This window comes from Schistocerca nitens, unplaced genomic scaffold, assembly GCF_023898315.1.
Source record: "Schistocerca nitens isolate TAMUIC-IGC-003100 unplaced genomic scaffold, iqSchNite1.1 HiC_scaffold_465, whole genome shotgun sequence".
Taxonomy (NCBI): domain Eukaryota; kingdom Metazoa; phylum Arthropoda; class Insecta; order Orthoptera; family Acrididae; genus Schistocerca; species Schistocerca nitens.
The window spans coordinates 2,037,711-2,109,799 of NW_026045998.1; positions in this window are offsets into that span (position 1 = coordinate 2,037,711).

A 72,089-nucleotide genomic window follows, 5' to 3' on the forward strand; every position below is an offset into this window, starting at 1 on the left:
GGCATTCCTCCGCCTCAGCTCGAATCCCTCTGATTTTGCACTGAAGAGAGAATTTTGCGGAGCGAAATTGATTATATAAAAAAAATTAAACTTTTCACTCGAGGGAAGACTTGAACCAAGGACCTCTCGTTCCGCAGCTGCTCACGCTGAACAAGGGACCAGGGCGCTCCTTGATGTTGCCTATCTTGCGCATGGACTACTCACTTAGTATATTTTGCTTATTTTTTTTCATAGTTCCACAGAACTTCTTCTTGTTTTCCCGATTGATCTGTGTTCAGTTTTTCAAGGCCTATCCACTGTGCCAACTTATAGCTAAATCTGAGCGGGGGGGGGGGGGGGGGGTGCGATGGGGAGGTTCCCTTGTTAGAGCGATTAGTCCACCGCATGAATCTATCAAGGAAGAAATTACGCCAAATTTTTGTATTACAAATCAAGAAGAAAGTAATTACCTAGTGTATTTTTCTCAGGCACTGAATAAAATTTTAATTGCTTTCAGCCTGCATGCATTTCACGCAGACCCCCCAACAATTGTTCAACGAAATCGGAACGCCACACTTTCGACACGGATACCTTCTTTTGCACCTCAAACAACGACAACGCAAGGCAGATGATGTTTTTTTTTTTTTTGTTTTCAACAAACTATTTCCGTATTTGATGCTCACATCTCCGAAACAGTAACTTTTATGTGAGACTTTTCGGAATCTGTAACAGTCGAGGCAGCTGCAAGAGCACGTTGAGCTAGCCTTGCTCTTACGTTAGGCAGTAGCTTCCGCTTCCTCCATCGAAAACATCTTTCTGTTCTTAGCGAAGAAATGCGCTTCTCCATCGTCGTTATCTATCACATGACTTAGTTTCCTTGTCCTAATTAATATCGAGATCACTAAATACTCAAAATCAGGGCCATTACCACTGTCGTCTAAGTCTTCATCTGCTGTATTTTCCGGAATCTGTCTGAAGAGTAGGACGAGAGTTTGTATGACTACCACAAGAAACACCCACACCAGTCTCGCAGACAAAACGCTGCATAGAAGGCGTGCTCTTCCTTACCACGGAGAAACCGTAAAAGCAGCACCCCGCCTTCAGGCCACAAGTGGACCATCGGGACCGTCCGACCGCCGTGTCATCCTCAGTTGAGGATGCGGATAGGAGGGGCGTGTGGTCAGCACACCGCTCTCCCTGTCGTTACGATGGTTTTCTTTGACCGGAGCCGCTACTATTCGGCCGAGTAGCTCACCAATTGGCATCACGAGGCAGAGTGCACCCTAAAAAATGGCAACAGCGCATAGCGGCCTGGATGGTCACCCATCCGAGTGCCGGCCATGCCCGATACAGCTTAACTTTGGTGATAAGACGAGAACCGGTGTATCCACTGCGACAAGGCCGCTGAAGCGAGAAACGGTAACGTTCAGCACAAATATGACAAACAAACACCATGGTACGTCTGTGAGACCACCCGAGGGCAAAAAATAAGGAACTAATTACAACAACAATGCGAGAGTCCTGGAACGCGTAGCTTGCCATCCAATTGGAAGGCAGACAGAATAATTTACTTCACGTCACAAGGGTTCGTGAAATATCACGAGAAAAAAAAACTGTAGACACATTGCATAGTAGTCAAGCTTTAAGGAGCCCGTGTTTCCCAGCTAGCCAGCAACGGGGCTGTTGCGGAACTGTGAGTGAGTCAGTGCCGCGTGCCCGGGAAGTATGGAAGCCACTGCTGCGAGAGTCGTCACTGCGAGGCGGTTCCACTTCCTCAGAGGGAAGTGAACTACACCACTGGCCATTAAAATTGCTACACCACGAAGATGAAGTGCTAAGGACGCGAAATTTAACCGACAGGAAGAAGATGCTGTGATAGCAAATGATTAGCTTTTCAGAGCATTCACACAAGCTTGGCGCCGGTGGCAACACCTGCAACGTGCTGACATGAGCAAAGTTTCCAACCGACTTCTCATACACAAACAGCAGTTGACCGGCGTTACCTGGTGAAACGTTGTTGTGATGCCTCGTGTGAGGGGGAGAAATGCGTACCATCACGCTTCCAACTTGGATAAAGGTCGGATTGTAGCCTATCGCGATTGCGGTTTATCGTATCGCGACACTGCTGCTCGCGTTGGTCGAGATCCAATGACTGTTGGCAGACTATGGAAGCGGTGGGTTCAGGAGGGTAATACGGAACGCCGTGCTGGATCCCAACGGCCTCGTATCACTAGCAGTCGAGATGACAGGCATCTTGTCCGCACGGCTGTAACGGATCGTGCAGCCACGTCTCGATCCCCGAGTCAACAGATGGGGACGTTTGCAAGACGACAACCATCTGCACGAACAGTTCGGCAACGTTTGCAGCAGCACCGACTATCAGCTCTGAGACCGTGGCTGCGGTTACCCTTGACGCTGCATGACAGACAGGAGCGCCTGCGATGGTGTACTCGACGACGAACCTGGGTGCACGAATGGCAAACCATTTTTTCGGAGGAATCCGGGTTCTGTTTACAGCATCAAGATGGTCGCATCCGTGTTTGGCGACATCGCGGTAAATGCACATTGGAAGCGTGTATTCGTCATCGCCATACTGGCGTATCCCCCGGCGTGATGGTATGGGGTGCCACTGGTTACACGTCTCGGTCACCTCTTGTTCGCATTGACGGCAGTTTGAACAGTGGACGTTACATTTCAGATGAGTTACGACCCGTGGCTCTACCCTCCATTCGATCCCTGCGAAACCCTACATTTCAGCAGGATAATGCACGACCGCATGTTGCAGGTCCTGTACGTGCCTTTCTGGATACAGAAAATGTTCGACTGCTGGCCTGGCCAGCACATTCTCCAGATCTCTCGCCAACTGAAAACGACTGGTCAATGGTGGCCGAGCAACTGGCTCGTCACAATACGCCAATCGCTACTCTTGATGAACTGTGGTATCGTGTTGAAGCTGCACGGGCAGCTGTACCTGTACACGCCATGCAAGCTCTGTTTGACTCAATGCCCAGGCGTATCGAGGCCGTTATTACGTCCAGAGGTGGTTGTTCTGGGTACTGATTTCTCATGATCTATGCACCCAAATTGCATATAAATGTTATTACATGTCAGTTCTAGTATAACATATTTGTCCAATGAATACCCGTTTATCATCTGCATCTCCTCTTGGAGTAGCAATTCTAATGGCCAGTAGTGTAGTTTCAATACTTCAGCGCCGATAAAACGCTGACACGTTAGCGCCATCATTTTAGATGCTCCTTACATCGACATGAAGGAACATCACAGCGGGTCGTCGGCAGATTTTGGGTCTTCAGTCTTTTCGCGTGTAATCGGTCTTTTCATTTGCCATTCGTTCAGCCTGCACAGTGCAATGTTGTACACCGTTCAGAAGCATTTATGTGGAACCGCCTGTAACAGGCGCCAGCGTGCAAAAACCACTCACAGACGCCAGGTCGCAGCAGTAACATTGCAGAGTATACGAGGTGTGTTCAAAAAGTGACTACATTTTTACGAAAAAGTATTTATTTATTCAGCAATATTCACGTTGTCCCCTGCAAAGTAACCCCCCCCCCCCCTCAGATGCAGTAGACTTGTGCCAACGTTTCTTCCAATCCTCGAAGCACTTGTCATGAGCATGTTCTGCTACAGCCTTGAGCACTCCAGGCGATGCAGTTTTTATTTCCTCAATCTTTGAACATCTTCGCCCTTTAGAAGGTCTCTTCTGTTTTGGGAACAGCAAACAGTTCCAGGGCACCAAATCCGGCGAATATGGTGGCTGAGCCGCGACTACCGTATTCTTTTTTTGGCAAAAAATCTCTCAAAACCAACGACGAATAAGCAGGTGCAGTGTCGTGATGCAAAAGCGACGAATTGTTTTTCCACAATTGCGTACGGTTTTTTGCGTATTGCTTCTCGCAAACAGCGCATATCGTCAAGGTAATACTCCTTATTGACCGTACGACCTTGAGGCGGAATCTCATGATGCCCTACGCCACGGTAACTGAGAAAAACATTGAGCAAAACTGCGACATTTCATCGAATTCGGCGTGGTTTTAGCGGTCTCGGCTCTCCGGCATGTTTCCGTTGGAGCGACTCGGCTTTGGTTTCGCCGTCATTACGGTAAACCCACGTTTCATCACCAGTTACGACCCTTTTGTGCAAATCGGGATCGTCAGTGACGTCATTCGAGAGCTCCTGAACGACGCCCGTGCGACGGGTTTTCTGATAAAAATTGAGTAGTGTTGGAGCAAACTTCGGCGACACGCGTCTCGTGCGCAAAACACCCGAAAAACTTTTACATCTACATACATACTCCGCAATCCACCATACGACAACTAGCATCTTCTCTCCCTGTTCCACTCCCAAACAGAACGAGGGAAAAATGACTGCCTATATGCCTCTGTACGAGCCCTAATCTCTCTCATCTTTGTGGTCTTTCGGCGAAATATAACTTTGCGGCAGTAAAATTGTACTGCAGTCAGCCTCAGATGCTGGTTCTCTAAATTTCCTCAGTAGCGATTCACGAAAAGAACGCCTCCTTTGCTCCAAAGACTCCCATCCGAGTTCCTGAAGCATTTCCGTAACACTCGCGTGATGATCCAACCTACCAGTAACAAATCTAGCAGCCCGCCTCTGAATTCCTTCTATGTCCTCCCTCAGTCCGATCTGATACGGATCCCAAACGCTCGGGCAGTACTCGAGAATATGTCCTATTAGTGTTTTACAAGCGGTCTCCTTTACAGATGAACCACATCTTCCCAAAATTCTACCAACGAACCGAAGACGACTATCCGCCTTCCCCACAACTGCCATTACATGCTTGTCCCACTTCATATCGCTCTGCAATGTTACGCCCAAATATTTAATCGACGTGACTGTGTCGAGCGCTACACTACTAATGGAGTATTCAAACATTACGGGATTCTTTTTTCTATTCGCCTGCATTAATTTACATTTATCTATATTTAGAGTTAGCTGCTGTTCTTTACACCAATCACAAATCCTGTCCAAGTCATCTTGTATCCTCCTACAGTCACTCAACGACGACACTTTCCCGTACACCACAGCATCATCAGCAAACAGCCGCACATTGCTATCCACCCTATCCAAAAGATCATTTATGTAGATAGAAAACATCAGCGGACCTACCACACTTCCCTGGAGCACTCCAGATGATACCCTCACCCCCGATGAACACTCACCATCGAGGAGAACGTACTGGGTTCTATTACTTAAGAAGTCTTCGAGCCACTCACATACTTGGCAACCAGTCCCATATGCTCGTATCTTAGTTAGGAGTTGCATGACACGAGCCGACCTAAACGCCAACCCCCTCAGCAACTTCTGTTACAGTAATTCCACGATTTTACGAAACATTTTTCTTCACATGTTGGACGTTCTCATCCGTCGTTGACGTGCTGGGACGTCCAGAGCGAGGTTCATCATTGCCATCTTCTCGGCCATCTTGGAGCTTGTACTACTTGTAAACTTTATTTTTTTTTTTTTACTTGGATCAGGCTCACCGTATGGGACTGAACATTTGAAGTGTTTTAGAGCACTTGATTCCATTTTTCACACAAAATTTGATGCAAATTCTTTGCTGCATTTTTAATAATAATCTAAAATCGTCGGGCACACTGGAACACTGGAACACGTGTAACGTTTCTGTCACAAAGCAGACGAAGTGTGCTGCACATTTGAAACTGTGAACATGTCTTCGAGACATGTCTGACAACATATAAAAAATCGATAATCGAATGTACGTTGCCCGCGTTGTTTAAAAAGTCACCTTGCTTTTTGAAGAGCCCTCGTATAAAGCCAGTAGGGCGGGGGGGGGGGGGGAGGGAGTGAGGCGCGGAATACAGTGCAGTCCTTGTCCTTGTCAATTTCATGCCCGTCGACTCTTGTAACTGCCGTCTGGTATCGGTAGAAATTGTAAATAACCTTTCGCTCTCTGCATTTCAGCCGTGCAACGTTTACAATTCCGAAGAGAGTATTCGAGTTAACACTGGCGAAAACGTTCTCTAAGTCTACAAATCTTATGCACGTATGTTTGCCTTTTCTTTAAGCTGTCTTCTAAGATGAGTCGTACAGTGCCTGTCCATAAAATGAATAGGAAAAAGAATCCCGTAATGTTTGAATACTCCATTAGTAGTGTAGCGCTTGACACAGTCACGTCGATTAAATATTTGGGCGTAACATTGCACAGCGATATGAAGTGGGACAAGCATGTAATGGCAGTTGTGGGAAAGGCGGATAGTCGTCTTCGGTTCACTGGTAGAGTTTTGGGAAGATGTGGTTCATCTGTAGAGGAGACGGCTTATAAAACACTAATACGACCTATTCTCGAGTACTGCTCGAGCGTTTGGGATCGTTATCAGGTCGGATTGAGAGAGGAGATAGAAGCAATTCAGAGGCGGGCTGCTGGATTTGTTACTGGTAGGTTTGATCATCACGCGAGTGTTACGGAAATGCTTCAGAAACTCGGGTGGGAGGAAAGGAGGCGTTCTTTTCGTGAATCGCTGAGGAAATTTACACAACCAGCATTTGAGGCTGACTGCAGTACAATTTTACTGCCGCAAACTCACATTTCGCGGAAAGACCACAGAGATAAGATAAGAGATTAGGGCTCGTACAGAGGCATGTAGGCAGTAATTTTTCCCTCGTTCTGTTTGGGAGTGGAACAGGGAGCGAAGACGCTACTTGTGGTACGAGGTACCCTGCGCCACGTACCGTATGATGGATTGCGGAGTATGTACGTAGATGTAGGTAAGTTTTCGGACAAGCGGTGTGGACAGTAGGTCTGGAACTGTGATTTTCAGTACTGCAGACAAATAAGTTATTTTGCGTCTTACATTGCCTATCTGTACTTCTGAATGTGAGACCTGTGTTTCTCCTGGCCTGTTTCTTTAGATACGTTGGCGATACCTTCGTTGTTTGGCCTCATGGTAAGGAGAATTTGAATGTCTTTCTAGAACATGTGAACTCGATCCACCCGAACATTCGTTTTACGATGGAGGTGGCACAGGATGGTTAGGGGGAAGGATGATGGATCATTGGGACATGGAGTCCGCGGAAACGTACTCAGACCGACTTGTCACCGTCCACCTCAGCGTGGAGGGGTACTTCCTACCTCGGTTCACAGGCCACATGTCGTTTCTGACGCTGAGACTTTGCCAGCTGAGCCGTCCCATCTTGAAGCTACGTTTCGTCAAAATGGTTATAGTGATAGACAGATTGAACTTGCGTTGTGCTATCGACCAACTGTACATCGAGTGATTGACGGTAATTCAGAGTCAACACCTAAGTGTGCTGCCTTTTTGCCTTGCGTAGGAAACATCCAACAAGATCGGTCGTATTTTGCGGAAATACTATATGAAATGTGTTTTCCGACGTCATTCTAAAATTAAAGCACTTTTGAAGTCCGTTAGGGATAATCTTGGACTGCGTAAGGCGGGTGTACATCGTATTCGTCGTAGCTGCGGCATGTCATGTATTGGTCAAACTATCAGGACCGTGGAGGGCCGATGTACTGAGCGTAAACGGCACACACGATTACAGCAGCCAAGTAGATCTGCTATTGCCCAACATTGCTCGGATACTGGTCACAGAGATATTGGCATGGACGTCCAGCTATTGGAACAGTGTTATTTGGGAAGCAGTTGAGATTAAATTAGCGAGCAGCCTCGTTAACAGGGATGGAGGTTTCTGTTTAACCTCTGTTTGGAATCCGGCTCTCTCCCTTGTCAAAAAACAGAGGGACAGACTCAATGCTACCTCACCTGCGAATTCGCAGTCTCACTATCGCTAGCTCTGACTTTGGTCATCTTTGGTGGCAGTGTGTGTGTGTGTGTGTGTGTGTGTGTGTGTGTGTGTGTGTGTGTGTGTGTCGCGCTATCTTCCCTGCTTCAGTCCGAGAACCGAGGTATTAAATTTGCATGTACGCCGCCTATCCGCTGCAATTTGCCTTGAAAATGGCGGGGTGTTCTCCCGCCCAAGTATCGGGGGTCGCTGAAAATGTTACCTGGCTGAATTCCCGGAAGTTATTTGAAAACGTACTTCTAAATGCTTAACCATGTTTATTTACATAGCAATCTGTGTTTCTTTATTGTATTCTCGTATTCACTGGTCAATAAAGACGTCCTTGTCCCTGCTTTATTTCAGTCCACCAGTTTTCGACCCTTTATACCCTCTTAAACGTACAATCGTGTTTTAGACGAATACTGTGTGGAGTTGACTGTAGTTGCAGTGTCGCCGTGGCTTCCAGCTTTTGCAGCGCGCGACGCGGCCCTCTGGCCACGACGCAGCTGCCGACAAACCGGCTGTCGCCGACGTTCGCCCCGCTCATACCGGAGCACGAGATGCGCGCGCACACGAGGACGCCTCGGGGCCACGCCCCTCCCAGCCACTGCAGCGTCGCAGGTTGCATAACCAGTTCCGGCAGGCGTGCTAAGTACAACACACACACACACACACACACACACACACACACAGGTCTTGGTTTGGCACGTTCTGTACCAGAGGTCCCAAGGACTCGAGGAAAAAAAATCTGACATTCGTAATTTTACTCAAATGCACTATGTGATCAAAAGCATTTGGACACGCCCATAAAAATACATGCATTGTGTAGCCACCCACCGGCAGCTACTCTACCGTATCTTCCTTCGTAGTCGGCGTTCGTCGTCGTTACCGTGAGGCACCGTTATACCAAGAGGAAAGGCGCGTCGGTCTTGCAGATATGGTAACCTTAAGCCACTCACAACACACAACGGTCACGGTAGCACCTCATTCCAGAATAGCTGCAGTAGTTAGGATCTACCCACTACCCCCTCTTGAGCAGCTCCCCAAAACTTAACTCGTAACGAGATCCCTTCGAAGCAAATTGTCATAACGGTCGTCTATAAAGGCTTCGTACGACGACAAGAAACGTTACAGTTTATGGAATAACAACAGATACGTCCAAACTGTCTCGTTTCTTCTGTTTTATTTAACGTAACTTTGTTCACAGTTTTATTTCGCATTCACCACTCATTCACACTCTGAAGTGGAGTATATGCGAGTGCCCGAACCCTAACTCCCAAGTTCCAACAGTTTTGGTTGCTAGACACCAACAGTCAAAGATAATGATACAGTATTTTGTTATTGACTCTTCTAGGTTAGCCACCGCCCTCCACGAATGTTTGTTAGGCGTAAGAGAATCACACACTTTTCTCTCCGATCCGCAATTATTAAGAGTTCGCGTGAAAGTTAACGTTTTTCTCCTTTTCATAAATGGGGGCCCGCTCTCCGCGAGATATATAACGGTCTCAATACCGCCGTCCCTCGTCAGATGCGTACAGATTTATCCGGGAATTGACCGCCCTGTAGGTGTACTCAAATTAATGACAGTAGTTGTTTAAAACTCGCCCCTATATTTTTTCACTACGCAGAATTAGCACTTCTTTACTTGTTTATTTCTAAGAGTAAACGGAAAAAAAATGACGCCGTATCATCGGCTTCGTCGATATAAAGCAAAACACCTCAATGTGCCCAATCTTACCTCTTCTTATAGGATCGGCTACCTTACTCATTAATTTACCACATATTATTTCCAATAACACTAAACAGGTACCGCCGTTATATTTTAATTGTATTCAAAATACATGCAGTATTATATATAAATATAGAGACAGGACCGAAAGATCGATCTCTCTACCGTAACCTATAGAGGCAAATACGCTATTCAAGTTCCGTTACACTTATCTTGACTCGCAATGTTATAGTACGCCATATCAAAATCGTTCAAATGGCTCTGAGCACCATGGGACTTAACATCTGAGGTCATCAGTCCCCTAGAACTTTGAACTACTTAAACCTAACTAACCTAAGGACATCACACACATCCATGCCCGAGGCAGGATTCGAACCTGCGACCGTAGCAGCAGCGCGGTTCCAGACTGAACCACCTATAACCGCTCGGCCACAGCGGCCGGCACTCCATACCAGCGACCTCAGTAGCCATTAGACATCGTGAGAGAGCAGAATGGGGCGCGCCGCGAATCTCACGGACTTCGACCGTGGTCAGGTGACTGGGTGTCACTTGTGTCGTACGTCTGTATGCTAGATTTCCACACTCCTAAACATCCCTAGCTCCAGTGTTTCCGATGTGATAGTGAAGTGGAAACGTGAAGGGACACGTACAGCACAAAGCCGTACAGGCCGACCTCGTCTGTTGACTGACAGAGACCGCCGACAGTTGAAGAGGGTCGTAATGTGTAATAGGCAGACATCTATCCTGACCGTCACACAGGAATTCCAGACTGCATCAGGATCCACTGCAAGTACTATCACAGTTAGGCGGGAGTTGAGAAAATTTTGATTTCACGGTCGAGCGGCTGCTCATAAGCCACACATCGCGCCGGTAAATGCCAAACGACGCCTCGCTCGGTGTAAGGAGCGTATACATTGGGCGATTGAACAGTGGAAAAACGCTGTGTGGAGTGACGAATCACGGTACACAATGTGGCGGTCCGATGGCAGGGTGTGGGTACGGCGAATGCCCGGTGAACGTCACCTGCCAGCGTGTGTAGTGCCAACAGTAAAATTCGGAGGCGGTCGTGTTACGGTGTGGTCGTGTTTTTCATGGAGGGGGCTTGCACCCCTTGTTTTGCGCGGCACTATCATAGCACATAAAATTACCAAACTTGCCCTGCTAACAGTTTTTTCCCCAGACCAATTTGTCTCTCTAATTGTTGAATGACCCCCGTAGTTGTCTGTGCAGAATGTCGGAGCACAGGACTACATTGATGTTTTAAGCACCTTTTTGCTTCCCACTGTTGGAGAGCAATTCGCGGATGGCGACTGCATCTTTCAATACGATCGAGCACCTGTTCATAATGCACGGCCTGTGGCGGAGTGGTTACACGACAGTAACATCCCTGTAATGGACTGACCTGCACAGAGTCCTGACCTGAATCCTACAGAACACCTTCGGGATGTTTTGGAACGCCGACTTCGTGCCAGGCCTCACCGACCGACATCGATACCTCTCCTCAGTGCAGCACTCCGTGAAGAATGGGCTGCCATTCCCCGAGAAACCTTCCAGCACCCGATAGAACGTATGCCTGCCAGAGTGGAAGCTGTCATCAAGGCTAACGGTGAGGCAACGCCATACTGAATTCCAGCATTACCGATGGAGGGCGCCACGAACTTTTACGTCATTTTGAGGCATGTGTCCGGATACTTTTGATCACACAGCGTATATTTATACAGGGTGTTACAAAAAGGTACGGCCAAACTTTCAGGAAACATTCCTCAGACACAAATAAAGAAAAGATGTTACGTGGAGGTGTGTCCGGAAACGCTTAATTTCCATGTTAGAGCTCATTATAGTTTGTTCTTCCACCTACGCTCAATGGAGCACGTTGTCATGATTTCATACGGGATACTCTACCTGTGCTGCTAGAACATGTGCCTTTACAAGTACGACACAACATGTGGTCCGTGCACGATGGAGCTCCTGCACATTTCAGTCGAAGTGTTCGTACGCTTCTCAACAACAGATTCGGTGACCGACGGATTGGCAGAGGCGGACCAATTCCGTGGCCTCCACGCTCTCCTGACCTCAACCCTCCCGACTTTCATTTATGGGGGCATTTGAAAGCTCTCGTCTACGCAACCCCGGTACCAAATGTAGAGACTCTTCGTGCCCGTATTGTGGACGGCTGTGATAGAATACGCCATTCTCCAGGGCTGCATCAGCGCATCAGGGATTCTGTGCGACGGAGGGTGGATGCACGTATCCTCGCTAACGGAGGACATTTTGAACATTTCCTGTGACAAAGTGTTTGGAGTCACGCTGGTACGTTCTGTTGCTGTGTGTTTCCATTCCATGATTGATGTGATTTGAAGAGAAGTAATAAAATGAGCTCTAACATGGAAAGTAAGCGTTTCCGGACACATGTCCACGTAACACATTTTCTTTCTTTGTGTGTGAGGGATGTTTCCTGAATGTTTGGCCGTACCTTTTTGTAACACCCTGTATAGACTGAGGTGTCGAAAGTCATGCGATAGCGATATGCACACATACAGGAGGTGGTACTATTGTGTACACGAGGCGTGAAAGGGCGGTGCATTTGCGCAGCTCTCATTTGTACTCAGCTGATTCGTGTGAAAAGGTTTCTGGCGTGATTATTGTCGCGGAATTCACAGAGCGTAGAACAAAACACAATGGTAGTTGCAGGTGGGTGCTCAGGACATTCAATTTCGGAAAACGTTAAGGAATTCAATACTGTGACATCCACATGTAATATCTCTTGTAGCGGTCTCTCCGCGATATTTTCAGAAATTTTATTAATTATATAACTCAGTACATATCTCGAAATATCTCTTCTTATCTTACCGATTCCTAAACTTCAATATACGATGATTATCAATGCAAAGTAGTTTCAAGCCTTATTATTCCTTGGAGCGTGCATTTACTGCATGGAATAGCTTCTCTGCTATGTTTTCTCTTATAAAAAGAATGAAGGAGATCTTGCCGATCAGCCGTGAAAGAACGAAGATGTATATGTATGTACTGTTGAGCTAGTCGCCATCTTGATGAGGTTCTGTACGAGAAGGAATTTAATACATGAACTAAACTAAAGTAAGTGTGTTCGCGTATTATTTAACTCATTATTATGGACAGTGTCTGCTTACTACGCTGTGTTGCACGGGATCGGTGGGGAACGTCTGAATTACACTGGACGAACCTGCCCTTTTGTACGCTCAAGATATTCAGTTTATTACTTTCAATGAATAGGCAAACACGGTCTTACCAGCAGATCTCCGGTCTTCCGCATGTGGTCACCGAAAGTTAATAATTATTACAAATGTTTTCAGGAGATCGACTGACAATTTTCGTCGCACCGAGACTTGGAAATTGCTTCACTGCCTTACGGAATTTAAGTTAAGCTCAATTTAATCAGGATAGAACAGTATTGAACTGTGTGAATGTGATAAGCCTGCTTTGTGAATGAAAATTCCGTTAATATACGCACGTTTTTTTACTATCCTGATCAGTGAAGCTAAATCAGGCCGGTGTGAGAGACGTTTTTAAATTTCAGATCCCACAAAAAATATTAAACACAGTCTAGAGACTGTGCGCAGAATGACACATTTCAGCCATCCGCTCTCACCAGCACTCACTTAACGACCCAGAGCAGCGGCCTCTGCGCAGAGTTGTCACTGCTGACAGACAAGCAACGCTGCCTCAAATAACCGCAGAAATCATTGTGGGGCGTGCGACGGACGTGCCTGCTACGACAGTGCGGCGAAATCTGCCGTCAGTGGGCTGTGACAGCCGACGACAGACGCGACTTCCTCTGTTAACATCGCGACACCGCCCGCAGCGCGAGTCCTGGGTTCGTGACTGTAGGAGTGCGACCCCAGACTACTGGTCACGTGAGTCCGAATTTCACTCGGTGAGAACTGATGAAGATGAAATGGGAGATAAGATACTGCGTGAAGAGTTTGACAGAGCACTGAAAGACCTGAGTCGAAACAAGGCCCCGGGAGTAGACAACATTCCATTAGAACTACTGACGGCCTTTGGAGAGCCAGTCCTGACAAAACTCTACCATCTCGTGAGCAAGATGTATGAGACAAATACCCTCAGACTTCACGAAGAATATAATAATTCCAATGCCAAAGAAACCAGGTGCTTACAGACGTGAAAAGTACCGAACAATCAGTTTAATAAGTCGCGGCTCCAAAATACTAGCACGAATTCTTTACAGACGAATGGAAAAACTGGTAGAAACCGACCTCGGGGAAGATCAGTTTGGATTCCGCAGAAATGTTCGAACACGTGAGGCAATACTGACCCTACGACTTATCTTAGCAGAAAGATTAAGGAAAGGCAAACCTATATTTCTGGCATTTGTAAGGTGGCAGGGGTAAAATACAGAGCTATTTACAATTTGTACAGAAACCAGATGGCAGTTGTAAAAGTCGAGGCACATGAAACGGAAGCAGTGGTTGGGAAGGGAGTGAGACAGGGTTGTAGCCTCTCTCCGATGTTATTCAATCTGTATATTGAGCAAGCAGTAAAGGAAACAAAAGAAAAATTCGGAGTAGGCATTAAAATCCATGGAGAAGAAATAAAAGCTTTTATGTTCGCCGATGACATTGTAATTCTGTCAGAGACAGCAAAGGACTTGGAAGAGCAGTTAAACGGAATGGACACTGTCTTTAAAGGAGGATATAACATGAGCATCAACAAAAGCCAAACGAGGATAATGGGATGCTATTTCGGGAGCAAAATAACTGATGATGGTCGAAGCAGAAAGGATATAAAATGTAGACTGGCAATGGCAAGAAAAGGGTTTCTAAAGAAGAGAAATTTGTTAACATCGAATACAGATTTAAGTGTCACGAAGTCATTTCTGAAAGTATTTGTATGGAGTGTAGCCATGTATGGAAGTGAAACATTGACGATAAATAGTTTAGACAAGAAGGAATAGAAGCTTTCAAAATGTGGTAGTACAGAAGAATGTTGAAGATTAGATGGGTAGATCACATAACTAATGAGGAGGTATTGATTGAATAGAATTGGGAAGAAGAGGCGTTTGTGGCACAACTTGACTAGAAGAAGGGACCGGTTAGTAGGATATGTTCTGAGGCATCAAGGGATCACAAAGTTAGCATTGGAGGGAAGCGTAGAGGGTAAAAATTGCAGAGAGAGACCAAGAGATGAATACACTAAGCAGATTCAGAAGGATGTAGGCTGCAGTAGGTACTGGGAGGTGAAGAAGCTTGCACAGGATAGAGTAGGATGGAGAGCTGCATCAAACCAGTCTCAGGACTGAAAACGACCACCACCACCACCACCACCACCACCACAACAACAACAACAACAGCAACAGCAACAACAAGAACGTCAGCTGATAGTTGAGATGGAGTGTGGCACAGACCCCACGAAGCCGCAAAGCCAAGTTGGCAACAAGGCGCTGTGTGAGCAGTTGGTAGCTCCGTAACTGTCTCTACTGTGAAACTTCCTGGCAGATTAAAACTGTGTGCCGGACCGAGACTGGAACCCATTCCGGCACACAGTTTTAATCTGCCAGGAAGTTTCATATCAGAGAACACTCCGCTGCAGAGTGAAAATCTCATTGTGTCTCTACTGTGTTTGCATGGGGCCTGTGGTCTAACAGGACAGATCACTGACTGGAAATTGTTATGATCGGCTAGTTGGGACCATTTGCTGTCGCATGTGGACTTCGTGTTCCCAAACAACATTGGAATTTTCCTAGGTGACAACACACTGTGTCACCAGATCACAATTGTTCACGACTGGTTTGAAGAACATTCTGCACAGTTGGACCGAATGATTTCGCCAACGATCAAACATTTATGGGACATAATGGCGAGGTCAGGTCGTGCAGGACATCCTGCAACGGTGAGACTTTCGCAATTATGGACCGGTATGGGGGCAGCGTGGCTCAAGACGAGGGGCGTTAAGAAGTCCGTGCAAAGTCCGAGAGATGGCACCGCCGGCGAGTATAGAGGTCACGTCACGGAAAGAACGCACACCAACTTTCAGCCATATTTGTCTATTTCTTTTGTGTTTGGCATTCGTGTGAATCGAGGAAATCGAGTGACTGTCAAAAAATGGACGAAAGGAATTTCGTGTGGTGATTAAACATTACTTCATGAAAGGCTAAACGCCTCAGGAGACTAAAGCTTGATAAACATTACGGTGACTCTGCACCTTCGATTAGAACAGTTTATAAGCGGTTTCAAAATTTTCGGATTGGCCGTATGGGCACAAGTGATGGTGGACGTTCTGGACACCCTGTGGAGGTTACGACTCCAGCAATCATTGATAAAATCCGCGATATGGTGATGGATGACAGAAGAGTTAAGGTGCGTCAGATTGCTACTGCTGTGGGCATCTCGAATGAACGGGTACATAATATTTTGCGTAAACATTTGGACATGACAAAGCTATCCGCAAGATCCGCGATCGCTCACGTTTGACCAAAAACGGAATCGTGTGAAGTGTTGCAAGGATGGTTTGCAGCTGTTCAGGAAGAATCCGTAGTACTTTAAGCGTCGTTTCGTCACAATGGATGAAACATGGATACATTACTATACTCCTGAGACCGAAGAACAATCTAAACAATGGGTTAGCAACAGGGAATCTGCACCAGAAAAGTCGAAGACCATTCCTTCGGCCGGAAAGGTTATGGCGACTGTCTTTTGAGATTCGCAGGGGATAATCCTCATCGACTATCTGGAAAAGGGTATAACTACTACAGGTGCACATTATTCATATTTATTGCACCGTTTCAAAACCGAGCTCCAAGAAAAACGCCGGCGATTGGATCACAAGAAAGTCCTATTCCATCACGACAATGCACCAGCACACACCTCAGCAGTTGTGGTCGCAAAAGTAATGGAAACAGGATTCCAACTCATTTCACATCCCACTATTCCCGAGACTTGGCTCGCTCGCACTATTTGTTCCCCAATTTGAAGAAATGGCTGGCGGGACAAAGATTTTATTCAAACGAACAGGTGATTGAAGCAACTAACAGCTATTTTGCAGACTTGGACAATTCCTATTATTCGGAAGGGATCAACAAATTAGAATAGCGTTGGACGAAGTGTGTAAGTCTAAAAGGAGATAATGTCGAAAAATAAAAAAGGTTTACCCCAAACACGTAAGTAGTTTTTATTTTTGGACGAACTTTTCAGACGGCGGTCGCATTTGCGCAGCGGACTTTAGACGGCCTGTTCAGGTCGCTCCACGTGGAGCTCCTGCACTACGCACTGCACTAAGGTTGGTTGGTTTTGGGGAAAGAGACCAAACAGCGAGGTCATCGCTCTCATCGGATTAGGGAAGGAAGTCGGCCGTGCCCTTTCAGAGGAACCATCCCGGCATTTGCCTGGAGCGATTTAGGGAAATCACGGAAAACCTAAATCAGGATGGCCGGACGCGGGATTGAACCGTCGTCCTCCCGAATGCGAGTCCAGTGTGCTAACCACTGCGCCACCTCGCTCGGTCACTGCACGAAGGGAGGCAACGACAGTGGCACGGCATTACACTCTCGTATTTCTTTGTCAAAACTGATATGTCAAACATAATGTCAAACAAATTTGATGGTGTAATGGGAACTTTGTCAAATCTCGCCTGTCGTCAAATGAATCAGATCAAATATAGGTCCTCGCCGTATATTTGATCATAAAAGTCGTTCGTCTTCTGTTCACTGCAGTGTGAAATGTGACCGCTTGGAGCGCTGCCGTCGCTACAGCTATTTCACATCTGTGTAGTGTGTTCGTAAACATGGCTTCAAAGTTGGTGTGTTCCTTAGACTCTTTTCTTTTCCTTCTTTTAATATACTTGTTTCGACTAGGGTGCGGGGTGAGAAAGGGTCATTGTCCACGCTATTAATTCGAGGCAGCTTTTCAGCAAGGCGCAGTGGACGATGTGGTCAAACTCTAAAACAAAAACTTCTTTCTTAGGTTTCCATTCTACTTTATTTTTTAACTACGGATGGCACAAGTAAAAAGTGCTTCATCTGCTTCGTAATTTTCATGAATTTTGCAGTTGTCGGAACAGTAATGCCATTAACTGAATTATTCAAAAATAAAAATAGTTCTTACTCCCCATAAAGTGTACTGAACATTTATGTACCTTCACATATTCCCCATCCAGTGCTTTATAAATCGTTTCACACGTTTCTGGAATTATTTTGGTTAAAGTGCAACGTGATATTCGAGTGGTGTGTTGTAAACTGGGGTAGCTCTCTCAAGAAATCCCCGTGTGACTGCAGCATTTCTCGAGAGAGTATTCTCTTTTGTAATATGATTACTTTACTAAGCAAATACTGACATACAAAATGGTTCAAATGGCTCTGAGCACAATGGGACTTAACATCTATGGTTATCACTCCCCCTAGAACTTAGAATTACTTAAACCTAACTAACCAAAGGACATCACACAACACCCAGTCATCACGAGGCAGAGAAAATCCCCTGACCCCGCCGGGAATCGAACCCGTGAACCCGGGTGGGGGAAGCGAGAACGCTACCGCACGACCACGAGCTGCGGACTAGTGACATACACTCTCACCCATTCGTAAGTAATTTATACACACTACTGGCCATTATAATGGCTACACCACGAAGACGACGTGCTACAGACGCGAAATTTAACCGACAGGAAGAAGATGCTGTGATAGCAAATGATTAGCTTTTCAGAGCATTCACACAAGGTTGGCGCCGGTGGCGACGCCTACAACGTGCTGACATGAGCAAAGTTTCCGACCGATATCTGATACACAAACAGCAGTTGACCGGCGTTGCCTGGTGAAACGTTGTTGTTATGCCTCGTGTAAGGAGCAGAAATGCGTGCCATCACGTTTCCGACTTTGATGAAGGTCGGATTGTAGCCTACCGCGATTGCGGTTTATCGTATCGCGACATTGGTGCTCGCGTCGGTCGAGATCCAATGACGGTTAGCAGAATATGGAATCGGTGGCTTCAGCAGGGTAATACGGAACGCCGTGCTGGATCCCAACGGCCTCGTATCACTAGCAGTCGAGATGACAGGCATCTTATCCGCACGGCTGTAACGGATCGTGCAGTCACGTCTCGATCCCTGAGTCAACAGATGGGGACGTTTGCGAGAAAACAACCAACTGCACGAACAGTTCGACGACGTTTGCAGCAGCACGGACTATCAGCTCGGAGACCGTGGCTGCGGTTACCCTTGACGCTGCATCAGACAGGAGCGGCTGCAATGGTGTACTCAAAGACGAACCTTGGTGCACGAATGGGAAAACGTCATTTTTTCGGACGAATCATCACGATGGTCGCATCCGTGTTTGGCGACATCGCAGTGAACGCACATTGGAAGCGCGTATTCGTCATCGCCATACTGGCGTATCACCCGGCGTGATGGTATGGGGTGCCATTGGTTACACGTCTCGGTCACCTCTTGTTCGCATTGACGGTGGTTTGAACAGTGGACGTTACATTTCAAATGTGTAACGACCCGCGGCTCTACCCTTCATTCGATCTCTGCGAAAGCCTACATTTCAGCAGGATAATGCACGACCACACGTTGCAGGTCCTGTACGGGCCTTTCTGGATACAGAAAATGTTTAACTGCTGCCCTGGCCAGCACATTCTCCAGATCTCTCACCAATTGAAAACGTCTGGTCAATGGTGGCCGAGCAACTGGCTCGTCACAATACGCCAGTCACTACTCTCGATGAACTGTGGTATCGTGTTGAAGCTGCATGGGCAGCTGTACCTGTACACGCCATCCGAGCTCTGTTTGACTCAATGCCCAGGCGTATCGAGGCCGTTATTACGGCCAGAGGTGGTTGTTCTGGGTACTGATTTCTCAGGATCTATGCACCCAAATTGCGTGAAAATGTAATCACATGTCAGTTCTAGCATAATATATTTGTCCAATGAATACCCGTTTATCATCTGCATTTCTTCTTGGTGTAGCAGTTTTAATGGCCAGTGGTGTATTTACCTGACACTTCCACAGCAGTCGTATTCATGATCTACGGGACAAGTAGCAATCTAATCTAGGGACGCGTCCCGGGGTCGTCCGTACAGCTGTACAAAGCCACAGTGCCAGGGTGGGGTAGTGGTCGGAGCACCTGCCTAGTGAACAGGATCTCTGGGTTCGAATCCCGGCCTCGTCACAAATTTTGCTTCGGCGCTTGGGCGCGCATGCGGCTAAGCCCCCCTGGCGGCGGCATGTCGACTGCCGACCTTTGCTCGCTCCTCCGGGCCACACGTCTCACGTCGCCACTACGCCGTCAGTCAGATAGCGCAGGTGGTCAGCCGCTGCGGCGTCAGAGTTCGCAGAGCTCGAAGTAAGCGATAAGGACGCCCTGCGCTAAATTTAAATTCCACCAGATAGGGCGCGGGAAGTGCGATAAGGGCCTTGTCAGAAGGCGGGGGGGGCGCACCCATCCTGGGTTCTGTAGAGAGCCTGTATACTAGAGTTGTGGCGATTCGTGAATGAGTCGTCCATTTGAACGACTCTAAATAAAGAATCGTAAGAATCGAATCGTGATACGGACGAATCGTCGTTCAAAATAATCGTAAGAACGATTGCGTGTTTGCGAGTCGTGACAATTCCAAGTTCCAACGATTCATCGATTCTTACCAGGGAACCTCCCCATCGCACCCCCCTCAGATTTAGTTATACGTTGGCACAGTCGATATGCTTTGAAAAACTGAACACCGATCAATCGAGAAAACAGGAAGGAGTTGTGTGGAACTACGAAAACAATCAGCAAAATATACAAACTGGGTAGTCCATGCGCAAGATATACAATATCAAGGCTACTGTGAGCTCAGGAGCGCCGTGGTCCCGTGGTTAGCGTGAGCAGCTGCGGAACGAGGGGTCCTTCGTTCAAGTCTTCCCTCGAGTGAAAAATATATTTTTTTTCCGCAAAGTTATGATCTGTCCGTTCGTTCATTGACGTCTCTGTTCGCTGTAATAAGTTTAGTGTCTGTGTTTTGCGACCGCACCGCAAAACCGTGTGATTAGTTGACGAATGGACGTGGCTCTCCAATGGGAACCGAAAACATTTGATCGCAAGGTCATAGGTCAACCGATTCCTCCACAGGAAAACACGTCTGATATATTCCATACGACACTGGTGACGGCATGTGCGTCACATAATTGTCTGAAAATAAAAAATTAAAACTTTCACTCGACGGAAGATTTGAACCAAGGACCTTTCGTTCCGGAGCTGCTCACGCTAACCACGAGACCACGGCGCTCCTGGGCTCTGGTTGTTATTTTTTTCGTAGTTCGACACAACTTCTTCCTGTTTTCTCGACTGATCTGTGTTCAGTTTTTCTAGGCCTATCCACTGTTCCAACTTAGAACTAAATCTGAGGGGGGTGCCATGGGGAGGTTCCCTTGTTAGTACGCTATGCTTCGAAGGCAACTTCCGAATCGTGCCAAATGACTACGACCGCCAGATAGCAGTCAAGTGGAGGATGCGTGTGAACAAAGGGAGCTCGGAACGAACAAACGAAGTTCGTGGGCCGTAATATTATTCGTGAAAACCACGTCTGCCTCACTGCTAGATTTTGTTACTACAAAACAGACGTCTGTAGTTAGTTACGTTCAAGCCACACGACCAGACTGGCGTACCACGTAATTTTGCACCACCTTTCGTGAAAACCAAGCTGACACTTGGCGGTGGCTCACGGGAACGAGCGTAAAGCCATCTCCCATTTACCATCGCTACCATCAGCCACCGCGCCGACGTCAGCTTAGTTTGCGCGAGTAATACACGAACTAGTGATGACAGGAACGTTATACGGCGAGTACACAGCTCCCAATACACACGATTAAAATCAAGAAATCCAAGTATGATGAACAAATACGTACCTCTTATTTGTTGCAGATGCAATGCAAAACACACACACCTTCTTTACACACGAGCGTATCTCGAAAACGGCCCTAACGATTTGGATGACATTTTGTATTTAGACTGGTTTTTGCTTTTTGAGTTCACCTACATACTTCCACTCTTTCGTAAAAACGCAATTTTACAATATATATATCCTACATAGTTCCATTCGTAAAAACGCAATTTTATATTATAAAAACTCTATTTCACATGTTTTTATAACGCCATCTCGTAAAACTTTGTTAGTACGTAATAAAACAATAGATGCAATCAAATCAAACGTGACCTTTCATCAATTAAGGCATTACACGTAAAATCGCGAATCACACTTGCAACGGTATGCATGTTTACTTATAAATAAACTATTTCTGGCGTATCTTATTATGACACAGTTCGATTCTAACTCCATTGACGATTTCAGACATGTCCTGCCATCTCTGAGTAAGATGTAGAACTTTTTGCATTCCGTTAAGAATCGTGCCATCGCAGACTAGAATGAATCGTGAAAGAATCGTGGGATTCGATTCGCAATGTGAGATTGAATCGTAGGAATCGAATCGGAAAAAAGAATCGTATTGCCCAACTCTATTGTATACAGACAGAGTGGCCGTAGGTGAAGTTGTCCGTGATTGGTCGATTAGCTTTGGCGCCATTTTTCTGCCAAACGTCTCTGGCGCTTCCCATGTTGGCGGTGCTTTTGAGTTGAAATGAAGTTCAGAGGACTTTTGCAAACGACTGAAAGGTATTCGAATTATTGCGAGACTTGTTATGCGTTGTGCACGCATGTTCGATTTAGTTGTATATCGTTTTTAGTACGTAATTAGCGTTTGCGATCTTAAATACGAGTTGAAATAATGAAGCGTTTTGTGATGAAGTCGGTAGGCCTACATGTTTGAAGTAAACACGTTAGTAATTGATTAAAACTGTGTGCCGGACCGAGACTCGAACTCGGGACCTTTGCCTTTCGCAGGCAAGTGCTCTACCATCTGAGCTACCCAAGCACGACTCACGCCCAGTCATCACAGCTTTACTTCTGCCATTATCTCGTCTCCTACCTCCCAAATTTTACAGAAGCTCTCCTGTGAACCTTGCAGAACTAGCACTCCTGAAAGAAAGGATATTGCGGAGACATGGCTTAGCCACAGCCTGGGGTATGTTTCCAGAATGAGATTTTCACTCTGCACCGGAGTGTGCGCTGATATGAAACTTCCTGGCAGATTAAAACTGTGTGCCGGACCGAGAGTCGAACTCGGGACCTTTGCCTTTAGGTAGGAGACGAGATACTGGCAGAAGTAAAGCTGTGAAGACCGGGCGTGAGTCGTGCTTCGGTAGCTCAGATGGTAGAGCACTTGCCCGCGAAAGGCAAAGGTCCCGAGTTCGAGTCTCGGTCGGGCACACAGTTTTATTCTGCCAGGAAGTTTCATATCAGCGCACACTCCGCTGCAGAGTGAAAAATCTCATTCTGGACGTTAGTAATTGTACAGGACTGTTTTTGACATCTGTAATTCGTTCTGCAGACGTTCGTAAACGATGCCAAGGTTGTGCTGCATTTGGTTGTTCCAACAGTGGCGAAGGTGGATTTCGCACGTTAGCATTTCCACGCAATGAAGAAAGACGAAAGCAGTGGGCAGTCTTTTTAAAAAAAATTTTAGTCACGCAAAGCAGGTAGGCCTATTACAATTTACTGCATTTTTAAACTTTTATTTCTTTAACAGTTCGTGAATACTGGTAGCATCACAAGCTTTTCTCAAGCCAAGATCTGACAGTCCTTGCTGGAAACGGAAAGTTCCCGTAATTGTTGTGCCGTGCTCATTCGACTTTATAACGTCAAACTTTATTTCGTTCCGAAACATAACACTAGGCAATATTTTGGTTTCAGTATTATAGCCTGATTGTTGTAGGTCCTCTTGAAGACCGTTTTTAATATGCCTACTTACTATGGGGTAGAAGGGATACAGTAGTTTTCTTGTTATATTATAGTTGGTCGTTATTACAGTAGCCTACATTTAACATCAGCTGATTTTTGTAATCTTTTTCGTTTGTTATCTACGAGAGGTATTCACTATATATACAGGGTGTTACATAAAGGTACGGCCAAACTTTCAGGAAACATTCCTCACACACAAATGTACAGTATGTACTGTATGTACTGTACTTCCTCGATTCACCGCCACATGTGTGGGCTGACGAGAATCCTCACGCAATTGTGAAATCACCTCATCCACACAGATTTTCTGTGAACGTTTGGGCAGGCATTGTTGCTGATGTCTCGATTGGGCCCCATGTTCTTCCACCTACGCTCAATGGAGCACGTTATCATGATTTCATACGGGATACTGTACCTGTGCTGCTAGAACATGTGCCTTTACAAGTACGACACAACATGTGGTTCGTGCACGATGGAGCTCCTGCACATTTCAGTCAGTGTTCGTACGCTTCTCGACAACAGATTCGGTGACCGACGAATTGGTGGAGGCGGACCAATTCCGTGGCCTCCACGCTCTCCTGACCTGAACCCTCTCCACTGTCATTTATGGGGGTATTTCAAAGCTCTTGTCTACCCAACCCCGGTACCAAATGTAGACTCTTCGTGCTCGTATTGTGGAAGGCTGTGATACAATACGCCATTCTCCAGGGCTGCATCACCTTTACAAAAAGGTGCGGCCAAACTTTCAGGAAACATTCCTCACACACAGAGAAAGAAAATATGTTATGTGGACATGTGTCCGGAAACGCTTACTTTCCATGTTAGAGCTGATTTTATTACTTCTCTTCAAATCACATTAATCATGGAATGGAAACACACAGCAACAGAACGTACCGGCGTGACTTCAAACACTTTGTCACAGGAAATGTTCAAAATGTCCTCCGTTAGCGAGGATACGTGCATCCACCCTCCGTCGCACGGAATCCCTGATGCAGCCCTGGAGAATGGCGTATTGTATCACAGCTGTCCACAATACGAGCACGAAGAGTCTCTACATTTGGTACCGGGGTTGCGTAGACGAGAGCTTTCAAATGCCCCCATAAATAAAAGTCGAGAGGGTTGAGGTCAGGAGAGCGTGGAGGCCACGGAATTGGTCCGCCTCTACCAATCCGTCGGTCACCGAATCTGTTGTTGAGAAGCGTACGAACACTGACTGAAATGTGCAGGAGCTGCATCGTGCACGAACCACTTGTTGTGTCGTACTTTAAAGGCACAAGTTCTAGCAGCACAGGTAGAGTATCCCGTATGAAATCGTGATAACGTGCTCCATTGAGCGTAGGTGGAAGAACATGGGGCCCAATCCAGACATCACCGAGAATGCCTGCCCAAACGTTCACAGAAAATGTGTGTCGATGAGGTGATTGCACAACTGCGTGCGGATTCTCGTCGGCCCACACTTGTCGATTGTGAAAATTTACAATTTGATCACGTCGGAATGAAGCCTCACCCGTAAAGAGAACATTTGCACCGAAATGAGGATTGACACATTGTCGGATGAACCATTCGCAGAAGTGTACCCGTGGAGGCCAATCAGCTGCTGATACTGCCTGCACACGCTGTACACGGTACGGAAACAACTGGTTCTCCCGTAGCACTCTCCATACAGTGACGTGGTCAACGTTACCTTGTACAGCAGCAACTTCTCCGACGCTGACATTAGGGTTATCGTCAACTGCACGAAGAATTGCCTCGACCATTACAGGTGTCCTCGTCGTTCTAGGTCTTCCCCAGTCGCGAGTCGTAGGCTGGAATGTTCCGTGCTCCTTAAGACGCCGATCGATTGCTTCGAACGTCTTCCTGTCGGGACACCTTCGTTCTGGAAATCTGTCTCGATACAAACGTACCGCGCCACGGCTATTGCCCCGTGCTAATCCGTACATCAAATGGGCATCTGCCAACTCCGCATTTGTAAACATTGCACTGACTGCAAAACCACGTTCGTGATGAACACTAACCTGTTGATGCTACGTACTGATGTGCTCGATGCTAGTACTGTAGAGCAATGAGTCGCATGTCAACACAAGCACCGAAGTCAACATTACCTTCCTTCGTTTGGGCCAACTGGCGGTGAATCGAGGAAGTGCAGTACATACTGACGAAACTAAAACGAGCTCTGACATGAAAATTAAGCGTTTCCGGACACATGTCCAGATAACATCTTTTCTTTGTGTGTGAGGAATGTTTCCAGAAAGTTTGGCCGTACCTTTTTTTAACACCCTGTATACTCCGCTAGCCACCAAGCGGTGTGTGGTGGAGGGCGCAATTCGCGCCAAAGTCGTACTCCCCCTCCCCCCCCCCCCCGTGTTCCACTCGCGGATCACACGAGGGAAAGACCACTGTCTGAACGCCTCAGTACGAGCTCCAATTCCCCTTATCTTTGAACGGTGATCATTGCGCGATTTGCAAGTTGGTGGTAATATGCTCTACATCCTCGGTGAAGATCGGATTTTGGAATTTAGTGAGCAGCCCCTTCCGTTTACCCGTTGTCCGTCTGCAAGTGTGTCTCAATTCAAACTTTCTATCAGATTTGTAACGCTCTCGCGATGGCTAAATGTACCAGTCACGAATCTTGGAGTTCTTCTTTGGACCTTCTCAATCTCTTGAATCAGACCCAACTGTTAAGGTTCCCATTGAGACGAACAGTACTGTAAGACTGGACGAACTAACGTATTGTAAGCTGTTTCCTTTGTTGAAGGACTGCATCGCTTCAGGATTCTAGCAATACACCGCACTCTATAGGTCGCCTTACCCGTTACTTGTGTAATCCGATCGTTCCATTTGAGATCATTTCGAATAGTCACACCCAGATACTTGACTGATGTTACGCTTCCAAAGACTGATCATTTATTTTTTACTCGTACATTAATGGGGATTTTCGCCTTGTTATACGCAGTAGGTTACACTTACTAACATTGAGAGAGAACTGCCAGTCATTACACCACGCATTTATTTTCTGCAATTCCTCACAGATTTGTTCACAACTTTCGTGTGATACTACCTTTCTGTAGACTACAGCATCGTCGGCAAACAGTCTCGGGCTGCTGTGAATACCATCAACCAGATCGTTTATGTAAATCCTAAAAAGCAGAGGACCTATTACGCTGTCCTGGGGCACACCTGTTGAACTTACCCCGTTCAGGACGACATACTGCTACCTGTCTGTTGGAAAACTCTCTGTCCAACCGCATGTGTCACTGGATAGACCGTAAGCGTGCACTTTTTGTAGCAAGCGACTGCTACGGTCGCAGGTTCGAATCCTGCCTCGGGCAGGGATGTGTGTGGTGTCCTTAGGTTAGTTAGGTTTAAGTAGTTCTACGTTCTAGGGTACTGATGATCTCAGATGTTAAGTCCCATTGTGCTTCGAGCCATTTGAACCACAGACCACCAGTAAAACGGGTTCGTGTCACAGAATCGAAGATGACGAAGATCTAACAGCTCTGAAGATATATACAGTGTGTTTCAAAAAGAATATACGTATTACAAAGTATTACTGTACAGTGTGTACATAAAGTCCGGCAACACTTTCAATTATTTATTGCACAAGAACCAAACATTGTACAGATATCATACACATGCCAGTTTGAAGAGAATCCTGAAAGTTTTTTTCTCCATGTACACCGCCACAGCGTAGTCCGGTAACTTGCCGATAGTCAGCGCTAGTCGCAAACATGGCGAGTTCCGGTGCGGAGCGAGCTTACTGTGTGTTGGAGTTCGACAAAAACAGGTGTGCAGCTGTTGCACGGATGTTTAGAACCAAGTACGGCAAGAAGCCGCCAACAACAAGCAACGCCATTTACCACTGGCACAACAAATTCGTTACGACGGGTTGCTTGCGCCCGGCAAAGAGAAGCGCGCATCCCGTGAGCTCGAAATGGCTGTCATGACAGTGTGGAAAGTGCTGCGGCAGAAGCTGTCTGTGGCTGAGAACACTATGGGACTTAACCTCTGAGGTCGTCAGTCCCCTAGAACTTAGAACTACTTACACCTAACTAGCCTAAGGACACCACACACACACACGCGTGCCCGGGGCAGGATTCGAACCTGCGACCGTAGCAGTCGCGCGGTTGTGGACTGAGGCGCCTAGAGCCGCTCGGCCATCGCGGCCGTCTACGAAACCATCCAGACTGGACTTAGTGGGTACCCGAACACGGAGCTGCCGCATCGACGAGTAGGCCGTGCTACACGAGGGGCCAGCCGACTCGTGAAATGGCGTCCCCCCATCACCAGATCCGTGTGACACTTTTTCTGTGGGGACACATTAAAGATGTGTATGTACCGCCTCTACCACGTGATGTGGGAGAGGTCCGGGAGAGAATACAGGAAGCGACTGCCACAGGCTATGATGCCATGCCGGCAGGGGGACGGCAAGAATTCGATTACCGTATTCACGTCTGCCGAATCATTCATGGTTCGCATATATGATGTTTGTTTAAAAAAACCGTTTCAGAGTTTCTCTTCAAAATGCGATATGTGTGACATCTGTACAGCGTATAGTTCTTGTGCAATAAATAATTGAAAGGGTTCCAGGACTTTATCTACATCCCGTATTTTGTCTGAACTACCGATCGCTGCGCCACGGCTCGGCTATTGGAGAAACGAATACATAGTTTAGTTGATACCAGTAGCCGGTAGACGTCAGTTGTCTTCTGTTTTGCTTGGTAACCGTCATATGTTTAAAATGGCTACTACGCAACAGAAATAATTTCGTGTTCCCGAGTTTGCGAAGTGCAATTCAGTGATTACAGTGCAAAGACGTTTCAGGTTGAGCTACCGAATTGATCCTCCGGTTGTGTGTTGGAACATTCGCAGATGGTATCGACAGTTTCTAGAGACAGCATGTGTACGTTAAGAGTTCTGGCCGCGCTCGTCTTCCCGAAGAAAATGTCGCACGAATTTAAACTGCTTTCAAAATCAACTCGTCTTGCCAGTCGCGACTTAAAACTACCTACAACAACTGGCGTATTCTGGGACGTCGGTTGCTTATGGAGCTGTAAAAGTTACGCTGTTACAAGCTCTCCGTCCTGATGACAAACGCAAACGTGTGGCATTTTGTAATTAACTTCTTGATGCTATTGACATTGTGTTCAGTGACGAAGCGATTATGTTAGCGGTCAGGTAAACAAACACAATGTTCGAATTTGGGGCCTACAGCAGCCATTGAACATGCACGAGATTCGCCCACAGTCAATGTGTTTTGCCGGCCGCTGTGACCGAGCGGGCCTAGGCGCTTCAGTCTGGATCCGCGCTGCTGCTACGGTCGCAGGTTCGAATCCTGTCTCGGGCACCGATGTGTGTGATGTCCTTAGGTTAGTTAGGTTTAAGCAGTTCTAAGTCTAGGACACTGATAACCTCAGACGTTAAGTGCCGTAGTGCTTAGAGCCATGTAGATGTAGATTTGAACCATTTTTCCATGTGTTTTGTGCGACATCTCGATCGTATTCTTCTCTGATAGAAACACGGTTAACGATCAGCAGTATCTCGCCATGTTACAAAAGTCGTCGTTTGCGAGGCTGCACGAGGACAAGTTCTTTTTGAAACTTCCTGGCAGATTAAAACTGTGTGCCGGACCGAGACTCAGTTGGTAGAGCACCTTCCCGCGAAAGGCAAAGGTCCCAAGTTCGAGTCTCGGTCCGGCACACAGTTTTAATCTGCCAGGAAGCTTCATATCAGGGCACACTCCGCTGCAGAGTGAAAATTTCATTCTAGAAACAAGTTCTTTTTTCAACAAGACGGGGCACCCAACCACTGGAGTCGCCAAGTGCGTGAATATCTGAATGGAACTGAACCGAACCGTTGGATTGTTCGCCAAGGAGCCGGCGATTTAGCACGTCTGAGGTGGGCTGCACGGTCACTGGATTTGACATCCCCTGACTTCTCCCTGTGGGGGTTTCGTTAAAGACAACGTCGGTGTACCACCACTCTCACAAAACCTAGAAGAGCTGAAGAACCGGATCCGTACCGCCGTAACATCGGTGACAAAGGACATGCTTGCCCGAGTATGGGAGGAATTTGAGTATCGATGTGATACTGTCCGTGTCGCTGACGGAGGACGAACATCTGTAATCTCAACTTGAGAGAGTCGTAAATGTGTGTGTAAAGTTTCATATTCCTAGGTCTTCAAATTTAACAAACATATGCGCTCTTAATACGTATATTCTTTTTGAAACACCCTGTACTATTATTTCAAAGCCCATGTTTGGAATAATCGTTCCTGTAACATCCCTGAATACTGAACACTCCTCGCGGCACACCCTGCACAAACAATGCAGACTGCAATTAAAGCGAATTGGGGACTTAGACTCCACGTAGTACGTAATGTTGGGTGAAACGCGTCGTATGTTAGCGCAGAATTAAATGGTATGGTTTCTTGTACAGTAACATCTGCTCCTTTTAGTCGCGATTTCTTTCTCTTTTTACTACCCACTTCTACCAGGGTGAGTCAAATGAAAACCTTAAATTTGTAATAACAAATCGAAATTTCGCGCCGTTATCCTGCAAGTCAAGGGACATGAAAGGGAAGCAGTGGTTGGGAAGGGAGCGAGACAGGGTTTTAGCCTCTCCCCGATGTTAGTCAATCTGTATATTGAGCAAGCAGTAAAGGAAACAAAAGAAAGATTCGGAGTAGGTATTAAAATCCATGGAGAAGAGACACAAAATTTTGAGGTTTGCCGATGACATTGTAATTCTGTCAGAGACAGCAAAGAACTTGGAAGAGCAGTTGAACGGAATGGACAGTGTCTTGAGGATATAAGATAAACATCAACAAAAGCGAAACAAGGATAATGGAAATTAACTCGGGTGATGCTGAGGGAATTAGATTAGGAAATGAGACACTTAAAGTAGTAAAGGAGTTTTGCTATTTGGGGAGCAAAATAATTGATGATGGTCGAAGTAGAGAGGATATAAAATGTAGACTGGGAATGGCAAGGAAAGCGTTTCTGAAGAAGAGAAATTTGTTAACATCGAGTATTGATTTAAGTGTCAGGAAGTCGTTTCTGAAAGTATTTGTATGGAGTGTAACCATGTATGGAAGTGAAACATGGATAATAAATAGTTTGGACAAGAAGGGAATACAAGCTTTCAAAATGTGGTGCTACAGAAGAATGCTGAAGATTAGATGGGTAGATCACATAACTAATGAGGAGGTATTGAATAGGATTGGGGGGAAGAGGAGTTTGTGGCACACCTTGAGGAGGAGAAGAAGAAGGGACCGGTTGGTAGGACATGTTCTGAGGCATCAAGGGATCACAAGTTTAGCATTGGAGGGCAGCGTGGAGGGTAAAAATCGTAGAGGGAGGCCAAGAGATGAATACACTAAGCAGATTCAGAAGGATGTAGATTGCAGTAGGTACTGGGAGATGAAGAAGCTTGCACAGGATAGAGTAGAATGGAGAGCTGCATCAAACCAGTCTCATGACTGAAGACAACAACAATAACAACAACAACAACAACGGGTATGGTATGCTTAAAACAATGGTTGGTCAGATAGTTTGTCAGTGGCACCTAAAGAAAAGTATACAATATTATATGCTTTTTTGCTTTCAAAGAGCTCACGTCAGCATTTTCTATTATGTTAAGCAACACTAAAAAACTTGTGAGAAAATGAAACGCCTACAGCCGTCCTTCCGATTTTATTTATTTTTAAGCCACCAGTTTCGGCGCTTCGATGCGCCATCTTCAGTCCGTAGTTGTTGCTGAAGAGGTGTGTACCGCATCAGTAGCCTACATTCATAGACTGTTTGAAAACTTTGGAGTGAGCACTCCAACCATACAAACTGCTAGCTACAAAATAAATAAAATCATAAGGGCGGCTGCAGGAGTTTCATTTTCTCACAATAGTAAATGGCCGTCGTGCCCAAGACGTCCTGTCGGAAGGATGGACACACAAAAACTAAAAAACTTTGTCAGGTGCACTCACTGCTATGTTGAGGTTCTATTATATGCAAAACTTAGCCTTTCATTTTGAATGCTCACCTGTCTCGTTCGTGAGTTAATCTTTTACATATTCAGACAGTTAAATGTCACGATGTTAAATTGTGAAAAGACAGACGAAGTGTTTATTATTGCCTCATGTGTGTGACAGAAGGTGAAAAAACGCGAAACATGGAATCGACAGGTGAAGTATTCCTCAGGACAGGAAATTTTGTTATTGAGCAATTTATGAAAACTTAATGGAAATCCGTGTTCCCAACACCAATATTATTAATCAAAATATCCACGGGTGTACTGCCGGTCTACAGTGTCCAACGGGCACAATATTTCGGCGATCATACATGTCGCCATCATCAGGTGAACTGACGGACTGAGCTCCTGTGAACGTGCCGGCACGGAGATCCGCACACTATGGCTGCTCAGGGGGAACTGGGTTTGGTCGCGGCGGCGGCCGATTTAAATACCCTCCGCCCGCGGCGCGCTCACTCCGCCGTCCGCGCCCCGCGCCACGGTCGCGCGGTGGAACAGATTGCGACGGCGTCTGAGATGACGTCGGTGTGATGGCTCTGTCCGCCGTGGTCGTCACAACTATACGTTTGCTCGATTTACTCTTGATTAACCCAATCGCTGGTTCCCAAGCCTTGCTAAGATTATAGCCACAGTCACGATTTATGAGGTCGTCATTGGTGCGAATTTCGATGGCCTCTCTAACAACGCTGTCCCAGTATCTCGACGTCTGTACCAGAATCCTAGTGCGTTCATACTCCATAGCGTGATTTTCCGACAAACAATGTTCAGCGACCGCCGACTTGCTCGGATACATCAGTCGAGTGTGCCTCTGGTGTTCACGGCATCGATCCTCGACGGTACGCATCGTCTGACCAATATACGACTTGCCACATTGACACGGAATCTGGTACACGCCGGCCTTCCTCAAACCGAAAAAACGGGTACTCAGAGTGACAGATTCAACGTGCTCTCCGCCCAACCACTACAGCACAACCTGTGGATATGGATGAAATCACGAGGGAGGAGGTAGGCACTGCGTTTATCCCATATACAGGCGCACTCTCGGGGAAGATCGCCCGCATTTTGAAGAAACACCGGGTCGGAACGGTGTTTTGTCCTCCGAATAAAACTCGTGCACTGGTGGGGAGCGCCAAAGATGGCCTCGGTTTGAGGAAGGCCGGCGTGTACCAGATTCCGTGTCAATGTGGCAAGTCGTATATTGGTCAGACGATGCGTACCGTCGAGGATCGATGCCGTGAACACCAGAGGCACAAAAAATGGCTCTGAGCACTATGGGACTCAACTGCTGTGGTCATTAGTCCCCTAGAACTTAGAACTACTTAAACCTAACTAACCTAAGGACATCACACACATCCATGCCCGAGGCAGGATTCGAACCTGCGACCGTAGCAGTCGCACGGTACCAGAGGCACACTCGACTGATGTATCCGAGCAAGTCGGCGGTCGCTGAACATTGTTTGTCGGAAAATCACGCTATGGAGTATGAACGCACTAGGATTCTGGTACAGACGTCGAGATACTGGGACAGCGTTGTTAGAGAGGCCATCGAAATTCGCACCAATGACGACCTCATAAATCGTGACTGTGGCTATAATCTTAGCAAGGCTTGGGAACCAGCGATTGGGTTAATCAAGAGTAAATCGAGCAAACGTATAGTTGTGACGACCACGGCGGACAGAGCCATCACACCGACGTCATCTCAGACGCCGTCGCAATCTGTTCCACCGCGCGACCGTGGCGCGGGGCGCGGACGGCGGAGTGAGCGCGCCGCGGGCGGAGGGTGTTTAAATCGGCCGCCGCCGCGACCAAACCCAGTTCCCCCTGAGCAGCCATAGTGTGCGGATCTCCGTGCCGGCACGTTCACAGGAGCTCAGTCCGTCAGTTCACCTGATGATGGCGACATGTATGATCGCCGAAATATTGTGCCCGTTGGACACTGTAGACCGGCAGTACACCCGTGGATATTTTGATTATCAAATACGCCGGGAGAAACTCAAGAATCACACCAATATTATTATTTCAGACTCCGACAATCTGGATATCCTAAGAAGAATTATATCAATAGAGTCTGACGCGTTTAAATCTGTCACCCTTACGTGATCAACACAACCAATCATCCACTGGAATTCTGCGTACAATAACGCCAAACGTAAGAGAAACACAACAAGCTGAAGGTTTGGAGAAATGTAATTCAGTCATTCTCCCACCAAAAAATTAGGACCCTCACGGTAGCTGAAGAAATTGAGCAGTTCTTCAAATCTCACATAAAACTTGGATTGCAGTACTCTCACTTTCCTCAAGTGGCTCTCGTACAATAGTGAACGTATCACGTGACGTATATATTTGTGTTGCATTACATGTCCGTACACTTATTCTGTAACGTGAACAGCACAAGAAATTGAGCTTCGAATTTTACTTACAGTATTCAGCTTACGTATTAGTTCATACTTTTTTTTTAAAAAAAGCAAGTTTTTAACATTTCATTGCAACAGTGCAGCGGCAAAGTTCGGCATACTTTCTGTTGCAGCTGCGAGGATAACCTTCATATAAATAATATGAAACACCAACTGTCCAAATATCAACCGAAATGAACCGGACGGTTAAATAATTAAAGTTACGGCACGATTCATACGACATTCCTGCCGCTTTGCACTACTCGCAATTATAATTATACTGGTAAGTAAACTAATAAATTCAACCAACTTCGTTATTTATCGGTACCCCAATCTGGAGTATTCAGTAGTGAAAAATAACTGACCGTTATTTATAACCGTTAAAAATAGCGGTTATATAAAAGTGGCTGTAACCGTGATAACTGTTACTACAAAATAAGTGTTAGGCCCACAATTATTTGTAGCTGTTAAAAATAACGGTTATAAAAAAATAAGTGTTTGGCCCACCCGTGGGCACCACGGTGGCGCTCCTAGCGGCGGAATCGGGTACTGATGCACTACGTGAAGCGAACTTGAGGTTGTCTTCTACAAAATGACTCGTCTGTCGATTCTGTGAGCTATCTCAATAAATTTCTGCGTCATTCCGAAGTTGTAAAGTCCTTTTTTTACTCACCCTAAATAACTGTACGAGTTATGCTACCATGTGAAAAAAAATCCGAATTGCTGTATTTAGCGCAGGCAGATCAGAGGCTGCGAGAGATAGAAGGCGGTGGAAGCAGATCGTTGATGCAGCGCGTAGTCTACAGTAGAGTTGGGCAACACGATTCTTTTTCCCGATTCGATTCCTACGGAATGCAAAAAGTTCTACATCTTACTCACAGATGGCAGGACATGTCCGAAATTGTCAATGGGGTTAGAATCTAACTGTGTCATTATAAGATATGCCAGAAATAGTTTGTTTATGAGTAAACATGCATATGACGTTACAAGTGTGATTCTCGATTTATACGTGTAATGCCTTAATTGGTGAAAGGTCACGTTTGATTTGAAGGCATCTATTGTTTTATTTCAGTATGCCAGGAAAGAGGAGTCGATTTGTACGAAAGGTGGTGTAAAATTACGTGGTACGCCAGTTTGGTCGTGTGGCTTTAACGTAACTAACTACAGACGTCTGTTTTATAGTAACAAAATCTAGCAGTGAGGCAGACGTGGTTTTCACGAGTAATATTACGGCCCACGAACTTCGTTTGTTCGTTCCGAGCTTCCTTTGTTCACACGCATCCTCCACTTGACTGCCATCTGGCGGTCAGAATCATTCGGCACGTCTCGGCATGATCCGGAAATTGCCTTACAAGGGGAGGCCGCCAATTGTGAAATTCAGATTCGATTCATACTGCGCATAATAAAAGCTCATGGCCAGAGGTGTAATGTGGCAAAGCACCAAGATGCACTTCTCAGCCGTTGTCGAGAAAATCGACAGTTAAAAGAAACCGTTGCGGTGAAATACTCTCTACGATAAATAATTTTCTACAGCGTCGTGGCGCAGCGGTAAGCGCTCTGGTTTGTAATCAGGTCGCCGGATCGAATCTCGCACCATGCAACATTTTTTTTATTATTAGATTTTTGCAATTCAAATATATATATATATATATATATATATATATATATATATATATATATATATATATATATATATAGCTTATGCATGTTGGTGAAGGCGGATCGCTCTCCAATTGTACCGCCTCCATTTTTCCGTTTGTTTAACAGGGTGTAGAAAAGCTCTCACGTCCGCACTGATTTTCGATGTTATAAGTTGCGCTAGGGACCGCATCTACCTTCTTTCGAAGTTAGCAGGCAACTACGCTGTAATGCGGCGTCTCGTTTCGGCCCATTCAACATTTGTCCTTCAAGTGTATCGAGCGAGTAACGGAGTTTATATTTCATACCTGCCACAGCAAATTTGTGTTCGTGGGGTTTCTATTCTAATTCGAACGTTTGACTTACGCTATACGTATTCGTTTCGGAATACCGTTTCTACGTCTTCCGTTAACTATACGTGGTTAACATTATCAAGACAATTAATAACATTTGTGAAATACAAAATTGTTTGCGGAAAACATAATGATGTTCGAAGTCGCCAGTTTTTCCACGACAAACGACTTTCAACAACTTATTATATGCATAATTGTTGCAACTGATTGCCGGGAATTATATATATGAATTACAAAAAACAAATACTAAAAAAAAAGTTGCATGGAGCGAGATTCGATCCGGCGACCTTTTTTTTTTATAAAAACATTTATTAAAAAAAACAATGTTACACTCCAAATACATACTAAGTTATGCATACATGAAGTTATTTAAACATTTCAGTTACGCTGACGTTAAGGAAAGACAACAGAGGATTGTGTTACTGAATAATTACCAGAAAGAATTAATTTAAACATCAAGAACAACATTTTTAAAGACATTCAAACTTCAACCTGAAGAAGTAAAATCTGCACTTTGAATTACATGAGGTGCAATCTTTACAGAAGCATAATTTCTTTATGATGGATATCAGCAAGTTGATGGGATAATTTTAATTAAAACAATTTAATAATCATATTAGACAATTTCTGAAATACTTGAGAATGGCGGAAAGGAGATACATAACAAATATGACTATTCGGATTACGAACCCGAGCGCTTACCGCTGCGCCACGACGCTGTGGAGAATTATTAATCGTTGAGAGTATTTCACCGCAAGGGTTTCTTTTAACTGTCGATTTTCTCGACAACGGCTGAGAAGTGCATCTTGGTACTTTGCCACATTACACCTCTGGCCATGAGCTTTTATTATGCGCGGTATGAATCGAATCTGAATTTCACAATTGGCGGCCTCCCCTTGTTAGAAGCATAGTGTACTAAGAATCGATGAATCGTTGGAACTTGGAATCGCCACGAATCGGAAACACACAATCGTTTAACGACGATTCGTCCGTATCACGATTCGATTCTTACGATTCTTTATTTAGAGTCGTTCAAATGAACGACTCATTCACGAATCGCCACAAATCTAGTGTACAGGGTCTGTGATAGTTCAGAAGAGACAAGAGCGCAGTTACATAGACCTATCAATTGTTTGTAATCGCCGTGTAGGATAAACAGGCAGCGGGGGCCCTTACCTCTGCTGCTGGTGGAGTAGGCTGGTTTCGTGTGGTTTGGTTTAGCCAACCGCTGGTCTCACTGGAGACACCGACAGCAACTCCCGAATCATCGGCAAGCAACGTAGTGCTCGCTCGCATCAGGAAGTAAACCGAACCACTATCACTAGTGACGTCACGGACAGCGACGTACAGATGCAGCGTTCAAACTGCCGGGGACGAAACACTGGAGAGACATTCCGCCTCTGTCTGTCTTGCTTTTGCCAAATACGTTTCAGCAATTTTTGTGCCGTCATCTCTGGGATATTGAAAAATATTATTATACAGTCACATTCAAATTTCAACCTGAAGTTATATATATATATATATACCGCTTGACTCAGAAAGAAAGGCCAGACTGTATTTGTTTCTTACAGACACGACTGTAAAAGATACAAACGAATTGCGCGTGTCACTTCATAGAGGAAACGTTCAAAGTTCTGACACAACTGAGCAAATGTTTGCAGCAATATGGCGACTACACCTCCTACAGAAGTCATTTTTTTGCGTGCTGTTGACGCGAAGACTATCCCATTGTTCAAGCGCAACGTGCATTCAGCTAGAAACCGCCTCTGCGCGAACAGATTTACGAACGGCGTACAAAATTCTTGGAAAGTCTATCCACAAGCTAGGGAAAGAACACAGGTCGGTCAGCGATGTGGGATGGCGTTGTTAATTCAATGCCGCACCTCAAGGTGAAAGTGGATTGGGGCGCCTCACCCATAAAATGAAATCATTAGAATCTTCGCCAAGTTCAGGATACAACCAATTTTGCAGCACGGAAAGTACGCGCAGTTGCGAATATACCAGGTGTACCGGTATGAAATGAGCGTTAAGATACTAATGTGTCGATAGGGAACATTTGTTGTGAACGAGCCTTAATTTTTTTTTGTTTGGTTGGTATGACATCTGTCAAAGATATTTAGTATACATCAAGTCATAGAACAAACGTCATATGTTTTCATCGTGTTAACAATGTCGAATTTTATACCAGAAAGTGATTATTTGCAGAGGGCATCAATTTTTTGTTTTCATTTGTAAAAAAGTGCTGCAGAGTCGCATCGAATGCTTGTCGAGGCATATGGTGATCGTGCTCTATCAGAAGCGACGTGCAAAAGATGGTTTCAACGGTTCAGAAATAACGATTTCGATGTAAGAAATGAAGAACGTGGAAGACCACCAAAAAAGTTGGAAGACGCCGAATTGCAATCAATACTGGACGAAGATGATACTTTGAGTCAGAAGCAAATGGCAGCAATGCTAAATGTTGCACAACGAACAATTTCTGATCGTTCGAAAGCTATGGGAAAGATCCAAAAATGTGGAAAATGGGTGCCACATGAAATGAATGAAAGGAAGATGGAAAACCGAAAAACCGTTTGTCAAATTTTGCTTCAAAGACATTAAAGAAAATCAATTTTGCATCGAATTGTTACCGGCGATGAGAAATGGATTTATTTTAAGAAACCTAAACGGGAAAAATCGTGAGTTAATGCGGGACAACCGTCAACACCGACTGCAAAACCAGATCGATTCGGCAAGAAGACAATGCTCTGTTTTTGGTGGGATGAGAAAGGTGTGGTGTATCATGAGCGTCTAAAACCCGATGAAACTGTGAATACTAATCGCTAAAGACAGCAAATGATCAATTTTGAACTATGCATTGATCGAAAAAAGACCAGAATGAGCTAGAAGACATGGCAAAGTAAGTTTTTTTTACAAGACGAAGCACCTGCACACAAAGCAAAACTGGTTCAGGATACATTCAAAACACTCGGCTGGGAGCTGCTACCCCACCCGCCGTATTCAGAATACTTGGTCCCTTGCGACTACCATTTGTTTTCGTCAGTGGGACATGCAATGGCTAAGGAACAGTTAGATTCCTACGAAGAAGTCGAAAATTGGGTGTCTGATTGGTTTGCTTCAAAAGACGAACATTTCTGATATAATTGCATAGGCTTCCGCGGCCAGAGTCAGTCGACATAAAAGTTTTCTGGGTATAGTAACGCGTCATAAAAGCGACGATTCCTTGACCCATAAGATGGCCGCTGCAATCGTGGCCGAAACGTTGGTTTTTTTTCCAGCAGCAGTAGTTTTTACATTATGACGCGGTACTATACCCAGAAAACTTTTGTGTCGACGAACATTTCTATTGGCGTGGTGCCAGAAAGGTGGTCAAAATGTACAGAAAGTAATGGTCAGCACTTTGAATAAAATGTTTTTACTTTTCAGTTCAAAATTAGTGTTTCGTTTTCACAAAAAAAGGCTCATTTCGTACCAGTTCACCTGGTAGGCGACCGTAATACAGGGGCAACCGACGGCCCTATGACGGCCTGACGACAGTGAAAATTTGTGCTGCACCGAGACTTTAACCCGAGTATCCAGCTTATTGCGGGCGGTAACATTTAAAAAAAAAATTGTCTTCTTTCAATACACCTTGCTGTCAAGGACCAGTGCTAGTCCCGTTCTGTCATCTTGTTTTGGATGTAATCACGTAGTTCAGTTTCTTGGTTGGTTGGGTTGTCTGGGGGAAGAGACCAAACAGCGAGGTCATCGGTCTCATCGGATTAGGTGAAGGACGGGGAAGGAAGTCGGCCGTGCCCTTTCAAAGGAACCAACCCGGCATTTGCCTGGAGCGATTTCGGGAAATCACGGAAAACCTAAATCATGACGGCCGGACGCGGGATTGAACCGTCGTCCTCCCGAATGCGAGTCCAGTGTGCTAACCACTGCGCCACCTAGCTCGGTTAGTTCACTTTCCTTAGCCGTAAGAAGTTTTACATGTATCCTACTTCTCAAAAGTGCAATTGTTAATAGAGTGTCTTATACTGGCCTACGTGTCCTTTTAATCTGATTTCCACCGCTACACGGGGCGATATTTCAACCCGCGATGGGTTGGCGTGTGCTCTCCTTCACAGTACAGTATTCAGTATGTGCCTACCGCCGTAACGAGCAGTCCTACCTCACGCCTCTCAGTATATTTTAGTACACTGCTGGCCATTAAAATTGCTACAGCACGAAGATGACGTGCTACAGCCGCGAAATTTAACCGACAGGAAGAAGATACTGTGCATATGCAAACGATTAGCTTCTCAGAGCATTCACACAAGGTTGGCGCCGGTGGCGACACCTACAACGTGCTGACATGAGCAAAGTTTCCGATTTCTCATACACAAACAGAAGTTGACCGGTGTTGCCTGCTGAAACGTTGTTGCGATGCCTCGTGTAAGGACCAGAAACGCGTACCATCTCGTTTCCGACTTTGATAAAGGTCGGATTGTAGCCTATCGCGATTGCGGTTTATCGTATCGCGACATTGCTGCCCGCGTGGTCGAGATCCAATGACTGTTACCAAAATATGGAATGGGTGGGTTCAGGAGGGTAATACGGAACGCCATGCTGGATCCCAACGGCCTCGTATCACTAGCAGTCGAGATGACAGGCATCTCACCCGCACGGCTGTAACGGATCGTGCAGCCACGTCTAGATCCGTGAGTTAACAGATGGGGACGTTTGCAAGACAACAACCATCTGCACGAACAGTTCGACGACGTTTGCAGCAGCACGGACTATCAGCTCGGAGACCGTGGCTGCGGTTACCCTTGACGCTGCATCACAGACAGGAGCGCCTGCGATGTTGTACTCGACGACGAACCTGGATGCACGAATGGCAAAACGTCATTTTTTCGGATGAATCCAGGTTCTTTTTACAGCATCGTGATGGTCGCACCCGCGTTTGGCGACATCGCGGTGAACGCACATTGGAAGCGTGTATTCGTCATCGCCATACTGGCGTATCACCCGGTGTGACTGTATGGGGTGCCATCGGTTACACGTCTCTGTCACCTCTTGTTCGCATTGACGGTGGTTTGAACAGTGGACGTTACATTTCAAATGTGTTACGACCCGTCGCTCTACCCTTCATTCCATCCCTGCGAAACCCTACATTTCAGCACGATAATGCACGACCGTCTGTTGCAGGTCCTGTACGTGCCTTTCTGGATACAGAAAATGTTCGACTGCTCCCCTGGCCAGCACATTCTCCAGATCTCTCACCAACTGAAAACGTCTGGCCAATGGTGGCCGAGCAACTGGCTCGTCACAATACGCCAGTCACTTCTGCCGATGAACTGTGGTATCTTGTTGAAGCTGCACGGGCAGCTGTACCTTTACACGCCATCCGAGCTCTGTTTGACTCAATGCCCAGGCGTATCGAGGCCGTTATTACGGCCAGAGGTGGTTGTTTCGGGTACTGATTTCACAGGATCTATGCAACCAAATGGCGTGAAAATGTAATCACATGTCAGTTCTAGTATAATATATTTGTCCTATGAATACCTGTTTATCATCTGCATTTCTTCTCGGTGTAACAATTTTAATGGCCAGTAGTGTATGTTGACGACTCCCAAGGATTGTGTGTCTTAATTCTTTGTTTCGCCCGTAGAGTTTGACGCTAATAGGTTTCTCCTCCTTTATACTCTACCGACAGCGTGAGGTGTGTTTTAATTTACGTTACGTTCACTCTGCAACGTTTTGTGCTCATGTCAGACGTGGACACAGTCTTACAGATGTGTTACTGCCAATGCACGGTTCGGATCGGATGCCCATCTGCCACGGCTTTGCCGCCGAGTGACGTGTCATTATGCGCACTTGCTACTTGGAAGTCGTGACACTAGAGGTATTGCTTTTGTGAGTAGATCGCTTTACTGTCTACTTTGTTCGCCAGGTTACGTATTTATTAGCGCTTTTACTTACGTAGTTTCATTCTATATGCAAATATGAGCTGGAGATATACCTCCAGGGTGCCAAACCGGCCGTCATACAAGAATGAAACAAACAGCTATTGCGGATTTGGGCTTTCATTCAGTATAACCTAAACTATTTTAACATCTTTATTCTAAATTGTTTGGTTCTCCTTCACATTACGTACAATCAGCTGTGAGTCGATGGATTGTACTGAGTAGCGTGCATTTCTATGAAGTGTCGTGTTCTTTCCCACTGGTATAATACCTAGAGCCTGGCTGAGAATCTCATTGATATAAAGGCGAGTACGTATCAGCGATCCCTTGATGCCTCAGAACATGTCCTACCAACCGATCCCTTCTTCTTGTCAAGTTGTGCCACAAACTCCTCCCCAATTCTATTCAATACCTCCTCATTAGTTATGTGATCTACCCATCTAATCTTCAGCATTCTTCTGTAGCACCACATTTTAAAAGCTTCTATTCTCTTCTTGTCCAAACTGTTTATCGTTCACGTTTCACTTCCATACATGGCTACACTCCATACATATACTTTCAGAAACGACTTCCTGACAAATCTATACTCGATGTTAACAAATTTCTCTTCTTCAGAAACGCTTTCCTTGCCATTGCCAGTCTACATTTTATATCCTCTCTACTTCGACCATCATCAGTTATTTTGCTCCCCAAATAGCAAAACTGCTTTACTACTTTAAGTGTCTCATTTCCTAATCTAATTCCCTCAGCATCACCCGAGTTAATTTCCATTATCCTTGTTTTGCTTTTGTTGATATTCATCTTATATCCTCCTTATTCCCTTCAACTGCTCTTCCAAGTCCTTTGCTGTGTCTGACAGAATTAGAATGTCATCGCCGAACGTCGAAGTTTCTATTTCTTCTCCATGGATTTTAATACCTACTCCGAACTTTTCTTTTGTTTCCTTTACTACTTGCTCAATATACAGATTGAGTAAGACCAGGGAGAGGCTACAACCCTGTCTCACTCCCTTCCCAACCACTGCTTCCCTTTCATGCCCCTCGACTCTTATAACTGCCATCTGGTTTCTGTACAAATTGTAAATGGCCTTTCGCTCCCTGTATTTTACCCCTGCCACCTTCACAATTTGAAAGAAAGTATTCCAGTCGACATTGTCAAAAGCTTTCTCTACGTCTACAAATGCTAGAAACGTAGGTTTGTCTTTCCTTAATCCATTTTCTAAGATAACTCGTAGGGTCTGTATTGCCTCACGTGTTCCAACATTTCTACGGATACGAATATTCAAATAAAGAAATAAACATGCGGTTCCAGTCAGACCGTTGACAATAAACGTGACTGTAGGATTCTCTCCAAGTATAGAAGCCAGTATTCTTGCGCAAGTTCGTTCACGATAAAAGAAATTAGCCTGTCGTTAAACGTTGTCCAAACAGTTATTTAGGTCTGCTTGTCAGAAGTGTCTTGCGGCAGTCTTATACGAAGACGGTGTGAGCCGACACGTGTGACTGGCCACTGCTTCAGATACGATGGTTTTGTATTATCAATCGTAATTAATGCATGGAAAGTTCTCGGTCTACTTGCCGCGTCAAATTCGGATAAAATCCCGAGCTTCGGATGACTACCTGCGTGATCTTCGTCAGGGGCAAAACTGGCTGTCGTGGGCCGGTGAGGTTTCCGGTTTTATAAGCAGTGGACGGCTTCTCACTGGCTGGATGACGTCACGGTGAAAACGGCGCGTACCTATGTGGCGACCTCTGTGTCCTCAGGTTTTGTCCCTGTACAGGTGTGCGCCGCACACACCGCAGCAGTCGTTCGCACCGCAGTCAACTACGGTGGGCCGTGCGCCAACCCGCCTCGCCCTTTTGCCACGCACGCTACACTTTAACCACGGCGGCACGCGAGCGGTTTACAAACTTAGCCGTTTGGGAAGTGCTTCCGCTCTCGGTCCGACAGCCCTTTCGGACGTCACGTAAATCAAACCCGTTTCCCATTAAGCGTCCCCCCGCAATACACCCATATGTTAACACCAGCCGCTTTTGTCCCATCGCTAAGGCCCGTATTACACTATCAAATTTCTTTGTCCAATATCTTTGTCAAATATATCTCACGGTGTAATAGGGAACTTTGTCGAATGTCGTATATTTGATCAAAGAAGTCGCTTGTCTTCTGTTCACTGCAGTGTGACATGTTACCGCATTCTGTCGTCTGTAGTGTTTTTATAAACATTGCCGGTAAATACAATTAGTGTGTGCCGCCAATTACAAAATTTATGGAGATGTGTGAAGCTGATGAGGCGCTTTACAACGCGAGGCGCCCTCAATACAAAAATATATTAAGAAGACTGCAGACCTAACCTAACCTGACCTGACCTAACGTAACGTAACGTAACGTAACCCAACCCGCTGCTGTAGCAAGGAATCGGAGTGTTACAGTGAGCCTGCCTTCTGCAGATGTAGCAGTTCTTAAGTGAGTATTGAGCTTTGTGATATGAGGACACACTTCACTCAGCGCATACAGAAGTGTATGCTCATCCATTCTTAGGTAATTGATGTACGACTTGACGTCCTCCACTATAAGCTCACGTAACACGTTTTGTCGAATGCTTTTATCGTGTCGTCGTAAAACTCACGTCTTCACCCAGGTACGTTTCCTTTTTTTTTCCCCGCTTCTCTTCCTCATGTGCACACAGTGCAATTGTGGTAAATGCAACTGCTGCGGTTAATAACAAGTCGTCGTTGTCAGCCATCTTTAACTTTGACGAAAAATATGATGACAGTGTAATACGCCTTCTAGCACTACGTCAAAGATCTTTGACGGAGTATTTGATTACATGTTTGATCAAATCTTTGACAAAGAAATTTGATAGTGTAATACCGGCCTAACGGAAACACTTCGCTATAATCGAAACCGAAGCTTGCAACAGACAGGAAGAGCGAGAACGCTGATCCCTGTTGTAATCACATCCGGGAAATATGGGCGCATGTCATGTTCTCTCTCTCTCTCTCTCTCTCTCTCTCTCTCTCTCTCTCTCTCACACACACACACACACACACACACACACACACACACAGACAGAGACGACCGCAATCAAGTGTCGCAAAGGCGGCACGCAGGAAGGCTGTGCAAGCCTCAGACATGGATATCCGTCGCCCCAGATCAACGCAATTTCCGCCAGTCCCGCTGCAGTTCTGAAACACCACGTCTACATCTGTACGACTACTCTCCTGCTGAAATTTAAACTCTGCTGGCAGAGGGTTCACCGAACCACCTTCATACTCATTTTCTACCCTCAAGCCCCAAATAAACTCGTATAGGCGTGCGAGTTCGAACACGGAGATGTGCACAAAGGTGGAATACGACGCAGCGGCCGGCAACGCCTGTGTAAGACAACAAGTGTCTGGCGCAATTGTTAGATCCGTTACTGCTGCTACAATGGAAGGTTATCGAGATTTAAGTGAGTTTGAACGTGGTGGATGACTCAGTTGTGATGGCAGATTCGATTGAAAGTTTGCAAAGTAATATTTCAGATCTACATCAGGAATGTAAGGACTATGGTATCAAGATTAGCATCTCCAAAACGAAAGTAATGTCAGTGGGAAAGACGAGATAAACGGATTGAGTGCCAAATAGGAGGAACAAAGTTAGAACAGGTGGACGGTTTTAAGGACTTAGGATGCATATTCTCACAGGATGGCAACATAGTGAAAGAACTGGAAGCGAGGTGTAGCAAAGCTAATGCAGTGAGCGCTCAGCTACGATCTACTCTCTTCTGCAAGAAGGAAGTCAGTACCAAGACTAAGTTATCCGTGCACCGTTCAATCTTTCGACCAACTTTGTTGTATGGGAGCGAAAGTTGGGTGGATTCGGGTTACCTTATCAACAAGGTTGAGGTTACGGATATGAAAGTAGCTAGGATGATTGCAGGTACTAGTAGATGGGAGCAATGGCAGGAGGGTGTCCAGAACGAGGAAATCAAAGAAGAACTGGGAATGAACTCTATAAATGTAGCAGTCAGGGCGAACAGGCTTAGATGGTGGGGTCATATTACACGCATGGGAGAAGCAAGGTTACCCGAGAGACTCGTGGGTTCAGCAGTAGAAGGTAGGAGGAGTCGGGGCAGACCAAGGAGAAGGTATTTGAAGTAATAGGCTTAACATCAGAAGAGGCACCAATGTTAGCACTGAATAGGGGATCATGGAGGAATTTTATAAGGGGGACTGTGCTCCAGACTGGACGCTGAAAGGCATAATCAGCCTTGATGAGGATGATGGACGTGGTGTTAATAGGCGGCGCACGACCGATGGGAGAGGGGTAGCGACGAAGTGGGGACCATTTCGCGAGTGTACCGTGAATATCAGGAATCCGGTGATACATCGAATCTCCGTCATCGCTGCAGTCGGAAAAAGATCCTGCAAGAACGGGACCAATGACGACCGAACAGAATCTTTCAACGTGACAGAAGTGCGACCCTTCCGCAAACTGCAGTAGATTTGAACGCTGGGCCATCAACAAGTGTCAGCGTGCGAACCAGTCGACTAAACATAATCGATATGGAGTCTCGTAGCCGAAGGCCCACCCGTGTACCCTCGACGACTGCACGACACAAAGATTTACGCCTCGGCTGGGCCCGTCAACACCGACATTGTACTGTTGTTGACTGGAGACGTGTTCCCTGGCCGGACGAGTCTCGTTTCGAATTGTGTCGAGCGGATGAACGTGTACGGGTATGGAGACAATCTGATGAATCATCGGTGGACCCTGCATGTCAGCAGGGGACTGTTGAAGCTGGTAGAGGCTCTGTGACTGTGTGGGGCGTGTGCGGTTGGAGTGATGTACGTCTAGATACGACTCTGACATGTGACACGTCCGCAAGCGTCCAGTCCGATCACCTGCATATATTCGTGTCCACTGTGCACGCCGACGGACTTGGGAATATCCAGCAGGACAATGCGACACCCCACACGTCCAGAATTGCTACAGAGTGGCACCAGGAACACCCTTCTGAGTTCGAACGCTTCCACTAGCCACCACACTCCCCAGACATGAGCATTATTGAGCAAATCTGGAATGGCTTGCAACGTGCTGTTCAGAAGATATCTCCACCCCCTCATACTCTTAGGGTTTTATGGACAGCCCTACAGGATTCCCGGTGTCAGTTCTACATCTACGAGATTACTCTGCAATTCACATTTAAGTGCTCGGCAGAGGGTTCATCGAACCACACTCATACTATTTCTCTACCATTCCACTCCCGAACAGCGCGCGTGAAAAACGAACACCTAAACCTTTCTGTTCGAGCTCTGATTTCTCTTATTTTATTTTGATGATAGGTAGGTTGGGCTCAACAAAATATTTTCGCACTCGGAAGAGAAAGTTGGTGACTGAAATTTCGTAAATAGATCTCGCCGCGACGAAAAACGTCTTTGCTTTAATGACTTCCATCCCAACTCGCCACACTCTCCCCTGTTACGTGATAATACAAAACGAGCTGCCCTTTTTTGCACCCTTTCGATGTCCTCCGTCAATCCCACCTGGTAAGGATCCCACACCGCGCAGCAATATTCTAACAGAGGACGAACGAGTGTAGTGTAAGCTGTCTCTTTAGTGGACATTTTACATCTTCCAAGTGCCCTGCCAATGAAACGCAACCTTTGGCTCGCCTTCCCCACAATATTATCTATGTGGTCTTTCCAACTGAAGTTGTTCGTAATTTTAACACCCAGTTACTTACTTGAATTGACAGCCTCGAGATTGTACTATTTATCGAGTAATCGAATTCCGACTGATTTCTTTTGGAATTCGTGTGGATTACCTCACACTTTTCGTTATTCAGCGCCAACTGCCACCTGCCACACCGTACAGCAATCTTTTCTAAATCGCTTTGCAACTGATACTGGTCTTCGGATGACCTTACTAGACGGTAAATTACAGCATCATCTGCGAACAACCTAAGAGAACTGCTCAGATTGTCACCCAGGTCATTTATATAGATCAGGAACAGCAGAGGTCCCAGGACGCTTCCCTTGGGAACACCCGATATCACTTCAGTTTTACTCGACGATTTGCCGTCTATTACTACGAACTGCGACCTTGTGAAAGGAAATCACGAATCCAGTCGCACAACCGAGACGATACCACATAGGCCCGCAGCTCGATTAGAAGTCGGTTGTGAGCAACGGTGTCAAAAGCTTTTCGGGAATCTAGAAATACGGAATCAACTTGAGATCCCCTGTCGATAGCGGCCATTACTTCGTGCGAATAAAGAGCTAGCTGCGTTGCACAAGAACGATGTTTTCTGAAACCGTGCTGATTACGTATCAATAGATCGTTCCCTTCGAGGTGATTCATAATGTTTGAACACAGTTTATGCTCCAAAATCCTACTGCAAACCGACGTCAATGATATAGGTCTGTAGTTCGATGGATTACTCCTACTACCCTTCATAAACACTGTTGCGACCAGCGCAATTTTCCAGTCTGTAGGTACAGGTCTATCGGTGAGCGGGCGGTTGTATATGATTGCTGCATTACTTCAGATATTAGTCGAGTCCATGCCTCGGAGTGTTGCGGCACTTCTGCATGCTCGCGGGGGCCCTACACGGTCACAGATTGAATCGGCGAGAGGAAATTTGTACTGAGGCCGGGAATCCAGACAGAAAGGCCAGCCACGAAGCCACAGTGGTTCTGGCAACTCGATACAAATTCTCGCTGCCGGCCCAGTATACTGTAAACTGCCCCCCACACGAACAGGACATACAATCGTATCTGTATGAGACCAGTAAAGTGTCTGAAATTGTGTTGTTTCATTCCTCCAAGTACCTGCGCTTCTGGCTCGATCTCCCATTTACGTCCCATACTGACGTGCTGTTCCACAACGTGGAGAGACTCGGTAAAGTGTCTTCGTGCGCGTGGGGGGGGGGGGGGGGGGGGGGGAATTTGCAGTAGACTGGGGCGGCACTGAGAATTTGTATCGAGGGAGGGGTGGGGGGCGCAAACGTGATCCGTGCAGTTGTTTGAACCGCTGCAACGAGGTGGCTTTGGCCGGTATTACACTATCAAATTTCTTTGTCAAAAAACTTTGTCAAGGATATTTGATTGCGTAATAGGGAACTTTGTCAAATGTCGTCCAATATTTGATCAAATCTAGAGCCTCGCTGCAGATTTGATCAAAGAAGTCGCTTGTCTTCTGTTCACTGCAGTGTGACATGTTACCACGTGGAGCGCTAGCATCGCTGCAGCATTCTATCGTCTGTAGTGTTTTTATAAACATCGCCGGTAAATACAATTGGTGTGTGCCGACAACTACAAAATTAATAGAGATGTATGGATCTGATGAGGCGCTTTACAACGTGAGGCACCCTGAATACAAAAATAGATTAAGAAGATTGCAGACCTGACCTAACCTAACCCAACCCTCTCCTGTAACAAGGAATCGGAGTGTTACAGTGAGCCTGTCTTCTGAAGATGTAGCAGTTCTTAAGTGAATATTGTGCTTTGTGATATGAGGATACACTTCACTCAGCACATATAGAAGTGTATGCTCATCCATTGTTAAGTAATTTATGTAAGACTTTACGTCCTCCACTATAAGCTGACGTAACAAGTTTTGTCGAATGCTTTTATCGTGTCGTAGTGAAACCCACGTCTCCACCCAGGTGTTTCCTTTTCGTCCCCGCTTCTCCTCCGCATGTGCACACAGTGCAATTGTGGTACACGCAACTGCTGCCGTTAGTAACAAGTCGTTGTCAGCCATCTCGAACTTTGACGAAAAATACGATGACAGTGTAATACCCCTTCTAGCGCTACGTCAAAGATCTTTGACAAATATATTTGACGGAGTATTTGATTACATCTTTGATCAAATCTTTGAGAAAGAAATTTGATAGTGTAATACCGGCCTTAGCTGCTAGCGCACCTGCCTAGAAAGCACGAGACCCGCGTTCGATTCCCCGCCCCGGTACAAATTTTCACTCGCCACTTCAGTCTATATGCATGAAACTTACATCTCTCCTTACGAGCTCCGATTTCTCTCATTTCATTGCCATTATCATTTCTCCCGACGTAGGTTTGCATCAGTGAAGTATTTTCACATTCGGGAGAAGGAAGCCGACGATTGAAATTTCGTGAAAACGCCTCAACGAAAAACGCCTTTGTTTTACGGGAAGGTTTACTATCTTTGGCACGAAAAAAAATACATTTTCTTAGAGAATCTTTTTCTCGGGATGTGTTATATCAATGTCACATTTGGTCAAAATGTTTATTGATATTTCCTCTGCAAACTGGAATTTTTTCGACCGGAAATGTCGAAGAGCAAAGGCGGAAGTGCCGTCGGAAAAACAAAATTTCGACGTAGACCTCCACGCGCGGCATGCGACAGGTCAGCCGGCTCGTTTGAAATCAAAACTGAGTTGACGTTAGGGAAGTATATAAGATTCTTTAGCAGTTTTAACTCGCTTAAGTTATTAAGACCATAGGAAACAAAATGGCGGCCATTTGAAAAAATAGGGCTTTTTTCATCGATTTTTCGACTTCGTCGACCACGTGAAAATATTTATAGTTGATGGATCGGTATAAAAGTGGTACAACTCCTAGACAATTTAGTTAGCTTTGTCGGAAACAAAGAATCATGCTAATCGGTTCAGTAGATTTGAAGTTACCATACCGCGCAATAAAAAAAAACGTCATTTCGAGAAAAACGCGTTTGAAATTTTGACTACATATAAATGCAATATTGTGCAACGTACGTTCAGCCTGCCATTCCGGGTCCATAAACCAGTCCTTCCTCTTCGTCACAGAGGGCGTTCTGCTCGATCTGGGCCATCCTGCGCTGCCCCAGAGCCGCTCGTACGGCCGGTGACAAAGCGGTTCTCAGCAGCCAGAATCCGGTGGTCGTCCGAATGCTCGGCGAACTGCGTCGAAAACAGTCCCAGGGTGACGTCCATCCTTGTTGGATACCTTTCGTTGAAGCTGCTCACTGCCAGGGAAGTCGCCATCTCCACAGCCTTCGCACCAGAATGCAAATGCACACGCGTTCAAACTTTCATTTGAATTTTGTGTGTTTCCTCAGAAGCACCGACACAGTAACTCGTCCTCCGAAAGGAAAAAAAAGTAGTGCGTGAAAAAGACCGATTTCAGGCAGGTGCTTTTTTTTGTTCAACCGCGAATAACAAGCATTTCCGTTCCGTATTGGGAAAAACCTTTTCAGGGGTGGATTCTCAACACTTATGGATCCAAAAAAGCAATTTTAAAAATCTATTTCTTGAACCAAAAGATAGCTAACCTCCCCTTAATGACTGCCAGATCTCTTATCGTGTGCGTGCCATTCCCGCCCCTATTTCGCGACAATACACAACGAGCTGCCCTTCTTTGAACTTTTTCTGTATCCTCCGTCAGTCCTATCCGATAACGATGCGAGACCGAGCAGTAGTGCTCCAAAAAGAGTATGGACGAGCGTAGTACAGGCATAGTACACTTTTGTTGCATCTTCTCAGTGTTGTGCCTATAAAACGAAGTCTTTGATTTGTCTTCTCCACGACATTATCTATGTGGTCGTTCCAATTTAATTTGTTTCTAGTTTTAAACCCCAGGCATTTAGTTGAACTGGTAGCCTTCACACATTTATGTGATTTAACGAACTATAGGGGGATTGTTGTTAGTACTTGCGCGGAAGACTTCACACTTTTCATTATTTAGAGTCAACTCTCATTTTCTTGCACCGGACATGCGTCTTCCTCCCACGCTCTTGTTCGTCTGAGCAACCCATGTTCGCGACGGACGTTTGGCTTCCAGCCTTCCAACCACGCCGTCCTGGACAGTAGTCGGAGAATACAGAATATTTTCTGGTCACAAATTAATTACAGGGTGGCGCGCGAAATGTGTTACCAATTGTTTCTTTCACAATTTACGACGCACATTAGATATCCCGTAGAGATCTGTACAGCGGTACCAGCAGAGCTTGGAAAAACAAACGAGTTACGAAATGACGTGTAATTCATGATACTGCCGCTAGGAGAGTAGTAAGCAGTAGAGATGGGCGAATTAAAACACGTAAATGTTTCGAAACAAATGAAACATTACAATGTAATGTTTCGATACGGTATTTCGAAACAGTGAAACAGTTTGTGTTTTGTAATCTAATAAACCTACACATTTTATACTGTATCAGTATGTCCATATAAACACAAATGAGGTGCGAGAGCGCTAATCATATCGCAGAAAGTATGAAAGTATCACTTGGTCGTCTTGGCAGTTTCGTGTTTCCTGCAGCAAATGCGGTGCTTTCGTGTCGTGTAACTTTCATACTTTTTCAATTGGCTGAGGACAGCCATAGCTGAAGACAGAAGAACCACCACGAACGGAACTGGAGCTGGGAGCAAACTGCAGAAACAACGGATATGCTACTGGGATTCCCACGTTCCGTTAGTAGGGGTAATATACCCATTCTGTGCTAATTTCCATGCACAGAAAGGAAGTCATTGTGGATAATAGGCACAGTGACTAGAGACTCACAAATAACGTCAGATAATCCGAAAAAATTTTGTCTTTCAAGGTGTTTCGAACCGTTACTATAAATTCACCATGCTTCCCAGCCCTTCCCGTTCACCATTACACTATCAGTGATATGTCTAACAGATTGCTTGCAATTATACCTACATCAAATTTATGTATGTGTCTAATAACTGTCACCCTACGCCTTTTTTTATTCAAAATGTTGTAGGCTTGCGTTTCTTAATATGATTACTGTAGATGACCAGAGAAACGTATGTTATAAAAAAAGTGTAATTTAACTGAATGATTTTCACATATTTATTATTTTGAATGTGAATAGTATGCGTTGTTTTATTGTTTGGTTAGTGTTTATAAAGCAGATGTTACGCCACTTCGCAATAGGACAGTCAGCTAGAAACGAAGCTTTATTTTCGGATATCTTAAGCTTCGTGCCATTGCTTGTCAAAAGATTTCGACGCCCTTGAAAGTGTGTTCATGAAGTGGTATGTTGTGTTTCAGTACCTGTGCCGAGCCCGAATCTCGTCCGACACAGAGCGGAATGAAACATCACCGTTTCGATACAGTTAGTCCGTTCCAAGCACAGTATCCGAGACAGGGACGCAATGAAACACCACTGTTTTGAAACAGTGAACCACAGCCGTTCCGAAACACTGAAACAGTTCCACGTATCGATACACTGTATCGAAACGTAGAAACAGTGGCCAAGTCTAGTAAGCAGCAATGGCTGACAATGGAAGACGGACGACACAGCAACGATCGGCAATTGTGTTACTTTTTCATGAAACGAAAAAGCCTTGTTGTGACTCAGAGGCGTTTTCGACAACAGTTTAGCACACGATGGGTCCTTTGCGAGAAGACCATCCACAGGTTGTACGATAAATTTGTGCAGGAAGGAACAGTATTGGAAGAGAAGCGACCTCGGCCTAAACCTGTTTGTTCGTCGGAGAATATTGAAGCGGTACGAGTTGAAGTACAGAGAAGTCCGGGGAAATCGTGCAGAAAGGCAGCAGTGCAACTGGGAATATCCAGACGCTCCGTTCAACGCATTCTTAAAAGTGACCTCGATATGTACCCATACAAGGTGACCTGTGCACAGAAGCTCACTGAAGAACACAAGCAGCAGAGACTACTGTTTGCTCAGTGGGCGGAGGATAGGGAAGAAACACTCAACAGCGTTTGGTTTTCAGACGGGGCGCATTTTCATTTAGACGGTGTGGTTAACAAACAAAATGTACGCTTTTGGGCCACTGAAAACCCCCAAGTGCTTCACGAACAACGTAATGCTCCGAGGATTACAGCGTGGGCAGCAATTTCCAGTCACGGACTTATTGGACCATTTTTCTTTGAAGAAACTGAACAGCGAGCGTTATTTGAGCACGCTTCGCAATAGCTTCATTCCACAGCTTCTTGCTACTGCCTTGCCCTTCCACACGCAGTGGTTCGTGCAAGATGGAGCAAGGCCACAAACTCCAAACACTGTTTTGGAGTTTTTACACAAGCATTTCGATATGCGGATCACTTCACTCGGGTTTCCAGGTCGCTTCAATGAAGGACGAAATTGGCCCCCCAATAGTCCAGACCTCAATGCATGTGACTTTTTTCTTGTACATAAAGGAAAAAATTTTCTCGAAACGTCCACGTGATTTAACGGAGCTCGGAACACTTATTCTTCATGCTTGCAGTGAAATTACGGAAGACATGTGCCGCACGGTAATCACTAACTTCAGTGTTCGTTTGAAGGAAGTTAGGAAGCGAAATGGTGGACATATTGAGCATGTGCCGAGTTAGAACAAATCTCCATAGACGGCTCTTCATTGTAGTATATGTTCCTTTCAGACTGTATTGACAATACAGTTTATATTCAAAAACAAAATGGTAACATTTCGTGCGCCACCCTGTAAATTTGCTCATTTTGTCTAGTGCTTGCTTACAAAAAGAAAAGGAACAGTGCCGAGGATAGAGTAACTTCTGAAACGTCTAACGATCTTTTGAAGCAGCTAAATATTGGTAAAGAGTAGTGGTTTAACTACCTTGGACAAAGACAGATTCTTTATCCTTTTGTAGTATATTACTCTGCATATAAGAAGAAATCAAACTGTAATGAGCGATAAAGTCCGACAGCGACAGTGAGGTATCTGGCCAGAAGCTGCGCTGTTCTCAACTTTTCTGCTGTTTTCAAACCACAAGCCCCGCCACATCATTCCGGAAACATGTCGCGCCATACGTCAATGTACACTACTGGCCATTAAAATTGCTACACCAAGAAGAAATGCAGGTGACAAACGGGTATTCTTTGGACAAATATATTACACTAGAACCGACATGTGATCACATTTTCACGCAATTTGGGTGCACAAATCCTGAGAAATCAGTACCGGGAACAACCACCTCTGGTAGTAATAACGGCCTCGATACGCCTGGGCATTGAGTCAAACAGAGCTCGGATGGCGTGTACAGGTACAGCTGCCCATGCAGCTTCAACAGTATATCACAGTTTATCAAGAGTAGTGACTGGCGTATTGTGACGAGCCAGTTGCTCGGCCACCATTGATTAGATGTTTTCAATTGGTTAGACATCTGCAGAATGTGCTGGCCAGGGCAGCAGTCGAACATTTTCTGTATCCAGAAAGGCCCGTACAGGACCTGCAACATGCGCTCGTGCATTATCCTGCTGAAATGCAGGGTTTCGGAGGGTTCCAATGAAGGGTAGAGCCACGGGTCGTAACATCTGAAATGTAACGTCCACTGTTCAAAGCGCCGTCAGTTCGAACAAATGGCACCCCATACCATAACGCAGGGCGATACGCCATTATGACGATGACGAATACACGCTTCCAATGTGCGTTCACCGCGATGTCGCCAAACGCGGATGCGACCATCGTGATGCTGTAAACAGAACCTGGATTCATCCGAAAAAATGACGTTTTGATATTTGTGCACCCAGATTCGTCGTCGAGTACACCATCGCAGGCGCTCCTGTCTGTGATGCAGTGTCAAGGGTAACCGCAGCCACGGTCTCCGAGCTGATAGTCCGTGCTGCTGCAAACGTCGTCGATCTTTTCGTGCAGACGGTTGTTGTCTTGCAAACGTCCCCATCTGTTGAGTCGGGGATCGAGACGTGGCTGCACGATCCGTTACAGCCGTGCGGATAAGATGCCTGCCATCTCGGCTGCAAGTGATACGAGGCCGTTGGGATCCAGCACGGCGTTCCGTATTACCCTCCTGAACCCACAGATTCCATATTCTGCCAATGTCATTGGACCTCGACCGACGGGAGCAGCAATGTCGTGATACGATAAACCGCAATCGCGATAGGCTACAATCCGACTTTTATCAAAGTCGGAAACGTGATGGTACGCATTTATCCTTACACGAGGCATCAGAACAACGTTTCACCAGGCAACGCCGGTCAACTGGTGTTTGTGTATGAGAAATCGGTTGGAAACTTTCCTCATGTCGGCACCTTGTAGGTGTCGCCACCGGCGCCAGCCTCGAGTGAATGCTCTGAAAAGCTAATCATTTGCATATCACAGCACCTTCTTCTTGTCGGTTAAATTTGGCGTCTGTAGCACGTCATCTTCGTGGTGTAGCAATTTCAATGGCCAGTAGTGTACTGAGGCAATTCATGTGGTCTGCGTCAATTCGAGCGCCACCAGACTTTGCACAGACCAGACCAAGTTTTCAGTCGACGAGTAATCCACACGCAAGGATTTCTCTGCGCAAACACGGTCTGTGTATACAAGTCGGTGCAAATGCCTCCACGTTACTGAGACGCCCGACGAAGATCCAGCGGCGCAACATGCAGGACAGGCGCTGTGCGTTACGCAGACGCCTGCTACTGCCTGGGAAGAGTCGCACCACACACGGCGTCCCGTCGCAGTAACGTGGCCAGTAGAGATGGGTAGTTCGCGAACGAACGGGTGCAAAGGAACGGTTCACCAAGATGAACCAAAGGACCGAGCAACGAATTCCAAGGAAAAGATCGGTCCCTAGTTCACTTCGGTCGCGGCGGTCACTTGGGCAGTTCTCGCTCCAGCCTGGGTCGCGTGCTCGCCTCAGTCTCGGCCTCCCTCGGCCTCCCCCGTCGTTCTTCGCACGACCGCCTGTCTCAGTTCCACTGCCGACTGCTCCTAGTTAGTCCAGTATCCAGTTGCTCGTTTCGTTCACTGCGCTCGCCCATTTTACGTGTGTTCCATTCTTGCACTTGGTTCTGGCTATTCAGCGTCCACGACCGGTAATCCAAAGTATTTTATAGTTACGTAAATTACATAAAAATTACGTCGTATGTAATAGGTACGTCTTTTCAGGTAACAAAAGGGCATATCAGCTCACTTCATTATATCGATGAACAGCAGAAGACATACTTACAACGAGGCAAGTTTTTTTTGTTATTCGTATATTTTTTGGTTTCATCGACTTGATTTAGCAACTAACTTTCAATAATATGCTTAATTTTTAGTGTAAGAAAACTCATAAAACGATTGTCGTCTATCTTTCATATACAAAACATCACATTTAGGAAGGCTCTAATTATTTATAAGTTTGGTAGTTTCCAATTTGCATTACCTGTTAGTTTGGTTTCACTGAAGAAAAAAAATTGTGGGTTGTGGGTCATTTTGTCTCAGTAGGAAAAGCGGTGCCTCTCCATTTGAGAAGACAGATTGCCATAGAATCGTATTTACTTATTACCTCAAAAACATTTGCTCAGAACGAGCTTTCAGACCAAAACCTTTATCACTGCGAACTTTATTATTATTATTGCTGCATTAACTTTAATACTGCAACATAAAAACCTGATTTTTACTAAGTGTGTGACGGAAGTATGATGAGAAAACCACATTTTATTTTATGTTTCCTTAAAGTCTACTTCGCCTACGAACTCGTAGACAACGTGAAGTATATGTAGGGTGTAAACGATTATTGTTTACAACGTAGCATAGCTATGTAGTGGAAGTCGAAACGAAGAATTTTATAGAAGACACTTGTGGTCTATTAAGTTGGGAAACAGCCACCAACAGGTTTACAAGACTACATGTGCTGTAGCCCAAGCGCGTCGCGTGAGATTTTCATGTTCTTCTCCAGCTCTCTACACATCGTCATCGGTTATTTCGCAATTGTAGTTTGCATTAGCTTGTTATTTCTTCGCTGCCCAATTATTACACGTTTGTCTGTCTGTTGTATCTGCTCGTAACGGGCAACACATCGTCCGTAATTGGCGAGCAGTCTGTACTCGGGGCCGGTTTTCCGTGCGCCACCCTGAATTATTTCCCTGCGATCAGCCACACAGCGCCACAGTTGGCTAAACGAGAGGTTCTGCAGAATCACAGAAATTACTTGTAAAAGTGTGTAAGAATTCTGTAATGAATGAAAACTGTACTCCAGGAGGGGAGGCAAGTGCCCCCTGTTGGTGCCCTCCATCCTTCAGTCACCTACACTACTAGTTTTCAGTTTTTCATAACAACCATATACCAAGCACAAATGAACGGTGAACGAGTGAAAATGAATGGTTCCCAAAAAAGAACGATCAGCAGTGAACTAGTTCCCAAGGATGAACCAGTCTGCCCATCTCTACTGACCAGCGCCTGCGTTCGGCGTCAGCGTGCGATGACCACTCACAGATGGCAGCACCAGCGCCGGGGAATAAACGATGCGTGTCAGGGAGGGAGGGAGTGACGCCGAAAACAGTGCAGTCGATGTCGGCAGGTGGAAGCGGAACGATTTATATGTCGTCCAAAAGGGCACGTCGAATGACTCTCGTCGACTCTCGGGCGAAATTTGTTGTGCGCTTGCTGCCGTGCTTAAAAGTAGTCACTACCTCCTCGTCAGTTACGTGATCTACCTGCCTAACCTTCAGCATTCTCCTGCCACATTTCGAAACCTTCCATTCTTGTCTAAACTATTTATCGTCCATGTTCCACTTCCATGCAATGCATGGCCACGCTCCACACAAATACTTTCACAAAAGGCTCGCTCAGACTTAATTCTATACTTTATGTCAACAAATTTTCCTTCTACATCTACGTGATTACTCTGCTATTCACAATAAAGTGCCCGGCAGAGGGTTCAATGAACCATCTTCTGGTTGCCTCTCTACCGTTCCACACTCAAACGGCGCGCGGGATAAACGAGCACTTAAAATTTTTCTGTGCGAGCCCTCATTTCTCGTACTTTATACTGATCGTCATTTCTCCCTATGTAGGTGGGTGCCAACACAATGTTTTCGCAATCGGAGGAGAAAACTAATAATTGAAATATCATAAAGATCCTGTCGCAACGAAAAACGCCTTTGCTTTAATGATTGCCACTCCAATCCACGTATCATGTCTCTGACACTATCTCCCCTATTTCGCGATAATACAAAACGAGCTGCCCTTCTTTGTACTTTTTCGATGTCATCCGTCAGTCCCAGCTGTTGCGGATCCCACACAGCACAGCAGTACTCCAGAACAGGGCGGACAAGCGTGCTGTAAGCAGTCTCTTTAGTAGACCTGTTGCACCTTCCAAGTGTTATGCCAATGAACCGCAGTCTGTGGTTTGCTCTACCCATAATATTATCTATGTGATCGTTCCAATTTAGGTTATTTGTAATTGTAACCCCTAACTATTTAGTTGAATTTACAGTCTTCAAATTTGTGTGACTTACAACGTCATCGAAACTTAGCGCATTTCTTTTAGTACTCATGTGAATAGCTTCACACTTTCCTTTATTCAGGGCCAAATGCCGACTTCCTCGCCACACATATCTTATCTCAATCATTTTGCAATTCATTTTGATCATCTGATTACTTTGCAAGACTGTAAATGACAACACCATCTGCAAACAATCTAAGACGGCTATACAGATGTCATTAACATAGATCAAGAACAACGGAGGGCCTGTAAGACTTGCTTGGGGAACGCCGGATATTACTTCTGTTTTACTCGATTGCTTTCCGTCTATTACTATTTCTGACAGGAAATCACGAATGCAGTCGCACAACTGTTGCGATGCTTTGTAGACACGCAGTTTGGTTAGAAGACGCTTGTGAGGAACTGTGTCTAAAGCCTTCTGGAAATCTAAAGATATGGAATCAATTTGACATCCCCTGTCGATGGCACTCATTACTTCATGAGTATGAAGAGCTAGTTGTGTTTCACAGTGTTTCTTCTTCACAAACGCTTTCCTTGCCATCGCGAGTGTACATGTTATATACTCTCTACTTCCACCATCATCAGTTATTTTGCGCCCCAAATAGCGAAACTCCTTTACTACTTTAAGCGTCTCATTTCCTAATGTAATTCCCGCAGCATCACCCGATTTAATTCGACTACATTCCATTATCCCCGTTTTTCTTTGGTTGATGTTCATCTTATACCCTCCTTTCAAGACACTGTGCATTCCGTTCAACTGCTCTTCCAGGTCCTTTGCTGTCTCTGGTAAAATTACAATGTCATCGGCGAACCTCAAAGTTTTTATTTCTTCTCCATTACTGTCTGAGAACTGTTTTCGTGCCATTCCCCGCGACGTTCTGAAAGTGATATTGCATCAACACAAGCATTCATGTATATGTCTAAAGCTGACATGGTGAGACCTTGGGTGTGTACAATTAAGTTCACAGGACGCACTTCATGTAATCGACAGTTACTACATTCTCCGAATTTACACTCCTGGAAATGGAAAAAAGAACACATTGCCACCGGTGTGTCAGACCCACCATACTTGCTCCGGACACTGCGAGAGGGCTGTACAAGCAATGATCACACGCACGGCACAGCGGACACACCAGGAACCGCGGTGTTGGCCGTCGAATGGCGCTAGCTGCGCAGCATTTGTGCACCGCCGCCGTCAGTGTCAGCCAGTTTGCCGTGGCATACGGAGCTCCATCGCAGTCTTTAACACTGGTAGCATGCCGCGACAGTGTGGACGTGAACCGTATGTGCAGTTGACGGACTTTGAGCGAGGGCGTATAGTGGGCATGCGGGAGGCCGGGTGGACGTACCGCCGAATTGCTCAACACGTGGGGCGTGAGGTCTCCACAGTACATCGATGTTGTCGCCAGTGGTCGGCGGAAGGTGCACGTGCCCGTCGACCTGGGACCGGACCGCAGCGACGCACGGATGCACGCCAAGACCGTAGGATCCTACGCAGTGCCGTAGGGGACCGCACCGCCACTTCCCAGCAAATTAGGGACACTGTTGCTCCTGGGGTATCGGCGAGGACCATTCGCAACCGTCTCCACGAAGCTGGGCTACGGTCCCGCACACCGTTAGGCCGTCTTCCGCTCACGCCCCAACATCGTGCAGCCCGCCTCCAGTGGTGTCGCGACAGGCGTGAATGGAGGGACGAATGGAGACGTGTCGTCTTCAGCGATGAGAGTCGCTTCTGCCTCGGTGCCAATGATGGTCGTATGCGTGTTTGGCGCCGTGCAGGTGAGCGCCACAATCAGGACTGCATACGACCGAGGCACACAGGGCCAACACCCGGCATCACGGTGTGGGGAGCGATCTCTTACACTGGCCGTACACCACTGGTGATCGTCGAGGGGACACTGAATAGTGCACGGTACATCCAAACCGTCATCGAACCCATCGTTCTACCATTCCTAGACCGGCAAGGGAACTTGCTGTTCCAACAGGACAATGCACGTCCGCATGTATCCCGTGCCACCCAACGTGCTCTAGAAGGTGTAAGTCAACTACCCTGGCCAGCAAGATCTCCGGATCTGTCCCCCATTGAGCATGTTTGGGACTGGATGAAGCGTCGTCTCACGCGGTCTGCACGTCCAGCACGAACGCTGGTCCAACTGAGGCGCCAGGTGGAAATGGCATGGCAAGGCGTTCCACAGGACTACATCCAGCATCTCTACGATCGTCTCCATGGGAGACTAGCAGCCTGCATTGCTGCGAAAGGTGGATATACACTGTACTAGTGCCGACATTGTGCATGCTCTGTTGCCTGTGTCTATGTGCCTGTGGTTCCGTCAGTGTGATCATGTGATGTATCTGACCCCAGGAATGTGTCAATAAAGTTTCCCCTTCCTGGGACAATGAATTCACGGTGTTCTTATTTCAATTTCCAGGAGTGTATTTGTAATTAATGCTCACAATGTTACCTTGGTTCTTTGTACAAAATTGTACTTTCAAATAAAAGCAATGTATATACTGTAACACATGAACTTCTTTGGCACTGTTTTACACCAAAATAGAACTGCCTGCTCAGTCACACATTATTGCAATTGTAAAATTGATTCCAGTGCGCTATAATATGTTATTATTTTTACTGTCATATTATTCATTTTATCTCACCTCTATGTTATTTCCTGTATATAGCACAGTATTTACATAACACCGTGTAAGTAGCATTCATACAAACACCTGTGAACTTAATCTGTAATATTATATGCTCATAATGTAAGGTTTATCTCTAAATAATAGATTTCAGCTATCAGTCGTCCTTTGGAATATTTATTGGCAGACTTCATGGATTCCATGAACTGTGTACAAAGCCAGACCAACAGCCATTGCATACATTGACCAAAAAAGTATAGTGCATTGAGAATGGCTAGTTGCTAGCCGAAATCTAGATCTGCCAATGAATATTCCAAAGGACGACTGATAGCTGAAATCTATTATTTACAAATCAAAATAACGGTCGCTGCGTGCAACAGCCTCTGAATGGAGGGCGACCTGATGCTTATCTCTGTGTTTTAATTGTTTGTCATGTTACGTTTATTCTTTATAAACATTCATACTGTTAAATCAAAGTAATCTATTTCTTGTAATATCTGTGACAGAGAACATCTCTGGATCTCTGGCACTGGTGTATTTGTGAAACCGCCATCTTTGTGTCAACTTCACATGTGGCAAATACTTTGTGTGTGTGTGTGTGTGTGTGTGTGTGTGTGTGTGTGTGTGTGTGTGTGTGTGTGTGCATAGGAGTATTGCATATACATTTTGCAATATTTCAAAAATACAATCCTGCAACTTTACAACGCAATTTCGCGGAATTTTCGATGGAAGTACTATAACCACTTAACCTCACGTATTTGTTTACTCTTTATTACATCGTTTGCAGGTTAGTTATGTTCACATGGGGCGCTTCTGACATTGTTTTCTACCGTAGGGCAGCAACACACCAAGAATATTTCGCTACAGCATGTCATTCTCAATGGAGAGCAGTCTTCCGAAGTAAGAGTGATTTCAGGTATGCCGCAGAGGAGTGTCGTAGGACCGTTGCTATTCACAATATACATAAATGACCTTGTGGATGACATCGGAAGTTCACTGAGGCCTTTTGCGGATAAGGCTGTGGTATATCGAGAGGTTGTAACAATGGAAAATTGTACTGAAATGCAGGAGGATCTGCAGCGAATTGACGCACAGTGCAGGGAATGGCAATTGAATCTCAATGTAGACAAGTGTAATGTGCTGCGATTACATAGGAACAAAGATCCCTTATCATTTAGCTACAATATAGCTGGTCAGCAACCTGGAAGCAGTTAATGGCATAAATTAGGAGTGATTTAAATCGGAATGACCATATAAAATTAATCGCCGGTGAAGCAAATGCCAGACTGAGATTCATTGGAAGAATCCTAAGGAAATGCAGTCCGAAAACAAAGGAAGTAGGTTACAGTACGCTTGTTCGCCCACTGCTCGAATACTGCTCAGCAGTGTGGGATCCGTACCAGATAGGGTTGATAGAAGAGAGAGAGAAGATCCAACGGAGAGCAGCGCGCTTCGTTACAGGATCATTTAGTAATCGCGAAAGCGTTACGGAGATGATAAACTCCAGTGGAAGACTCTGCAGGAGAGACGCTCAGTAGCTCGGTACGGGCTTTTGTTGAAGTTTCGAGAACATACCTTCACCGAGGAGTCGAGCAGTATATTGCTCCCTCCTACGTATATCTCACTAAGAGACCGTGAGGATAAAATCAGAGAGATTAGAGCGCCCACACAGAGGCATACCGACAATCCTTCTTTCCACGAACAATACGAGACTGGAATAGAAGGGAGAACCGATAGAGGTACTCGAGGTACCCTCCCCCACACACCGTCAGGTGGCTTGCGGAGTATGGATGCAGATGCAGTGCGAGAATAAAAATCGAAAACTGACGATTATGTGAAGTGTTTCTTCTTAACAGCTGTCTGACGATGAAACCGGCTACGGCGCTATTTACTTAAATAAATAGCAATATTAATAGTGGCTGTTTGCTGTCTTCTTTGTAAGAATCTACCTACATTCATCTGGTCTTGGGGTCCACCCCGATAGCCGAGTGGCCAGCGAGACGGATTGCCGTCCTGCGGGCCCGGTTCGATTCCCGGTTGGGCCGGGGATTTTCTCCGCTCAGGGACGGGGTGTTGTGCTGTCTTCGTCATCATTTCGTGCCCTTCCGGCGCGCAGGTCACCCAGTGTGGCAGAACCTGCCCCGCAGGGGCGCCAAACGCTCATTTCCATTTTCCATATGGTCTCGGGGACCACGTCAACCCACGCGATGGCAGCTACCAGCAGGACCACGCAACGCGTCACAACTCGCAATGTTGCGTGCGAGGTTCGAACGACACCAGGACGACTTTGCCGCACTGCCCTGGCCACAAAACTCGCCGGATTTAAACGTGACCGACAATCTGTGGGACCACATCCTTCCAGAACCTCACCGACACACCAGCTGCACCTGTGGAGGCGGACCGCTCTGCAAAAGGCGGTAGTTCAGCCTTCTGATAGGTGCTCCGCCCAGCATACACCTCGCGAAATGAGCACCGCGAGAAAATTCGAGAAATTAGAGCAGATACGGAGGCTCACCGACAAGCATTCTCCCCTCGCGCCGTCTCCGAGTGGAACAGAGTATGGGGAATCGGTGTGTGATACCAAGTGCGCCCTCCCCACACACACACACACCGAGTACTGACGCAGCTGGAAGTTCAAAATGTTGTACTCGAGTCAGTCCTCAGAAACTACCACTTCCCTAATTGTTTACTGTTCCTCCTGAAACGCCCTAAGTCAGTTCAAGAAAATGTGTGTGAAATCTTATGGGACTTAACTGCTAAGGTTATCAGTCCCATACTTGCCAACCTTCAAAAACAAAAAATCAGGAGATTCAGTTTTAAAAATAAGGAGATATGAAAGATCAAAAAGCTGTGGCTCATTTTCGTATACACCTAAGACAACTGAAAGGTTTTCCTTTAAGGCGCCACAAAGCTATATAATGGCTAAAAATAACGTATAGAAACATTGGAAATACCCAGAATGTTGATTCCGTAAGCCTTATTTGTAGTTTCGCCCAGCTAATTGCTGTTAGGTTGGGATGTTTCTTTGGCATTAGAAAAAAAAAGTATGATTGCCGTAAAACAAAAATGTCTACGATTTCTTCTTTTTCCTTTTTTGCCATTTTCACGATAATTGCGACAGTTTTTGTCCCCGCAACTGTATTTTGTCGCTACACTGCTATCCGGGAACATTTTCCGGAACAGGTGACTCGCATGGCCAGCGCAATTGATCGGCAAATTATGTTCTAAAATAAAAGATGTAAATAAACATTCAGCATTTATCACTCCAGCACTTTCACTTTTGTCGCTGAATTCCAGTTTTTTATTGTTATTGACGCACTTGAAATTGTATTGGTCCTTTTTTGTTTCCACATGTTTGGAAACATCACTTTTTCCACCATGTGATACACAAATATCACATCGGCAAACGGTACAAAAAGCGAACAACAGGCCTTTCCACGAACTCGACAATGCATGGATAGTGTTTCGAAAATTGTTTTAAGAAGGAGTTATATTTTTTGGCCATGTTTAAAAACAAAGCCCCGAATCAAGACACTACGACAACATGCACCAACACACGTCCAAGCAGAACACTGCGCACCACCGAGGTTACTACACGTGCACTGCGGGACACGGGTACATCTTCGGCAAAATGCGCGGGAAAGAGGAAAAATAACTATAGATATATAAATCGCGCGCGACTTCCTCATTTCTATAAACTTCGATACGTATCGATTAAGGTCGACTAATACGCAACGAATTCCGGCAACTGGCGAAAACACAACAAAAAAACTGAAATGGCGGGTGTTCAAAACAAATGTAAATTTGCCGATAACTAGTAAAAATCGGGAGAAATACTGGAATAATCGGCAGGCGGGAGAAAAAGTGGAAAATCGGGAGTCTCCCGCCTAAATGGGGAGAGTTGGTAAGTATGCAGACCCTAAGGTTACACACTACTTAACCTAAAGTATCCTAAGGACACACACACACACACACACACACACACACACACACACACACACACACACACACACACACACACCCGAGGGAGGACTCGAAGCTCCGCCGGGACCAGCTGCACAGTCCATGACTGCAGCGCCTTAGACCGCTCGGCTAATCCCGCGCGGCCCAAGTCAGTTCAAATGACAGAGGAAAAACGGAAGAGTAAAGCAACGTGATATCCGAATGCAGTATATGCTTTGACTGGACTACAACTTTCCGCGATTACACTGCAGAGTCCGTGAAAGGAAGGGGATATTCTCGGAGCAAGTAAACTGTTGATGACAAAGCCACATTTCTAGATACCACGGTAGCTCGACAAAGGTCAGCACCTGATGACTGGAAAGCTGCATAGGTCACACCAATACGCAAGGAAGGACGTGGACAGTCTCGCTGAAATGTAAAATTAAAAACACCTTCAGTAGTCTGTATTTTGAGTGCAATTTATTTACGCCACCAGTTTCGGTGTTCCACTACGCCATCTTCTTGCCCCTGTGTAAAGACAAAAACAGTGACTGTGAGCTAAGTAATAAAGGGCCGGTGTACAAGATAAGAGATCAGTTATACCCAGTCTATGTAGTAAACAGTTAACCAAAACCAAACTGTACAAGAAGTGACGTCAAAGTCAATGACACACTAAGAAACAAAGCGAGAGAACACCTACTCTCTGTTGGAATACAAACCCTGGAATAAAATATACATTTGCCATATAACAGTAAAGTGGAACTACTATTTCGAGGCCAATATTACACGTGATTCTTAGATAATTGTTGTGCCACTTGCTTACAAACAACTAGAATATAATATTAATTTCAATGGCCGTGAATCATTGAAAGCGAAAACGCAGCAGTTGCACAATGAGTTAACGAAACTCATCGGCTACCGCTGTGCACATACACAGCTCGCGGTAGTATCGCGTTCACATAATATAAAAGGGAGGTGTATCGGTGGAGCTGTTGCTTGTACTCCCGTGATTCGTGTGAGGTGGTTTCTAACGTCATTATAGCCCCACGAGGGGTATTAATTGACTTTGAACGCGGAATAGTAGCCGGAGCTACACACACGGCACATTCAATTTCGGAAATCGTTAGGGAATTCAATATTCCGAGATCCCCAGTGTCAGGACTGTACCGAGAACAGCAAAGAAAAGGCATTACTTGTCACTTGTCTGGTTGAGCAAGATGTATGAGACGGGCGAAATTCCCTCAGACTTCAAGAAGAATATAATAACTCCAATCCCAAAGAAGGCAGATGTTGACATATGAAAATTACCAAACTATCAGTTTAATAAGGCACAGCTGCAAAATACTAACGCGAATTCTTTACAGACGAATGGAAAAACTGGCAGAAATCGACCTCGGGGAAGATCAGTTTGGATTCTATAGAAATGTTGGAACACGTGAGGCAATACTGACCCTACGACTTATCTTAAAAGAAACATTAAGGAAAGGCAAACCTACGTTTCTAGCATTTGTAGACTTAGAGAAAGCTTTTGACAACGTTAACTGGAATACTCTCTTCCAAATTCTGAAGGTGGCAGGGGTAAAATACAGGGAGCGAAAGGCTATTTACAATTTGTACAGAAACCAGATGGCAGTTATACGAGTCGAGCGCCACGAAAGAGAAGAAGTGGTTGGGAAGGGAGCGAGACAGGGTTGTAGCGTCTCCCCGATGCTATTCAATCTGTATATTGAGCAAGCAGTAAGGGAAACAAAAGAAAACTTCGGAGTAGGTATTAAAATCCATGGAGAAGAAATAATAACTTTGAGGTTCGCCGATGACATTGTAATTCAGTCAGAGGCAGCAAAAGGACTTGGAAGAGCAGTTGAACGGAATGGACAGTGTCTTGAAAGGGGGATATAAGATGAACATCAACAAAAGCAAAACGAGAATAATGGAATGTAGTCGAATTAAATCGGGTGATGCTGAGAGAATTAGATTACGAAATAAGACACTTAAAGTAGTAAAGGAGTTTTGCTATTTGGGGAGCAAAATAACTGATGATGGTCGAAGTAGAGAGGATATAAAATGTAGACTGGCAATGGCAAGGAAAGCGTTTCTGAAGAAGAAAAATTTGTTAACATCGAGTATAGATGTAAGTGTCAGGAAGTCGTTCCTGAAAGTATTTGTATGGAGTGTAGCCATGTATGGAAGTGAAACGTGGACGATAAATAGTTTAGACAAGAAGAGAATAGAAGCTTTCGAAATGTGGTGCTACAGAAGAATGCTGAAGATTAGATGGGTAGATCACATAACTAATGAGGAGGTATTGAATAGAATTGGGGAGGAGTTTGTGGCACAACTTGACCAGAAGAAGGGATCGGTTGGTAGGACATGTTCTGAGACATCGAGGGATCAGCAATTTAGTACTGGAGGGCAGCGTGGAGGGTAAAAATCGTAGAGGGAGACCAAGAGATGAATACACTAAGCAGATTCGGAAGGATGTAGGCTGCAGTAGGTACTGGGAGATGAAGAAGTTTGCACAGGATAGAGTAGCATGGAGAGCTGGATCAAACCAGTCTCAGGACTGAAGACCACAACAACAACAACAACAACAACAACAACAACAACAACAACAACTTGTCACTACGGACTACTTCACGTAACGACCGATAGTAAATCATAACTTAGTAAAGGCAAGGCCTCCGGTCCAGATTGTATACCAGTCAGGTTCTTCTCGGAGCACGCTGATGCAATAGTTCCATGTTTATCAAGTACATACCACCGCTCGCTCACAGGAAGTTCCGTGTCTAAAGACTGGAAAGTTGCACCAATACCCAAAACGGGAAGTAGGAGTAACCCGCTGAATTACAGACCCATATCACTAACGTCGATTTGCAGTAGGGTTTTGGAACATACACTGTATTCGATCATTATGAGTTACCTCGAAGAAAACGATTTATTGACGCATACACAGCACGGATTCAGAAAATACCGTTCTTGCGCAACACAACTAGCTCTTTATACTCATGAAGTAACGAGTGCTGTCGACAGGGGATGTCAATATTGAAAACGACGACCGGCTGCAAGCCCGAAATCTTTTTGAATATTTAGTTCGCCGGGAAAATTTTATATTTCACATCAGGGGATGTCAAATTGATTCCAAAAGGCTTTCCGTCCCTCACAAGCGTCTTCTAACCAAACTGCGTGCCTACGGTGTATCGCCTCAGTTGTGCGACTGGATTCGTGATTTCCGGTCAGCTTGGACTATTTCCAGAAGATGCTGTCATTTACAGTCTTGTAAAGTCATCAGATGACCAAAACGAATTGCAAAATGATTTAGATATCTGTGTGGTGCGAAAAGTGGCAACTGACACTGAATAAAGAAAAGTCTGACGTTATTCACGTGAGTACTAAAAGAAACCAGCTAAATTACGATTACGCGGTAAGTCATGCAAATTCGACTAAGTACTTAGGGATTACAATTACGAATAATCTAAATTGGAACGATCACATAGATAATATCGTGGGTAGAACAAACCAAAGACTGCGATTAATTGGCAAAACACTTGGAAGGTGCAACAGGTCTACCAAAGCGACTGCTTACACCACGCTTGTCCGCCCTATTCTGGAGTATTGCTGTGCGGTGTGGGATCCGCATCAGGTGGGACTGACGGATGACATAGAAAAAGTACAAAGAAGGGCCGCTTTTTTTATCGCGAAATAGGGGAGATAGTATCACAGACATGATACGCGAATTGCAGTGGCAATCATTAAAACAAAGGCGTTTTTTCGTTGCTTCGGGACCTTCTCATGAAATTTCAGTCACCAGTTTTCTCATCCGATTGCGGAAACATTCTGTTGGCAACCACCTACATAGGGAGAAATGATGATCACGATAAAATAAGAGAAATCAGGGCTCGCATATAAAAATTCAAGTGCTGCTTATCACCGCGCGTCGTTCGAGAGTGGAACGGTAGACAGCTAGAAGGTGGTACACACGATATTAGGAGTTATTTCATGACTGTTGTCGCCTGAATGTATACTGAAGAACACAAGCTCAAGGTACATTATTTATATGTCACATGCTAATGAAATATACATCCGTTTATCGCAGTACACCCCCCCCCCCCCTTTAACTGCCTGTATCACTAATAAAAACAGGAATTTATTATTATGTCAAATAATGTATCAATCACATATCCATAAGGTCCTACATGTTGAATAAAAATGTCTTAATGACCCGGCAAATCACAATGAATTACCACTATTTAGGAAGTGTCAGAATATCATACGGAAAAGGTCGTAACCGAAATTATCAAGAAGTGGTACGTCTGCTGGTAGAGAGGCTATGTGAAAAAGCGAATTGTAAACTACGAAGTAACTCTACAGAAATTTACAGGAACAAACACACAGTGTATTCAATTCTGTCAGAAAACCTAAGACAAGTACCTCTGTACGGCACGTAGCTCTTATGCAGGGTAGTATAGTATGACCTATGACCAGAAAAACAAACCGGCAAAGTGGACCACAACGAACATTCTTGTGGTGTAGTAAATACCATACGTGTGTGCGTGTGTGTGTGTGTGTGTGTGTGTGTGGGGGGGGGGGGGGGGGGGAGATATCAAGCCGCTTGTGAGGGCAAAACTTTGACTTAACATTAAATTATTGTTTTTGTTAGTATATGATACAAGGTGTACAGGTAGGTAACGTGGAGCTGACCAATGGGTTTATAGTTTCCTAGTACACAAGTATGGCAGCAAATAAGTAATTTACTTTCTGATTATACTCCTCAGTATACAAATATGTGTGGTTTGTTTCAGCTGATTCACGGGCACTGACATTAGCATTATATTGTAGTTGTTTGTCAGTATGTGGCACAATAATTAGCTAAAATGAGATTAATATTGACCTAATAGTAGTTTCACTTTACTTTTAGGCTACATGTACTGTAGTCGAGTTTATATTCAAACGGGGTGCAGCTCTCATCTCGTTTTACTTCTTGTTTTATCACTGACTTTGATATAACACTTTGTACAGTTTGGTTTTTGTTAAATGTTTACAACATACTACCACCGGGTATAACTGATCTCTGAACTTTAACGCCGACCTTTCATTACTTAGTTCACAATTCACTGTTTTGTCTTTACACAGGAGCCTGAAGATGGCATAGTGGAACACCGAAACTGGTAGCATAAATAAATTACATTCAAAACAGAGACGACTAATGGTGTTTTTCATTTTACATTTTATACTGAACAGCCCAAGTCCCTAAATTATCTTGTACAAAGACGAACTTACAGACACTTCATATGCCTTATGTCGATTTGCAGTAGGATTTTTGTGTTGTGTTCGATCAGAACTACATCGAAGAAGGCGATCAACTGACACATAGTCAGCACGGATTCAGAAAATATCTTTCTTGTGAAACACAATTAGCTCTTTATTCACAGGAATCGATGCGTGCTATCGACGGAGGATCGCAAATTGATAACATAGTTCTAGATTTCCAAGTCTGTTGCTACCGTTCCTCTCAAAAGCGTCTTCTGATCAAACTGCGCGTCTATGTATTTTTCTCAGTTGTGAGACTGGATGCGTAATTACCACTCACAAATCTCACAGTTCGTAGCAATTGATGAAAAGTCATCGATTGCAACAGAAACGACACGTGTTGTCGTCTGCTGTTCTCAATCTACGTTAACAATTGAGGACGCAAATCTGAGCACATTGTTTACAAATGAAGATGTTTAACGTATTGGAAATTATTCTGATTTGAACTAACTGCAAAATTATTTAGACAAGGCAGCTATACGGTGCTAGATGTCGCCGTTGACCTTGGATACTGAAAAGTATGAGACCCTCCACATGAAAGGTAAAAACATTCCATTTATCTCCGGTTACACTATAAATCGCACAAATTTAAAGGCTGCCGATTCAACTAAATACCCAGTGGTTGAAATAATGAACATCTCAAATTAGAACCATCACACCGAAAATGTTGCAGAGATAGCGAATCAAAGACTGCATTTTACTGTCAAAACACTTCGAGGGTGCAACAAATCTACTAAAGACTCCTACAACTTCGCGTGTCCACCCTTGTCTGGAGTATTGCTGGGCGTTGAGGGATCCGTAACAGACAGAACTGACGGAGCATGGAAAAAATTCGAAGAAGAGCAGTTCGTTTTTTATTACCGCGAAATAAGGCTGAGAACTTCTGACCCCATGAACCATGGACCTTGCCGTCGATGGGGAGGCTTGCGTGCCTCAGCGATACAGAGAGCCGTACCGTAGGTGCAACCACAACGGAGGGGTATCTGTTGAGAGGCCAGACAAACATGTGGTTCCTGAAGAGGGGCAGCAGCCTTTTCAGTAGTTGCAGGGGCAACAGTCTGGAAGATTGACTGATCTGGCTTTGTAACAGTAGCCAAAACGGCCTTGCTGTGGTGGTACTGCGAACGGCTGAAAGCAAGGGGAAACTACAGCCGTAATTTTTCCCGAGGACATGCAGCTTTACTGTATGATTAAATGATGGCGTCCTCTTGGGTAAAATATTCCGGAGGTAAAATAGTCCCCCATTCGGATCTCCGGGCGGGGACTACTCAAGAGGACGTTGTTATCAGGAGAAAGAAAACTGGTGTTCTACGGATCGGAGCGTGGAATGTCAGATCCCTTAATCGAGCAGGTACGTTAGAAAATTTAAAAAGGGAAATGGATAGGTTAAAGTTAGGTATA